The sequence below is a fragment of the Ornithodoros turicata genome, chromosome 1, assembly GCF_037126465.1.
Source record: "Ornithodoros turicata isolate Travis chromosome 1, ASM3712646v1, whole genome shotgun sequence".
NCBI lineage: Eukaryota > Metazoa > Arthropoda > Arachnida > Ixodida > Argasidae > Ornithodoros > Ornithodoros turicata.
In genome coordinates, this window is record NC_088201.1 from 164,557,391 (window position 1) to 164,620,898 (window position 63,508).

At 44.8% G+C, this 63,508-nt stretch overlaps 2 protein-coding genes across 4 annotated transcripts; both read left to right on the forward strand.

Annotated features, from left to right (window-relative positions):
- Nucleotides 1-19,976: 19,976 nt before the first annotated feature.
- Nucleotides 19,977-22,609, forward strand: LOC135388711 (uncharacterized). The gene has a single exon (XM_064618446.1). It carries the CDS (start codon nt 20,231-20,233, stop codon nt 22,607-22,609), a length of 2,379 nt encoding a protein of 792 aa, XP_064474516.1. The 5' UTR covers nt 19,977-20,230.
- Nucleotides 22,610-27,795: 5,186 nt separating this feature from the next.
- LOC135378733 (uncharacterized) lies at nt 27,796-60,619 on the forward strand. 3 transcript variants are annotated; one of them, XM_064611821.1, is made up of 9 exons: nt 27,796-27,819; nt 30,525-30,628; nt 35,253-35,377; nt 38,180-38,302; nt 50,964-51,400; nt 52,981-53,031; nt 53,083-53,304; nt 56,819-56,894; nt 60,453-60,619. In XM_064611821.1, the coding sequence occupies exons 3-8, from the start codon at nt 35,272-35,274 to the stop codon at nt 56,891-56,893; spliced, it is 1,014 nt and encodes a 337-aa protein (XP_064467891.1). In that variant the 5' UTR covers nt 27,796-27,819; nt 30,525-30,628; nt 35,253-35,271; the 3' UTR covers nt 56,894; nt 60,453-60,619. The 3 variants fall into 3 exon arrangements, with proteins under 3 accessions (XP_064467891.1, XP_064467889.1, XP_064467890.1); XM_064611819.1 differs by lacking the exon at nt 27,796-27,819 and adding an exon at nt 27,830-27,973; XM_064611820.1 differs by lacking the exon at nt 27,796-27,819 and adding an exon at nt 28,025-28,127.
- Nucleotides 60,620-63,508: the final 2,889 nt, after the last annotated feature.

The following is a 63,508-nucleotide window of genomic DNA, read 5'->3' on the forward strand; positions in this document are numbered from 1 at the left end:
GCCTCATCCGTGAGGCTCCTCACAAAGGGCCTCACTGCCTCAACCGTGAGGTTCCTCACAAAGGGCCTCACGGCCTCATCGGTGAGGTTCCTCTCAAAAGGCCTCATGGCCTCATCGGTGGGGCTCCTCACAAACGGCCTCACGGCCTCATCTGTGAGGCTCCTCACGGGATACGTTGTACCCTCACGTATTGATGGCCTCACGACGACTGCCCTCATGAGGGCCCTCACGGTGGGCCTCATGAGGGACAATGCCTCACGACTGTCCTCATGAGGAACTTTCAGCGTGGTCTGGCCTCACTCACCCTCACCTCATCGTCGTGAGGTGAGGGTGAGGCGTCCTCATGAGGGTCCTCATGAGTGAGGCCGCCCAGCTATGCCCGCAGACGTCTACAGGACGTCCTGAGGAGTTTTGTGGATGTCCTCAGGACATCTATATGTCCAGAGGATGTCCTAAAGACGTAGATGGTTGTCTGGGGACGTACTCAGCAGACGACACCTAAAAGGGATGTCGTCTGCTTACTGAAAGGCAGTGAAATAACATAACGCGGGGACGTCTCTGCCTGGATGGACGGATGGATAGATTGCCAAAGCGACACGTCGCCGTCTGGGGAACTGTGTCACAACTGCGATTCACAACACCGCCATTTTGGCTGTTTTGACTATGGGAACCTCACGTTTTGCGCTATAACTTTGCGTTGCGGTGCTCAATCACTTTGATATTTACCATGATGGAATGTCCTTATGAGTTTTATACGTAGGCAACACATCGTACCACCTGCATTGAGCAATTGGCGAGCACGGCATGCCGGCGCGGGTAGACTTTTATAGCGTAACACCCTGTATATTCCGCGCATTATTTGGTACAAGAATTGGAGTCTCTCCGTCCTAAATGTGTCCTGGATGCTGCCTAAGTTTCCTCTTTGCTGTAACGTTGTAATAGAAGTGCCCTAACTGTTAAAAATAAATCTCAGTGCTTGATTTTGAACCCTCGTTAACTTGTCATAATTCCTGTAAGTGAAGGGATCCTGAATAACAGACCCATAGTCGAGTACAGGCCGTACGAGGGATTTATATAAACTCAATTTCGTTTCACATGTTAAAAACTTTAAATTTCGTCTTAAATTCCACAGTTTCTTGCAGGCCTTGTTCACTTGCGCATTCCATGATAGATCTGACTGAAAGATTATCCCTAACGTGTTCAACTCTCCTAACTGGGATTTTTTCGAGACTGTAACTGTGAATAAGGGGTTTCCTTTGACATAACAACGGTTTCCTCGGGATTGGTTGACATCTGCCACATATGTGTCGCACCGTTCATTAATTTTCTCTAGAGCATGTGCAGGTATAATATGATTATTTTCACCACTGAATCGACAATAAACAACACAATCATCAGCGTATAGTCTGATACATACTGGTGAGTGCGACACCGATTCACAGATATCGTTCATATAGAGGAGAAAGAGTGCTGGTCCCGACACAGATCCCTTTGGGACTCCGGAGCTAACATGAGCTCCTGTGGAACTGGAACCAGCGAAGTGCACGAATTGTTCCCTGTCAGACAAGAAATCAGACATCCACCTAATAACTGCATCATTACGTTAAATAATGTTGGAGTTCTTGCTCAAGTTTCTTGTACACCACCTTATCAAACACGCGACGGAAATCCAAAAATACAGCATCTGTTTGTTTTTTCTCGTTAGCTGCAGAAGAGAAGTCGTGCACAATTTCAGTTAATTGTGTAATTGTCGAGTAACCTTGGCGAAAGCGAAACCCGTGCTGTTTCTTTGGTAAGATACCATACTTTTGTACATGATTAATTATGTGCGACATATTATATGTTCCATTACCTTACCAGCAACTGATAATAATGAAATCGGCCTGTAATTCGTGACAATACGCTGGTCCCCATCTTGTGCGCTGCACATCTGGTGAACTGCATAATTGTGTGCACAAAAAAGGTGTACGCCTCCCAGTTTCAAGAAATCATGCCATTAAAAATGATGGTTGGACTACAGGTGAAGTATAACGGCCGTTCCGCTAACGGACTTAAGTTTGCCATCTGGCTAGAGGGCACGATAGCATGTGACGGGCAATGTAATTAGGCACATTAAATTAATTAGTAAAAAATAAGTTTCATTAAATTTATTTTAATTAAAAAGTAATTTAGCAACGTAATTGGGCATAAACGCACTTTTGCTCTGTAGGAAATTGAAACAGACGGGGGCATAAAAGGTACAAAAACGAAACGGACGGTACGAAACAGACGGGGGGTACAAAAAAGTACAGCTGTGCTGTACGAGGGGCACGTCCCAGGGACGCGGCTTCTGGAACGTGGGACGTTGGGATCTTTTTTCGGACGCCCGAATAACGGTTCGTGTTGTCTGGGTGCTCGCACATCCCTACGACATCCCTTCGACGTGAGCACAGGATCTGTCACAATAAGAAAAATGACTCAACTCTAATGAAATAAGTTTAATAATTTTGATGCAATTGATTATTTGAATGACTCTGTCTATAGGTGCGTGGTGTATGTAACGGGAGTAATGTAAATAATAATACATTCTATGTAATACGGGTGCAACAGTACCTTTGGGTCGAGAATATAGGGGAGCTAAGTATGTGTGAAATAATAGCGAGCCAAAAATGTAAGTAGTAAGAGCACGAAATATAGTGGAATAAGTAAAAATATTAGATATTTGTATCATTCGCGTGCTGCTGTCTGTACAAAATATTTACGTAAACGCTTCAAGCAAACGAGGAAAGCTATCGGCATTACAGCTGCATCCAGCATAAAATCACATTATAGACGATAGCCTGAATTAAAAACACGGTATATGATTGACAGCGATGTCAGAAATATTAACGGATTAATTAGGCGTCGTTGCAGACTCGTGTTAACTGCAAAGACACATTCTCGTCACCGTTACGTCTCGTCACCTTCGAAATATCGGCAGTTCTCGTCCTGAGGCAATTGCCTTCATACTAAAAAAGATCGTATTTCAGTATATGGTTTAACCTGTCCAACCGGTATGACAAAGTAGCTGGTTGTCGGGGCAGCATCCTTTGCAGTGTTGTTTCCGGGAAGATTTTTGCCTAAAAGCTGGCCTGACGATGGGTGCCTCTTACGCCGGGGAGGGCGATCGTCATATGAGCACCTGCTCGTCGTTGTTAGGGCGACGGCAGTATTATTTTTGTCACGGGATGTGGACAAGCAAGTCACCCAGACAACACGAAACCTCACTGGGACGTCCGAAAAAGATCCCCACATCCCACGTCCCGCGTGGGCAATCCCTTAGACGTCCCAGAAACAGCCGCGGAGGGCAACCACCATGAAGTCCATCATGAGTACTTCGGCGGTCGTAATGTGGACTTTCCTCCCGCTCTCCCACTTTCCTTCTTCTACTCTCTCGCAAACACTCGCAAACTGCGAGGCCGAATTATGGCGTCCGTTAGCAACCAGATGGCGCTAATCATTTTAATTTCTCACTAGCTTTGTAATGTTGCTCACAGCATTGTTTGAGTAACGCAAAGCTGCTTACGTAGACGATAGAGAATAACGTGCCGCGGATAATTGCATGTCATGGTTTTGAAGTTGGTAACAAGGAAACGGTCATACGGTACTGCGGCTGAGTGAAACTGAACGCTAAAAGTGGCGGGAGCAGGACGGTTGTCCGTTCTTTGTATTTATGGCTTCCATGATGGCGGCGCGCGTCCGTGCGTATTGCCGCAGTTTGATGTACAAGTGAGAGACATGGACGGCAGTATAGGTATGTTTGCTCTTTTTTAGGTAACGATAGTTTGTCACGGATTCTGTTTTTCATAATGCAGTGAAGCTTTGCAGCGTACGGACATAATTTTCTGGCAGTTCAGAGAGAACACGTTTGACAACGTAGAGAGCGTTTATTGTGTTTTTCCCCAGTTTCAGGGTTCGTTATGAAGACGTTTGACAAGTTGAGAAGTTGTTTGAGAACTCGCTACCAAGTCCAGAACAACACTGTAAGTTAGAGTGACAGTGAGTTTTATTATCAAATACAAATAGTATGAAAACACTGGCCTGTGACAAACATGTATCTTGCACCGTAACACGTTGAATGTCATTACAGGGGATCAGTCAATGAAGGATTTGCCAAGTTACAGCAGCCTTCTATCCATCACAAGCTTTTGGCCTGAACGCAGACATGGTAAGCTGCAGTACTATTTCTCTAATTTCACGTAAACCAGGGTCAGTGCATTCATTGCGTGGGAATCAGCTTGTACACATGGATAGCGTAAGCTAGCTTCCAGTACGACAAAAAGGATGCTGTGCCAGGGGTAACTAACTGTCTCTATCCTATGCACTTTAAGATTGCTCTCAGCAGAAGATTACTCACTTCCATCTTCTCAGTTCAGAGGAACAAGTCAGCGTCATTTGCAAGGTGCCCCGCTATTTCATTTCTATCCCAAGCAGAGCACCCAGTGATGCAATTCTTAACATTTTCCTATCTATATAGGTAACCACAACAGTTCTTTCACAGCGGCCTGCCCTGCAGCATCCCAATGAACAACTACTGTACGACCCGTATGGGAATTTTTTTTGATGAGCAGATCAACAATGCCAAGGTTATTAAATTTGTGATAGGATTCCAAGTGTGTCCCTGCTTGCAGGGGCTATATTTGGCATGCCACTGACCTGTATTACCACGTGAGGCTTGCGAACTCGGTATGTTTACCTCCTGTACTGTTTCAGAGCAATCAGTATCAGCTAAATAATGCAATCTATTTATTTTCTGTGTGTATATGCATACTATGTGGACAGTATAAGTACTGCTTGGGACAAAAGTTTACGGAACACGGCACCTGCGTATTTCTTCATCGGAGCGCTTCCCTGCTAGCTATCACGAAGCGGCTCGATAGGGAACAGGTGGCAAGCTATTCTATCCATCCCTCAGTATGTATGTCCACTCCTTTTTGCTGCTAGGTTGTCGCTCCATTGGAGAAATACGACACCCTGTTGTTCCGTGAACTTTTGTCCCAAGCTGTACATACAGGTTTTCTCCCCAAGCGGTATCTAAGTATCTCTTTCTTTCTTTTTGTTAATTGTATTCTCAATAACAAAACATTTGTATACCGCCCTGAAACGAAAGAATGATCTAAATATTTAATGACGTCTCGGTTTTGTTTGTTGTCAGGTTACCTCACGAAGATCCGGGTGCCTCAAGCGTCGCTACCTTCTTGGGAGGGAAATGAAATAGACAACTATGTCGTGACTGTACCACGCATCGCGAACTCAGGAACGTCACAAATCAAGAGCAGCATTTGGAAGCAACAAAGAGGACATTTAAACAGTGTGTACTCAGATACATAGCTTTGTTTCGGTTACTTAGTTAGTAGTTACAAGCATATGCTGCCTTGCGCGTTAGAAAAATGTATTAAAATTGCCTTTGTAGTAAGCTGTGTATTTTTATAGGGACACGCTATATCAGACATCAGCTCTGGATTCATGGTGTAAAAATCTGATACTAATACGGCAAATTTTGAACTGTAATTTTGAAAATTTAATTTCTCATCATGAGAAAATTATTAAATTGCTTGTAATTTGTAACAAAAGTTATAGATAAAACTTAACATTTCAAGCGAAAATGTGCTGTGGATGTGCAAGCTATCGTTCCTATCTTTTTTTAGTGTGGAAGCTGACAGCACTTGTGCGTACAAAAATTCTCTATGGATCTTCGGGGCAATCTCAGAAACGGCATTATATTAATTTGCTTGTATCTGTATGTTGATATATGCATAGTTTGCTACAAGTGCTCTTATTTGGGCACACCAGTGCCACACCTTACCTTTTGGCTTCAACTTCTGAATTCAATTCGACTTGCCTTTTAATATAACCGGTGTCCCGTTTCTGTCTAGTGATTCACTGTGCGGTAATGAGGCTGACTGGGGAACGAATCACTCGCTGTGACAAGCCAAACTGTTCTCTTTACGCAGATATGGTGTCATGCTTACGGTGTTGCACATGTCATTTTCGTCTGTGCAATGTTCCAAGTAAATGTGATTTGTAGGATTTTGGATTGCTATAGGAACTGTGCAGTGTGATATTTTGTTCCTTTGAAGCTCAAATATATTTGAAAACAATAAACTGACAGTTTTTCCCTGTATAAAAGCGAATCTGGTTTCCTTATTGCGTATATACTAACTGTATGGAGGTCGCAAATACGCGCACTGGATACCGATGACCGCCGACCCTACAGAACAGTCAGCAGATGAGGCTAGCACCTCTGCAGAGCAAATATGCTATGCCGTGAAGCCTCCTACCAGCGTGGGCTTGAGGTACCGGAGAAGTCCCTCAGAAATCCTTTAGAGATCTCGAGGGACGTCTATGGGACCGTCACTGTTACGTACTTTGGAGTTTCATTCAGATCTCCCAGTGACGTCTATGGAACCAACTGCGGTCATCTCTGGGATGTCTGCAACATCCGCATGGAGGCATACCTGGGACGTCCCTGGTACGCATCTGTGTTGTCTGGGCATATATCCAAAAACTTATGTCGCGGGGACGTTCCTGTGACGTACATTTAGTGCCGAAATCCTGGTCTCTTGGATGTCCTGTGGATGTAAATGGGACCTATAGCTTGGTCCCCAGGATATCCTAACATCTAAATCAGGACATCCTCCGTACGTAACAGGGATGTATCTTATGCATTTACACGGAGCGGATTGAACGGATGTCGGGGGAAAGGAAACGAATCCCCAAGTGTGGAGTACTATGGTGGGCTAGTGTTATTAGAACATGCATTTGGGCTTCTTGGTACATTTCATTGACGATAAAGGCGATAAAAAGACGCGTATGTTGTGTCGTGTTGTTCGTCTTTTTTGCGCTTTTACCGTCAATGAACTGTTACTAGCCAAGTCTGTCCTGAGCGTAAACGTAGAAAACTTCTCGTCTACCGGAGCATGAAAATGGGCCCGGAGGACTTGAGGGGGGACCTGATCTCTTCTTGCCAGAAGGTTAGGAAGGTGTACAAAAGTGGGCGGTACCGGTAGAGACCAGGGGTCTTCCGTTTACGGCAGCATATACCGATGGCGCATCCCGAAACAAGTCCGCCTCAGCATTCGTCATACCATCCGAAGGCGTAGTGCACGGAAGACGCTTTTCACATCCAACCTCCTCCACAGCTGCGGAACTCTATGCCATCCTTACACCTCGGGAATGGGCAGTCTTCACAGACTCCAAATCTGCACTTCAAGCAATTGAAAACTCCGGCATACGAGGCCCATCCGCACCCCTAGTCACAGATGTGTTAATGGCTTACCACACTATCTACGCAGAAGGCCACAGGCTAGTTCTCCAGTGGGTTCCAGCCCATTGTGGTGTCGTGGGGAACGACCAGGCCGACAGCGCCGCAGAAGCAGCGCTGTCGTATCGGAAACGGACCCGTATTGTTCTGCTGAGAGGAGACCGCCGTTCAATTCTCCGACGCCTAGTGACACCCCTGGCTTCTCGCCAATGGACAACCGACATTCTTCCCCCCTCTATGTTGAGCAGAGTTGATCCAACGCTCGCTTTCCGCATGCCACGAAACACCTCTCGTCAAGATGCTGCATTAATCCACCGAATGCGCCTTGATTTGGCCTTTACAGCTCAGTGGCGTTACCGCTTGAGTCAAGTTGACTCTCCCACCTGCTGCCACTGTGGTGTGCTTGAGGATCTGGAGCATATTCTTCTTCATTGCTCCCACTACCAACCTTCCCGAACCACACTCTCCGAGTCTCTTCGTCAGCTGGACTCTCGCCCCTTCTCCCTATCGAAATTGCTTGGTCCCTGGCCTAATCCAGCCCAGCAACGCTCTGCGCTCAAAGCTCTTCTGACATTTCTGGACAGCATCGGACTTCGATCGTTATTGTGAAGGGGCTCGTTATTTTATTCCCCACATTCCCACCAGCAATGGGGTAGAGTATCGCCTGTGGCGATGAACCTCCCCACTCATCAAAGCCAAAATAAAGTTGTTGTTGTTGTCCTGAGCGTACGTCACCTCATTTTTATGAAAAAAATTAAAATGCTGTGCCAGCGTTGCTATCATTTCCTTTCCATGAATTGCAAAACCCAGGTGCGGTAATTCACCCGGACCTCTTTAGACATCTAGACCGCTCAACTTCTAACACTCCGACCCAGTGTTCAAATTGCTTTGTCATTATTAACTTAACCCTCCGCCCTTCTTCATAGTACACCCTCAACAGGGGTGCCTTTCTTCTGATATACTATTATTCTGTTTTTTTTTCTCTAGATGCGGTTAAGAATTCTGTCTACGGGGGGGGTCTTAGTTTGGCAACGCTGCTACGGATATGCGATCCATGTAACACACCTCTCTACCCTGGAACACAGTTTGATAGACTTTGGACTGGGATTCAGGGCGGACTACTGGGAGGGCGGTCTGAAAAAGACGACGACGATCCCGGGGCTTCTCTATGTGGACGACCTGGTGCTTTTGGCAGAATCGTGTGAAGATCTCCAAAGGCTTCCTGATATAAGTGGAAAGGTAGCAGCCAGCCTGGATTTTAATTTCAACATGGAGAAATCGGCACTACTCACAATGAACCTTTTTCACAACGGCTCATGCGCATGACCTTGAGGCGTTGGAGAGGGTTAACTCTGTCTCCATTAGATGGCGCAGTATGGGGACGACAGAAGTGGGGACCAGTGGGGAGACCGCACGAACGGCGCGAGCTCGTCTGTCCTTTGTGCTACCCACGTGGCCACGCTGTGACGCGCTCCGAGCGTGGTTCGCTGGAGAGCCGCTAGGATATGACCCGTATGTGAAAAAGGTCCATAGGCCCTAATGAGGATACCAACTCCAGACATACAATCCAGAAGCACCAACTCACTAGGTGCGACTGCTATATACATACATGAGAGTACAAGTAGAGCTGCAAGGACTCCAGAATTTTGAACAGTGTCTAAAATCTAAAGCTGTAGAAGCAAAAGGCTATCTCCACAGAATGGCTCAGTGGAGTTTCAGTTATATTGACGTCACCAGAGAGCTGTGGAAAACAGTAGTTGTACACGGCCTAACATACGCAATGTGCATATGAAGGGCCACCCACGAATTTCTTGAGAGGAAGCCGCATGAGGTGGGAAGAATGGCACTGGGAGCACATAGGAACAGCCCCAATGAGGCTGTCATGGGGGGCCTCGGGTGGCCGAGTTTTGACTCCCGCGAAGCTGCCAGCAAAGCGTGTTACGAACTGTGCCTGTGCACAATGGAGGAAGGGCTATGGCCTAGGGAGGTGCACAAGGTCCTCCACCTCAACGGGCTATCAACCAAGTGGACCCTTCTGGGAAACTGTCCTGGGAATACGCAGTACCGACACTGATGATGTACCCAACCAGGGTGCTCCAAGTCCATGCATGAAGGAAATAAGAGACTCTATCACCGAGGCCGAACTTGCAGTGTGGCAGAAAAATAACGGCACCGAAACCAGCACTTCATTGGTATGGACAGAAGAAGCGGGAGATTCGGGCAGAGTCGTCCTCGTACCTTTCCTTTTTGCGACTTATCCTCGGATAAGTCCGGAATGTAAACGAAGTGTTTGAGGCAAATGATGCAAACCAAACGAAGCTGCTGAATGACGTACCTAACGCTTCTGCTTACTTCCCTCGCCAAAAAGGTGGTTCTCCCGACAGCCAAACTGTGCCCCCAAAGAACACACGCGGTCCTCAGGACGTCCCCACAGTGTCATCGTGTGCTCGTCCTTCGAGGTTATCCTCAAGACGTCCTGAGGATAACACTCTCGGATTGTCCGTGAAGAGTCATTCAGGTACGTCCTGTGCCCGTACCTGTGGGTAGCTAGCGGGACGAGAAAGATTACTTTGAGAGATTTATACGAGATTAATACGAGACTACGAGAGATTAATTGAGACTTTGTGTTGTGTCGTCTGTTTTCGTCTTTTACCCAGTCTCGGGTTTTCGTCATGAAGATTACTTTGTTTAGATTACCTGTTCAGACTTTCTAAACAAATTTGTTTTCTTTTTGGGCCGATCCTGGGACCTGATTGACATTTTTCTGAAATAAAGGGTGGTCCAGGGTAAAATTCTCTGCATCTAAAAAGGATGACTGTCTATGATAAATGGAGCGCATTGCTCGTGGAATGGAGAGAAACGCGCGATTCTGTCCCACTGCTTTTGACTTTCAAAGCTCCTACCTGAACGACTCAAACCAAAAGGAGTAAGAAACATAGCCTTTGCATTGATGTGGACCTAATACTTCATTCAATTCCTCACTTTGAGTATACGTTTTTTGCGTAATCGAAAGAAACATGGATAGCTCACCCTTCGTTTTGTGTCACAGGCGAGCAGGACTCTCGAATGTACGGAGGATCGCGTTATAAGCAATAAACCGTGTCTGTTTTGGCTTCGGAAGATAATTCTAGTACCTTTCGGAGTGCTCTGGTCTCCCTTCAAATCCGCGTATTGATCTTTCGCCTTTGGGGCCAGGATCTTTCGCGGTGGAGGGAGACGAAAGGGAGCCGGTCCTTCATATTTGGAGAAGGGTCCCTTGATTACGCGGTCCGTCCCTGGGTGGGCCGTGTCTTTGAACGCGCGGCCCATAACAAGGTCGTTGGGGCAGTACCGCTTGCGGTGCTGTTCCGGGAAGATCTTTTCTTGATCTTTCGGAGTGGGTTTCGCGGACTTCGTGCCCCTGACAAGATTTTTTGCGTCTTTTATATTTCTCTCTGCTTTCTCTTTAAACCGTTGCGCTCGTTGTCCGTTATAAATTGTACTACAAAGAAACCGCGAGATTGTATTGCGGAAGTTAAACGAGATGTATGGAAAAAGAGAAGTTATCAGGACTGCGTCTGGTGTCGTATAAATTATACGCAGAAAAATGAGGTGCAGGTGGGTGCAGGTGAAGTCGTCCTCACAAGGTCCTGCGAGTGTTCCAGGTTGGCACCCTGAGGATGTGCAGGTGATATGACCGGGAGTCCCACTTTAACACGGAGGTAATACTGGGAGGACCAGTTGATAACTTCCTGAAGATGTCATCGTCATCCGAGGTTGATATCCTGGGGACGATCGCAGGACATTTCTGTGTTGTTGGGGCTACTTCGAGACTGGAAGGAAACTTGCACCCGACACCGTATGGGTTACCTATTTGAGAAACAGATGACGAAAATGAAATAACGTAGCATATGTCCTTACAAGATGAGTGCAACATCAGAGCACGCTGTATCAAGTTTGTTCTCGCGCTGGTAGAGCAAATCAGACGTCTTCCTGGTAACATCGAAGTGTTGCGCAAGGTATCAACGTTGTCTGTCGAGAAATCCCTGAATGCCCTGAAGGAACCGCGCTTGCACCACTCCTGGAGGCTCTGAATGTGGATGCAGCTGAAATTAAGAAGATCGAGACCCAGTTCAGAAACATCACACTGCGGAATTGGGAGCACACAGAGTCGACGCAGGAATTCTGGTGCGAAGTGATGTCTCACGCGCTTGCAATGAAAATCCATATCAGGAGTTCGCCAACTTCGCGTTGTCAATGCCGGTCTTGCCATATTCCAACGCGGAGGTGGAGCGGACATTCAGCCAGCTCAATGCAGTTAAGAACAAGCTGAAGCCTGACATGGTCGAAGCGCTTTTGACGATTCGTTCAGGTCTGAGGCGCCATGGAAAAAGCTGCTTTGACTACGATATTTCTCCTGCTGTGATGAAAAACATTGGAACGACAGCCAGTTACACGTCTTCTGAGGAGCCCATACCGTCGTTGTTATCCGAGATCGGCAGCGCCGCTGTTCCTGATTGGGAAGAGGAGGCTTTTTGGGGAGCTTTCTAATAGACCTCTCCCTGCTTACAAACAAATGACGTCAGATGGTACAGCAGCTCCGGCAACTTCGTAGACTGCAACTACTATATACCAAAAATTAATGAGTCACAAGAAAGCCACGTTTAAATCTGGCGTCTCGTATTGTGCGATCTTTTATTCTTTTATCCTTACATATATTACTAGCTGTGTGGCCTTGTTCTGCTCGAGTCTACCGGTACCTCTATCTTTTCGGTAGCCCTTTCTAAAGATGGCTACCGGGCTCTCCCATCTTCTGGAGCCTGAAGGCAGTGGCGTAGCCAGACCACCAAGATAGGGGGCTCGATACGAAAACTCGCTCCCCCCACACTGATCCTGGGTGCGACAACACACATATACCTGTCCACACCGCAAAATGCGGTTGCCCAAAATGCGCAAAAAACAAACAAAAGAACGAAAATAATTTATTTGGACGTTCACAATACGACATTATAGGCTTAATTACATTAAGCCTACATTATATACAATTACATATATAGGCTGTCATGTCCAATGAGGTGGTGTCACGAGATTGTAAGCACTTTAAAAAGCTCATACTTTGAAAACCATTCAGGAGTGCTGCTTAGATAGCCGCCATGAACTGCAAGAACTTTCGCGATCGTCACACTGGTCCCCCCCCCATATATTTTCTCCTCGGATTTGCACGATTTGCGTGGGTCGGGTCGTGGCAGGTAGGGGGGGGGGGGGCTCGTGCCCCCCCCCCCCGCTAGCCCCCCGTGGCTACTCCACTGCCTGAAGGGCACGAGTTTCTCTCGGGGTGGACATGGTGTCTCCATACAGAGCAAGCACGAATAACAAGCCACATTCGGCACAGGATTACGACATTGACTTTCAGACAATGCAGCTCTTGGTGGTGAAGCCTCCTTGTCTTTCCGTGCTGGACTGGGAACGCGAATGAGAACACGAAAGCGGGATCCGGACATTTCGGTGTACGGACGTTTCGTGCAACACGGACATATTGGTGCAAAACGTTGCTGAGGGGTCCTGGAAAAATATTCCCGGGAACGGTGTCACAATGTCGACATATAGTAATAAAACAAAGGGCACTATTATAGATTTAGTACATGATCTGCATGTGTTCGGGGTCTGTCGTGGCTTTTAAACTTTTGGGGCATTTTCTTTTTTAATAATCTGCGCCCCATGTTTGGTCGGTGCTATTCATTTTCTATTTCTTTTTTCAAGAGTAGATGAAGAATTGAACGCATGCAGATCATGTTTGAAAGCTATAATAGTGGACAAAAAATACATAAAGCACGTTCTTCTCTATGTAAACCAAATTTCCTGATAACACCACTTTTGATTCCAAGCCGCCCTCTTCCTTTTCTGTATGACGATATGTCGACATCGTGACAGCCATTCCCGGGACTATTTTTTTCCGGAACCGGCGTTGCAGTGATCCCCCGTATAGCGTTTACCACCGCTTGTTGCACGCGATGTAGCAATGCTTATTGTAGTAAACGGCTGTACGCATTGTTTAGTAACATAAATGATATTTTAGCGGTTCTTGAAAAAGTACGGTGCTAATAACATCTAGAAATCAGGTGTTTACAAGAAATTTTGAGATACGAAGAGAATGTTGGCTTATGAGTGTTCCTAGCACTGCTCACTAAAGAAATGTCAGACTGCATTTTTGTTACTGTTATCCCCTCACACGTTTCCGATTTGCCATGTGCCACAAATAATATTTTGATGTTTCATTTAGTCACCTTCGCCTTGCACACACCTTGCCACTTCCCGCAAAAGGATATATTTTAAGTTGATGTCCTTATACTGAACAAGTTTGACGTTCCAAAGGGGTGGCCTCCTTGAAACCTCCGATATTAATATATCCACGTCGAAGTCCGCGCGACGGGCTATCTGCGTGTTCTTCTAGGTATCATCTCATATGGCACGAGTGTGCATAAGGCCCAAGTGATCAAAACGCCCAAATGTTCATAAGATCCGAAAAAAAATTGGGCCTTTTGAACATTCGGGTCAAATGAGCAGGGCAGGGTAAGGTGTCCAGATGGCCCTAATGCCCAGAAGGCCCAAATGGTCATATGGCCCGAAAACCAGGAAGGCATCAGATTGACCTGTGAGGTCATGGAACCGCAAACAACAGAAGCGTATTTCCCCATTCAACTAGGCCAGCCCTAACCTTCCCTCACCTGAAAGAAAGGCTTCTGTTGCCTCAGGGTCCGAAAACTTGCACTGATAAAAGTAGCGTATTTTTCTGTGTATAAGCGCCGTTATACATTTAAAAAAAATTCTCTGAAGAAGTCCTGCGCGTCATCTAATGTCATTATATGCGCGTCATCATCCTGCGCAGGACTTCTTCAGATAACTTTTTTTAATATATAACGGCGCTTATACGCAGAAAAGTACGGTACTTCTATCAGTGCGAGTTATATGCAACAAATATTATTCTGTAAAATCGCCTTTCAAATGTGACAGCGCAGGAATTCCACACTTTTCCGAGAAGCCCTACGGCTTGGTATTTTGCTCGGGGCTGGGATTTATTATGTTAATCAAGTTGCGCCCATTTTGGACAATTGCACTCGGTGAATCCTGGGAATATGCTCCTTCTGACGTGAACACAAACAATGCGCTTCTTCCACCGTGTGAAATGTAGTCTCCAGAGAGTTCAGTTACAGAATCAATTCCAAGGTGTTCGCCCATTCAATGGAACCCATTTGGTCGAACGGCCCCGGAAAATTTGGTGACGGAACAAAAGATCTCGGAAAAAATGGCTCCCGAGGGGTTAGAGCGGAAAAAACGGTCCCATGCGTAGGCATGGTTTGCTACGTTCAAACCCCTCCCGAAATCGTACATTTGGTAGCTCGTTTGGGATAGGGAAACGAGGAGTAAACCCTTCTCTCCTATGCAAATTTCCTCCTGAGCCCCTCCAGAAATATTTTTTCTGGCTACGCTACTGCCGTGAGCGGCTTGGTTCCCTTCGCAGAAAAAGCGGTACTCATTGTGCGTCATAGCAGTATTCCAGAGAAGGTTGAAAAGCTTTTAATGTGGCAAACGGATAAGTTATACAATAAAAATATTAGGCACAGAGCCTACCAAATGTACCGAACGAAATATTGAACGCTGTAAGGATTCATATATTTATTTGTATTTAGTTTTGGCCACATCTATATCTTATTTGCTTGAAAAATTGTTAACTCATTTCAGCACATGTATTAATATTTTTAGTTCAGTTACCTTTTTCTCCTCTGTCGCATTCATTTAATATTTTGCATAGGAGCAAAGAAATATCTAGGACACTCCTAATCTTCCCGCCTGGTTTTCGGGCCATATGACTATTTTGGCCTTCTGGGCATTTCGGCCTTCTGGACACCTTACCCTGCCCTGCTCATTTGACCCGAATGTTCAAAAAGCCCTTTTTTTTTTTCGGATCTTATGAACATTTGGGCGTTTTGATCACTTGGGCCTTATGCACACTCGGGCCATATGAGATGATACCCTTCTGGTTGCCTTATCCTGTCCTGCTCATTTGACCCAAATGCGCAAAAGGCCCAATTCTTTTTTTTTTTTTTTCGGGTCTTATGAACATTTGGACGTTTTGGTCACTTGGGCCTTATGCACACTCGGGCCATATGAGATATAACCGGGCGAAGAGGGCAAAGCTCCAAAGAAAAAAGAAAAAAAGCAGTCACATGCATTGTCACAGATGACTTTGTCACGTGCTTGTGGCATTTCCTGTGAAGCGTGTTTTCATTGGCGCACACGGTGCGCGAGTAAAAGCGACTAAAAACGTGACCTCATTTGTGTGTACCACGAACCTCCACCGGCAATGAATTCAAAGGCAATGAGGGAATAGACCTCTACCTGTTTGTAAACAAATGACGTCATAATGTTCGACAGCGCCACGAGTTTGGTAGAGTTGAACTACGTTCAATGCTAGTGGCGAACAAGGTCGACCCCAAAATCCACCGTCTTCAGGGGATTACGATGGTCTCTGAAAAGGACGCGACCTTCGGTCTTACTTTTCTTTGAGTGGGAGGCAGCGAACAAATGCCCATTCGTGGAACCTAGCTCTCCGCTTCCGATCTGTTTTGGTTTCGGTGCGTCTACCAACGTCATGATGACGTTTCTCTGGTAGAGGTTTATGGATACCCGTGACCTTCATGAAGGAATACGGCCTTAGGAAACGGTGGTGTTCTCCACCCGCGCTGTTTTGGTTTTGATAGGTCTACCAATGTCATCATACGTCACGGTGACGTTTCTTCAGTAGAGGTCTATAAGCATCGTACAGTATCCTGTTATCCAGTCTATACCTGTTCAGTTCCGAGTTACCGTGTGCAAATTTTACCTCTGCGAAACAGCACGATGCTCCTTGTCTGGTACATTTTATTTATTAAAAATATACAGTTTGCAACATTTGAGTTCATTTGTATGCGTTAAGAGGGCATACCAGCTCTCCTTCCCAATGTATTTCCTATGGAACAGTTTTTATGCTTTCTCTCGGTAACCGCCGCGCAGATTTTGACGCGGGTGCTTTCATCATAAAGAGGAAGACGAGATGAAGAGCATTACGCTACCAGATTTCTTATATACGTCATATGTATTTTACGGCGACGTCACGAATGCGAAAAAAAAAAACACAATTTTTCTCCTCCCTCTTTGAAAAGGTTTTATTAAACTTCTATAGCCATTTCGAAAAAAAACTTTCCATTTACTTTCTCTGGAATTGTTTCAGGAATCGATAGACATCAAATTTATATGTCTACCACTTATAGTTTTTATAAAAAAGCATGAAACGTGAGTAAGCAAAATCGCCCACTCAAAGCCCCGTGAACGGCGTCATTCTGTGTTGCCATCTGGTGACGCTACAGCAAAACCGCGCGGATCATATCCTTCCGCCGAGCAAGCGTGCGCGTGCGCACCTGACCGTCCTGTTGGCTCCTCTGTCCTCTTTTGCTTTCCCGGACCGCTGACTTAGGGCATGACCTTGGAGACCAGAACAAAAGCTTACTTAGCTGCTCGTAAAGGGATTATCGTCTGAGCCAGCATTGTCGCCAACAACCAGAGGCCAACAACCGTCTTCTTTTTTCGGTGCGCGTATAGAGAATTGAGATGAGTTTATTAGCTTCACATGAAACATCAATTTGCCCGATTTTGACGTTTCGGGTTTGTGCTTACTCAGTCAACTGTCTCATAAGGCTAACGAGAATCTGTCATATTTACGATTAGTGGAAGGCCGACTTTACAAACATTCCAGTAACGTTCAACAGGACTGCCCTGTAATGTTCGTAATGTTGAAACAGCGATCAAGCAAATTACACACATATAAATGTTCCTCAGGATAACTGCATTTAGAACTGCAACTCTCTTTGTTCTTCTCTTTCTTTCTTTTATTGATCGATTTATTTTTATTTTTATCTTATTATTATTATTTTTATTATTATTTGTCGTCAACGCTTCACGTGAACCAATAAGAAAAATCGATCAAGCGACTGCTGCACAATTATTTCCGCCCACGCAATGGGCAACCGTCTTTTCCGGAACAATTCACGTTCGCGAAAAAAGGAAAACCAACGACAATGCTCGATTGCTTCGAACGATGATATGCCGTGTTTAAAAGTCCGACATCACTATTTACCACACAAAGTCAACAAATTCCCATGAAAAAATGGCTAGGAAGCAAGCGAGCTGCTGAAGATGATGCATGATGTCAAACCCCGAGACTAGGGAACACGAAGGGACAGACACAAACAGCTGTTTTTGAGACTTCGTGTTTGTGTCTGTCCCTTCGTGTTCCCTAGTCTCGGGGTTTTACATCATGCATCAAATTTCGCTATCTGTCCAAGTCATCTTAGGGAACGAGATCCACATTTTTGGCACTTAGGCTTAGCGGGGCGGACGCGACGGAACAGCACTTTAGGTAGCTAATTAATTATTAGGTTAGTAAAGTTCGGTGTTTGCATTTTCATGTTCCTGTTGTTTATTTTTCAACGGGGACTTCGATTACGTTATTTTGAGATACGGCCAATTTTTCGATACCGGTTCCCTGGATTTTCCATCTTTCGACACTTCTTGCCGGTTGCGCGTTGGATGACCCAAAACCTGTACCCGTCGTTCTTTGCACCGCAAACAAAGGGAAGCCTTCTGAGGAAGATAAGGAACTCCGGGTCACTGGGGATTCTCAACTGAACTAGTGACGCTACGCTGAACCGGTAGCACCCCGATTCGTCCAAATGTTTATTTCGTCCAAGTATTCACAACGTCCAAGTACTCAGCATGTCCGAAAAAAATTGGACATAGTGGTCATTGGACGAACTGAACCAAAGGGGGGGAAACTTGCCCAACCCGTCCAAATAACCGTACCGTCCAAACGCTTGTTTCGTCCGAAAAGGGAGGGGGATCTCCGAATGCGAGTGAACAATTGCTTCGTTTACGATTCAAGGTAGGATTTAAACATTCACACCGAAGGATGCCATGCCATACACCAAGTAAAACGAAAAACAAATGCTCAGCCTGCTCTGTTTATTTATTTTTCTTTCTTTTTTTTTTTTCATTCCAACAACTGACTTATTAGTTGAAGGTAAGATTTAAACATTCCCACTGAAAGATGTTATACACCGAGTAAAACGAGAAACAAATGCTCAGCCTGCTCTGTTTAGTTGTTCTTTTTTTCTTTTCTTCATTTGAACAACTGACTTATTAGTTAGCATGGCCCAGCAAGTGGGACATGCGCTGCAGGTATGCCTGGATAACATGAGCAAACTGCTCTGTTACGTCTGTGAAGGGTGCTTCGTTTCCCAGCATCATTTCCCCTGAGCTGTATTTTCCGTACGCCCATGAGAAGGAAGAGCGAGCCTCTTGTATCGTCTCCTGCTTGGCGAATCCCCGTTCAACAGCAGCCGAATGCGTACCTGCAAATGGCGATAAGAGGCATGAATACAAAGAGAGCAAGCGAGGAAGTATATATGCTATATTCTATTAATTATCATGATGGTGTTCCCTGATTATGCGAATTTGTTGCTTACCTGGTTGTGCTTACATTGTGTACGGTTGACTCAAATTCGACGGGGAACTTCGAAAACGTCATGTGGGGTTGGCTCTTGAATTTCATGCGCAGCGAATTATGCCACCCTTCGGCGTGATTGTTTGCGCGGAGATCGTCCTCATCCGCAAACCAATTCCAAAGATGAACGTTGGTAAGCCACTGCCGCTCGAAGTAGTCTACGTAAAGGCAGAGGGCCGCAAGTTTCCTTTCAGATCCCTAGATGTTTCCAAGAAAGATCACTGACATTGGGAAACGCGGTACGTAGCGATACAGTACAGTAAAAAACATATAAACAAAAATAAATCAAAAATATATAAACATGGTACAGGCACATATATACAGTTGAAGGGGGAGTTCTGGCATGAGAAGCATCTCTCATGCCAGAACTCCCCCTTCAACTGTATATATGTGCCTGTACCATGTTTATATATTTTTGTAACCTGAAGAAGTGCAGTCTCGTGCACGAAAGTCTTGTTTACCATGTGTAAATAAATAAGTTGTTCCTACCGTTTAATATCACTTTTTGATTTACTCACCACCGGCAACTTGACATCGCCTATTTTTTCTGCCTTCGTACCTTTTTTCAAGTTTAGATTGAATTAACTGAGACCTCAGCATCCAACACAACGAAATCTGGAGTAAAAATTTACGCTTCAGAAATTATTCTAAAAAAAGAAAAGAAGGCATATATTATCCTGTCCCACATAATAAGGAGGCCGAACTGTACTTTTTTGCCACACTCAAACAAGAACCTGTTATGTTGTCAGGTGACCATAGTTATTATTTTTCTACAATGTGTCCTTTTATTTTTTGTCGAATCGTTCCTCTTGGCGTTCAGGAAAAAAAAAGAAAGACTGTGTTGGGAATATCGCGACTCCCGCTGCAAGGCCTTGCCGCTCGACCTTCCCATATCTTTGTTGGTTAGTTTCCGTGTGTCGACCCCAAGCCTTTATCGCCCTTCACCTCCTTAGCCCCAAATAGCCAAACAGTGGGTTTTAGTGGCGTGCGCGGAATATTTAGCAGATTCTGGCGGAATTGCAGTGCGTTTCTGGCGGATTACTCTCCTGAGAGTTTAGCAACACTGATGGGATCACTATCCATCCAGATCACAATCGAGATCAGTGAGCGCAGATGTACTAAGTTGTACATTGCTGTTATAGCTGTTTTTACGTTGTATTTTCGTGTTGTGGATCGCGTGATTTCGCACATTAGGTTGTGCATCTGCGCTATCGCCCAAGGGGAGAGCATAGAAGTAGTTTCCCTATTAGTTACCCTACTAGTTTCCCTATCATCGACTCCGTGGCACATATTCCAAAAGCTTTTATTTGTACGGATTTCCACGATCTCCCACGACAGGAGGGACGGCTGGGCCCACCTAGAAAGGAGTCCACATGGCGAGGTCGCGGAAAGGACAGCCCGCGTCACAGCAATGTGACAAACCGAAAGTAGCGGATAGCGAAGATGATGGTGAAGGAAATGAGAATCCAGGTCCCGATATCCAGTGTGAAATATGCCGGCGTTGGGTCTTCCTGGACGAAACACCATTTGATGACATGGACGCAGCGGTCAAGTCTCCTTTTAAGTGCAGAATATGCACCATGATGGATGTAAGTAGGGAGATCCTACTAGCAAAAATAGAGGAGGAAAAACAAGCCAGACTAAGAGTGGAGGAACAGTTATCCGCCCTCAGAAGTGAGTACACTGTGCTGGAGACCCGCCTGCTACAGACAAATGAAAGATCACAGGTGAACCAGACCACTGATGATGAGCAACAAAGAAAAGACTTGGCTGAGGAGGTGAAAGCAATACAGATACAGCTCGCCAAGTACCAGGATGATAGAGTGACCCCAGAACAACTTCGACAAGCAGAACAAGTATGGACAAAGCGAGCAGAGGATGAAGAGCAAAAAAGAAACTCTCTGGAGAAAAAGGTCCAGACCTTAAGAAATGCATGTTGCAAATGCATGATCGCAATAGGGGAGACCCACACAAATGATGAACAGCAACCCCACACAAATGCATCCAAGGAGGGTAAGAATGAACCAATACAGGGGATGCAAGTGGGGGCTAATGAGGACCCCGAGAAAGACGAACAGGCTATGAACCCCCAGAAAGTGCAGCTGCACTCAAACTTTGGAGAGTTCCTAGAAGAGGCCTCAAAATACCAGTCGGCGGTGGTTCAACCCAGAAGTAAGAGGAGGCTTAGCACCCATCACAAGACCCTGGAGGAAACGACACTCCCTGTCGAGGACGGAGATGCACAGCCTGCACATACAAGTCAAGACCGAGCGGAAAGTCACAAACTAGACAGACAAGTCATAATTGCAGGTGACTCGAACATACAAAGGACAAAGAGCCCTACCCTGGCTGGAGTGGACCACGACAAAAGAGTAGAAGTAATAGGGATACCAGGCGCTAGCATATCAGAGATCCTAGAACAGATCGAACAAAGGCTAAAGAAAGACACAAAAAAGAACCTTGTAATCATCCATGCAGGGTTAGTGGATATCCTGAATGATGCCGAAAACCAAACAGTGATAACAGACCTGCGGAACAAGCTGAAACAATGGCTCCCAGAGTTCCCCAATACTCTTTGGGAAGTATGCCCAATACCAAAAGGAACAGGTGATCCTAGCCTCGACAACTTGATACCCACCATATGCGAACTGAATGAAGACTTGGAGAACATGTGCAACGAATTGGGACACAACATTAGCTATGTTGACCCCTCGTGGCACCTACGTGAGTGCCTGAATGGAGGTTTTCAGGGAATACACCTATCCAGGGATGGCAGCCACATACTTGGAAACTGGTTTGCACGTAAAGTAAATGTTTTTTTTGGGCCTGCGACGGCAATCTCAACCGAGGAAATGGAGAGAACGGACCAATCGGCAGGACAACAGATGGAGAGAGCAAGCCAGTTGGCGGGACAACAGATGGAGAGAGCAAGCCAGTTGGCAGGAAAACAGATGGGGAGAGCAAACCAGTTGGCAGGACAACAGACGGGACCCATACAGGGACCTTTACAGACTGATCAACCAGACACTGACGACACTCCAGAGAGAGAGGAGGTGGCCGCCGCCCAGAACATACTAGATGTGACGACCTGCCAAGAGAACGGAGTGAAAAGGAGGAGTGAAAAGAGACGTTTACAACAGCAGAGACGACGGCGAAAGAAGGGGAGAAGGGGGACGCAAAGACGAGAACACTTAAAGATAGCCTTTTTGAACATACAAGGTGGACGCCAGGAGAGGAAATGGCTGGAAATGACTGAAGTGTTACACAGTGAGAAATTAGCAGCCTTCATGGTGGCAGAGACTCATTTACGTGATGACGAAACTCCACCAACCATCAACGGTTTTGCATGGGAAGGGTTGAACAGAGTAGGAGGGGAACGAAGAGGGGGAGGAATTGGTTTTCTGGGATCAACAGCAAGACCGTGGCGAAGATTTAAACAAAATTGCAGTGAGCATATGTGGATTGAGACCACACTAAACAAAAGGAAACTAGCAATAGCTGGTGTGTACTGGTGGACTGGTGCACAAGAAGAGAAAAATATCACTATGGCCAAGTGCCTAGAGAAGGACATAGAGGACCTCAAGAAAACGCATGACATCATGATCCTTGGTGATTTTAATGCACACCTGGAAGAGCTTGATGGTCGCCTCGACAAGAACGGCCAGAGGTTACTGAACATCGCAGAGAATCATGACTTGATAATAGCCAACCTGACCGTCCCCATCAACGCCCCGTATACATGGACACAATAAATCTAACATCGACTATTGCATCATGTCCCAACAATGCATGGGTCAGTTCACCTGTCTGAAGATTGACAGTGAAGACGAGATAAGCCTGGGAAGTGACCATCGGACAATGATCATAGAACTAGGCCTCCCACAGAAGACTGGCCGAACAAATCACCTGCAGTCCAGACAGACCATCTCTGAAACTGAAATGCAGGAAATCATGCAAGCCTGGGAGGAAGAAACAGAGTCAATAACGGACTACGGAGCCTGGGCGGATCGAGCCCTTCATCTGATAGAGGATAAGAAACACAAATCAGAACCCCCGAAATCGCACCATAGAGCATGGTGGGATGACGAAGTAAAGAGAGCCATCAAGAAAAGGAAGGAAGCATGTCGAGAACACCGCCATGCCATCACCCATGGAAAGCCTGCCGAAGTAGTTACGGCAGCATGGAACCTCTACAGGAGTGCCAAGCGAGAGATGAATGAGCTGGTACAGAATAAACTGAAAACTTTCAATGCGAAATTACTACAATCAATACGAAATAGTGGAAGAGATGGACCCAGGAAATTCTGGAGACACGTAAATGAAATGAACAAGAAACCAAGCCCGAAACAAGAAATAACACACCCAAAGGAAGACCGCCCCCTCACTGTCGAAGAGCTACAGGAACACATCACAGACCACCTCACCTCCCTTTTCTCAGATAATGAACAAATAACCAGGATCCCGCAGCCAGAAAAACTCGCCAATGACCATAAGACAAACGCAAGCAATGATGTGATAGAACCAATTTCAGAGGAGGAACTTAAAAGGGCAATACGAAATACACCGGCTAACACAGCGACGGGCCCAGATGGCATTCCAGCAAGTGCACTCAAAAACATCACTGGCAAAAGGTTCGAGGAGCTGAGAAGTTTCTTCAACCACATGTTAAAAGAAAGAAACATCCCCAAAAGCTGGAAGAACAGCCGAGTGACTCTCATCTACAAAGGAAAAGGAGAGAGAAACTGCCTGACGTCTTACAGACCGATTACAGTAACCTCAGTAGTATACAGAGTCTTCATGCGGATTATCAAAAATAGACTAGAAGAACAGATTGAGGAAAAGGGAATCATTGGGAACCTACAATTTGGTTTCAGACCAGGCAAGCGGATTGAAGACAACCTTTTTATACTCACCCAGTGCATTGAAATGGCTACAATCGAAAAGAGAAACCTATGGGCCTGCTTCTTAGACATAGAGAAGGCGTATGACAACGTTGCACATGAAGCTCTCTGGCACCAGATGGAAGAATGTGGCATAGAAAGGAGCATCGTGGACCTTCTAAACCACATCTACACCGGAAATACAATAACAGGCTGCTGGGAGGGCATAAAGACGGATGATATCCAAGTGACAAAAGGATTACGGCAAGGCTGTCCAGCATCACCACTCCTCTTTATGCTCTACATAGTAAAACTTGAAAGTAACCTAGCCAAGTCAAATATGGGTTTTGACATCTCGTATTGGAAGGATGGCAAACTCACGGAACAACTGGTACCTGGAATCATATATGCCGATGACATACTATTACTAGCCAACAACAGTGAAGAACTGCAGGGCCTAATGAATATCTGCAGCCAGAGTGGAGAACGACTCGCCCTAAGGTTCAGTGCGGAGAAGACCAAAGCAATGGTTTGGACAAATGACACGCACCGGGATGACTCCACACAACTCACCCTACAAGAAAGACCCGTAGAAATCACACAGCAAACTAAATACCTAGGAGTAATAATTACATCAGAACGCCACTACCTAAAGGAACATGAAACAGCACTAAAGAACAAGGCAAGCAGATCGGCAGGTATGCTCCGCGCTCAGGCTCTGTGGTCGTTCAACAGATTCGAAGTGCTACGTGAACTCTGGAAAACAGTGGCGGTTCCAAGCCTCACATACGGCAACGCAGTTCTCTGTATAGCAGCAACCACGACCCGTTTCCTCGAGAACAAGCAGACTGAGACAGGCAGAACGGCTTTAGGAACACGTAGATCTGCACCAAACGCTGCCATCCAGGGTGACCTCGGATGGTCTAGCTTCCAAGCCAGAGAAGCGGTCGCGAAAATCTCCTATGAAGAAAGATTACGAACAGCACCTGAATCTGACCTTGTTAACCAGATATACCGACACCTTATCTACATGGACACCTCCACTGCCTGGAGGAAAAAGACAAGAACACTGATGAGCGAAGTAGGCATAGCGCAAATGACACTATCCGACGAGACGATACTCAGCGGACGGGAGATCCGTGAGCAGGTTCACTACTGGGAAACCTCTAATTGGCTAAAGGGCGCACAACTGAAATCGGCACTACAAACATACGTGAAAGGGAAAAACGAAATCAACACTGAGAAGATCTACGACAACTCCATTGGAAGCTCACTGTTATTTGAAGCACGCGCAGGAGTACTACGAACACGAGAATGGTGGATGAAGGTTCGGCGCGGTCACGGATGGGAACACGACCTACTCTATACTAGAGACCTGGACAGCTGGCGATCCCCTATGGGAGAGACGGGTCACGGGTTAGTTACGTTAGTGACCGCTGCAAGCGCCACATAGCATTATTGGGGAGAGGGAATCACCCTTGCCACCGCCTTTAGTCTGCTACGCATTGATACACAGGCTGTTGCTAAGCACGCGCTATTATCTCTCTCATACTGCGTCGTCGTTGTCAACACAGGCTACCATACATCGCCGCGGTTTCGACAAGTCACGTGGTAACGAATAGTGCGAGCTAGCGCCAAATCCCATAGCCAAGCGGCGATTGCCAGAACTACTACCCCGGTGCTGGGAGCATTGCGCATGTCCAGGTCTCTAGTATAGTAGTAGGTCATGGAGCCGGATCCTGAATCAAAGCCACAGCCGGACGGAACAGATATGGACCTCAACTGCGCCGCCTGTGGAGAAATCCGAGAATCGATATCACACATCGTAGTGGAATGTACGAAGCACGGAGGAGAAGTAAGGAGAACGAACTCTGCCGAGCCGCCGTTGAGAAAGCGTGGTCTCGATTCCTCGAGTCTAATTGTGGCCGCGGCGCGGCGCTCGCGTTCCGTCAGGTACTTGCTCCTCTGAAATAAGGTTGCTGTAATGCACTCTTTCAGATGTACTTGTGTGTCCAGTGGAAGCAGAAAAAAATATTTTGATAAGTAAACACGCTTATCGTGCATCAAGGAACAATCTCTCCGTGAATTTTTCGCCTACAGTTTTTGTTAGTGCAAAGCGAGAAGCTTTTATTTTAGAATGCGGGGAAGCCGCCGTAAAGGGGGCTCCGCGTTGGCTGGACGGCTTCAATGTCTCCGTAAGCGTGGTGCTCTCGCAGTCAAGAAGCTATTCTCTTTTTTCTTTTTTTATTTGCGATAAATCATGACACCCGAAGAAGCACAAAGGTTGTTATCCGACATCGTACAGGATGGTACGCGTATTTACATCACCGCCAACGCACGACCACCAGATGTACATTGATAATGGTTTGCATTGATCAGTATTAGTTCCCGGGAACACCTCGCAGTGTAGGGTAATGATGTCATTGGGCTGGTTAATCCGCATTTGCATTCTAGCTGTTGCACGAGAGCGTTGTCGCGTATGCACAACGCTTTGGGAAACAGGAGCCTTTTGTCGTAATTGTCATGTATCCGCTGGGATAGAGAGTTACATATATTTCGCATGCCACCTTACACGAATTTAATACCAAGGTACCAGAACGCACTTCTGTCGCAGGTTTTGCACACGCGCGGTACAGGATTCAGTGCATGCACTTCCTGTTTCTCGAAGACGATTTTCATCTTGGTGTACCGGGGGGGGGGGGGGTAAATCCCATATCTACTGGAATTAGGGCTTTTTAGCTTTTCTGGCAGGTATACATTGGTGGTGTTGCAGTATTGGACCTTTTTTTTGGTGGTGGTGGTGGTAAAATATCCGGTGCAACGCTTTGAGCAGCATATGCTTGTACAGAAGTAACTTGAAACTGAACACCAAAGCGATAGTGTATAATGTAGAAGTAATGTGTTGTTCAAGATTTCAGTGTTCGTCAACATAAATTAGAGACTAGATCCCGACTTTATTTTGCAGTTCCCAAAAGCGAGCGATTGGCATGCATGACAAGATATAAGAAACTAAGTGCCAGAACCTTCGGAACCGCACCGTGTCCCATCATCAGAGCGTCCCGCCCCTCCTTGCCCCCATTCACACACACAAAGGTCTCTTAACTGCTTGACACATACGGAGATAAAACTTCTCAGTCCCAGTTTATGCAACGACCCACATAACGCGCGATTCCGGAAAGATCGCATCCGGCGACTTTCGATTACACAGCTTCTAACTTTCTTTCTTCCCTCCTGACTTTCTTTCCTTCATACCAATCAAATGTGGCTTTTCGGAACAACGTTTGCTTCCTTTGGGCTGTTAGCGCAGCGGTCAAAGTACGCGCGCACCACAGAGAGAAGGGCTCGATACCCGAGACAGCCGGGAAGAAGCGACAGAGGATTCCGTCGGAGGCATTCGACACTACACCTTTGGCAAGTCAGACCTTTGTCTTACGTATTAAAGTTTCGTTTTTTTTCTCTTCTTATTTCCGATTCCATTTTTATCGGACAGGTAGCTTCCATCTATGAGACAAAAACGAGGTAGCAGAAATCGAAAAAAAAGAAAAGAAAAAAATAATTGTAGCTGACCAGAAAATATTAACTCGCTACTGGAGACACCGTTGTTTATGGTTATCAAACAAACACTCGTTTTGAACGCTTTTTGGTAGAGTACTCGAGCACAAACGGCGCATTGCCGTGCAGGCGATTTCGCGGAGCTAGTACCGGAGGGAACGCGAGCGCCGCGCCGCGGCCAACAATTGACTCGATAAATTGGGACGTCGTTTTTCAGCGGAGTTCGGTCTCCTTACTTCTCCTCCGTGGTACGAAGCTGACACCTACGATAGAAGCGCCATCTCTAGAGGAAGCGCTTGGATTCGGCACAGGAAAATACGTCGATGCAGTCAAACGACGTCTGAGTATGTGGTGGGAGAAAACCCACAGGAACAATAACAGGACCACAACTGGTGAAAAAGACTGAGGAACTGTGTTTTTAGGCTAGGACGCGCACTGCCCCCGCAGAACGCTGTCCGCCCGGTATAAAGGGAACGGCCAACACGATCATCATCATCATCATCCATCCATCCATCCATCCACGGATAGAGGTATCTTTAACGATTGGCTTGTTTTGTTGACGCGCGTTTTGTTGTTGACTTTTCGAAGCATTTTAAATTATTTTACGCACTACTATTGCGTCCATACTTGGTTGGTTTTGATGAGTTGATTGGTTGGTTAGCACACTACAGTACACGTCATGCGGTGAGCATCTTCAGCTACATTCTTACTTGTTTGTGCATTATTTTCGCACACGTTAGTGAAGTGCCCTCCGAGACATGTCAAATGAATTTGCACAGTATCTTTCCGTTTCTGAAGAAAACAAATCCATCAGTCCGACTGCGACTCATCAGCAATGGTATGAGCTATTATAGTTTTTCCTTGCGCGCTATGAGACGCACATTTGTTTTTCATGTATTGCGGTAGGGATTCTCTTGCGCCAGAAAAGTTGACGGAATCCGTTGTCCGTTGTTATCGAATGTTTTGAACACCAGCGGGAAATGGCTTTCTGAAAACCAAGCTCCCAAGAAGAGCCCCCATGAAGTTGACACATCCAGTGATTTAGTCAGACCCCCCTAAACCCCCCTAACACCACCCAAATATTCAGTGACACCCTCCTAACTTTTTCACCTGTGTACCCCCTGCAGGGGGTGCACTTACACTTCTGTATCTCAGAAGCGTGCCTTTTTCGAGCATGTCCACGTCTAAACTTTCCGAATTCACGAGTTCTTGTGTCACTGTGTCCCAATCTGTGGTTGCAGCTCAAGAAGAATCACAGGAAAAGCGATTAGTTCTTCTTCAGACTGATAAATCTCGGCTGTTTGCTGTTCTTCCGCAAGCGGATTTCTGTCCTTTCCTTTCTCTTTTTTTTTAAAGCCTCGTGATGGTGTCATGCTTCAGTTTGTTCTCAGGCTGACGCTTTTGCAGTGTGGAGCTTTTCCACAAGCTGTGCTGCGTCCGCACATGTCTGGTGTGAGGAGCATGAACATCAAGTTTTAAAGGGACTGTAACGTGAAATATAACCACATGTTTTAAGATACTGTCATGTAGAGCTTGGCTTTGTGATGAGTGATGACCCACACAAGTCATCACCTCTCAGTTCTTCATACTTTTCGTACTGATCAATTTTAAACGCCTCTACAAACTTGTCAGTGGGGACCTTCTATATTTCCAGAGGAAAACGGTGGGAGCCCGCCCCGGATTGGCAGACAGATATCACGTGATATCAAAGTAATACGTAATGCATTTTGAGACGGGTCACTAATTCCTGTCGAGTCTGTCTTGAAGAATAACAGCAACTTTTCAATTTAATTTAAACTTTTTCAATATAAACATTTAAAACTTAATTTAAACATTTCAATTTAAACCGTTGCAATCTCTAAAAATATCTCCGTGTCGTCTCGGTGTGTCACCAGGAATTGGCATGTAATTGTGATGCCACTCCAAAAGTGTGTGTGTGGGGGGGGGGGGGGATATCAGGGAAATTGCCTCCCTTAACACACACATTAACAAAAAAAACTATTTTTTCTTAATGTGACTTTTTTTTTTACAATGACCAGTATTTTCAGCACAACTAGGGACGAACACGTGTACTTTACCCTCTTTACTGTGACCGTTGACCTGACTTCTAACAGCCAAAATGTGGGCCCGCTTTCGTGGTGACTCATGATGCCGTTGTCTGACATGCTTAAAAGAGCAGCGTCCTTGGTCATATGGTAAGAAGGAGCTGCTGCAGTCGTACGACATTCATCGAACGTGTCTGAGAATAAGCGCAAACGAACAGAGCCGACTGATGGAATGAAGAAGCGGATATGTGTAAGGTTGAGAAGTACACTATGCAAACATATTTATCAGACTTTTTTTTTTTTAAATAAAGCATTACACATTCTTCTAAATTGCCTCATTATGCCAGTTTGCGTAATTTTCTACTTTTTGAAGCTTACATAAAGTGTGCATGACACAGTGCGTGTTAAGACTACACCATGGTACGACCCATAACATGTGGTGTTTGTTAAAGGAGCATTAAACACGTGTACAAGGTGCATTCTTTTAATGGTTTAATTTTCAGTCGTCTCGTATTGCCTGCGGCTTATCTGCGAGTGCGGCTTATCTGCCAGAAAATCTTAAAAACTACACGCGTCCCGCGGCTTATCTGTAACCTTTTGTTCCTTTTTTGTGTTTGGTTTCATTCAGTACCTTCGGTTGCTAGAAAGGGTTCACGTATATTTGATTTAAAAAAAAATACCATTTGGCCTTTCGAGATCTTCGAGGGTAGAGAACTAAAAGTATTATATACTACATAGCGTGGTTCTAGGCCGTCTCAGCGTTCCTGTATTAGAAGTGAAAGCTTCTATGGTACAGTAGCCTTTAAATCGGCAAGTTTTCCAGGATGGAGCGTCCTGAACGCCAACAAAACCAAGGAGCATACCAGATTAGCGTGCCTACTTTTCCTTTTTTGTTTTTCTTTTTGTTGCCTATTTCTAGTGTTTTCAAAGGCTTAAATGCCTGCCTGTATTTCCGGGCCCTAGTGATTACATCCATGACAGAGAGTTGCATAACCAATATCTTTGTCAGGTACATCTGAGTTTTTGATATAGAAAATTGTTTAAATGCAATGAATGCAAAGGAAAAAATATATTATATAGAATTTTTTCACATATGCCAAGAACCCACCTCTTAAGCTTAGTTTCAAAAGAGCAATAAATGTGCTGAACTCCCAAGTGCCTCGATATCAAAGTGGTATTTTCTTTTTTAGGCCCTGAAAGCAGCAAGATCCTTGGCTGACTTGCAAGGAAAGCGCCCTTTCCTGTTGTGTTAGATGACCATTGGAGAAATGTGGAGCTTATGACAAGCATCTAGGTGAGGAACCAGAGAGCTCCATGAAAGCAAATGAGAACGATAGCTTCATTAAGAATGGGGTCATCACCAGTATGGACATAACAAGAGTTCTCTCTGAGCTCAAATTTGCTCACATGATGTCAGGGTGATGGGACAGTGAAGGCATTAGCACAGGAACATCGAGGTGACTCGTATACGTGAAGTTACCTTAATTACAGGGTGTTTCACCTAAAGTGATAAAAAATTCTAACTGGTGAAGTAACTCTGCTTAGGATGGTGGGACTTTTAGCAATCACCTTCTGGAAGCTTTTCCCACAATTGAGGAAGGCTTTGGACAATTTTTAATTGTGGAAAAAAAAATTTTTTTTAAATTAACTTCGGAAATTGCCAAGTGAACCTCACTCTTTTTTTTTTTTTACAGAAATATGAAGTCCTCCACGGACAACTGCAGGCCCAGCAAAAAGCGTGCAGTCGCAACAGAAATAGTGGGAAAAAAATTAGTAAGAATTACACTTTAGCTCCGCCTGCTTGATTTTCGCAAAGAAGCGCGCACGAAATGTGCGTCTGGTCCAGGAAGTGTCCCGGCCTTCATTTGTTTTGCCTTCTTTGTGATAAAATGGTTGTTTTGTTTTCTTCGTGATAAGTCGGTTGTCACCAGCATCAAGGTCCGGGTGGGGAAAAGACAGGTAAAACAAGAGGCGGGAACACTTCCTCCTCTCCCCGCAACTTCCATGCACTGTTCTTTGAGGCAATCCAGCAGGCGGGGCTAAAGCCGAATTTTTCCTAATTTTTTTTTACTATTTCTGCTGCGATACCGTGCATAGTTTTTGTTGGGTCTGTGGTTATCCCTGGCCGACTTCATATTTCTGTAAAAAAAAAAAAAAAGTGAGGTTCGCTTGGCAGTTTGCAAAGTTCAATTGAAAAACTAAATTTCCCTCAACTAAAAATTGTCCAAAGACTTCCTAAACGGCGGCAAAAGTTCCGAGAAGGTAATTGCCGAAAGTCCCTTGATCCTCCGGCGAGTACCTCACCAGTTATAATTTTTTATCACGTTGGGTGAAACACTGTCATTTGGAATTGGTATGTGCGTGCACTTCCAGGGAGTACAAAGCATGCTGGGTAACGAGTTATTCTTTTGAGCAACTAAGTAAGGACTTAGACAGGTAGAAATCCAGCGAACAGGTAGGGAAGTATGAAGGGAATTCCCTTCATAAGTAACAGCTTAGTTACCTTTCTAAACTTTATAAATAGTAATGGATTTTGTTACAAAAATGGGCAACTTACTACTCCAAGTTACTCATTGCTGTTCTTTTTCTTTCACCCACTCCGTTTCCCCTTTTGGCTTTGTATGGACGACCTTCTGAAATGAGTTCACCGTCCCCATGCTTCGTACGTGGTGTTCTAACCTCGATGAGGAATGAGCGGGTTCCCGACGTTTATGTCACTGCCCACATAAAGCCTTCTGGAAATCCAGCTTGTGGCGTTCCTGACCTTGCTGAGGCATTATTTTGAGATTATGAGGACTATGCACTTGTAAATGCTGCGAGCTTGACCTGGAAACAGCGTAGTTTTAAGCCTCAACTGGAGTCGCTGACCCCCGGGGATACTTGGAAAATAACCAGTGTGCATTTCGAGCACTAACTGCTACCGAAAGTAAATTCATCGTAAAATATCAATTAGAATATCGATATGTGGATTTCATAATTGGGCTCAGTGAAACATCCTTGGCAACGGAAAAGTAAGTCGTTAGTAACAAGAACGCATTTCGTTTCACTTTTGAGTAACGAGTACCATATCTAGTTTTTTTTTTTTTTTTGTAAGTATACAAGGCTCCCATCTTCAAACTCAAGGATTTGCCACCATGGTCCATGTTACAGCAGCTCACTTGCCTCCTGCTTTCTTCATAAATTTCCTGCTTGTGACATTCAATGGACATGGTCGTCAACTCTATCACAGTGCTGAAAAACCTGAATCATCATCATCAGCAGCAGTGGCACCACTGTTTTGAAGAAAAAGATGCTTGTCCTTTTTTAGCACACCGTGCAGCGATTCTGCATTAAAGGTGTTTGTTATCATTTACGTTTTTGGCGCCGAAAAGCTAGAAGGCGTAGCCTCACCCATTGACTGAAGTGACTCCAGGAACGGGAGAATTGCAGTAGCTTTAGCGTAGTAATGGTTCCGACTGTTTTGAGCCGGAACGAGGGCCGTGGATGTGCTGCACCTGCTGAGGAAAATGGTCCATTGAACTATGCAACTGGGTGTTGTGAGGCTTGTGTTGTGTTTGTCTTTCTGTGTTTAATTGTGTCATCCACTGCAGCGTTCTGTTCTGCCATGTTTTTTTTTTTGTTTTTTTTAGTGGAATGTCCTGGGCAGGCAGAGTGTCGAACCGAAAAGTTTTTTGGTTGGTTTCGGGTTCGACCATAAAGGTCCAATTCCGGTTCAGCTGCGGAGTTCACATATATCGGTTCGATTAACCGGTTCTAATAAGAGGCTGTAAACCGGTTCAGAACCAGTTCGAGGTTCTAATATGCTACAAAATTATACGTAGCCACTAAAAATGATACAAGATGCCTGAGTTACGTTTTTTATGCATTTATTTCTGTTTTTCGACCAACAGGACCCCCATTCGTCCCTTCCCCGGGCAATGTGCTGCCAATCTAGGCAGGCAGGCCGCTCGAATCCCCACGTCCCCCCCCACCCCACCCCTCAGGATATGATTTAAGTTACAAAAAAATGAATAAAAATAAAATTATATGCCTAGAATATAGCAGTAACACATCATCTGGAAGTGGAACGTATTTTTTATGTAACATCTTCACATGGCAAATGAACTAGTCACTGCTGCTCAAATGAACTTCCAACGCCCCCATCGAAGTCTCAAGACTTGCCTTCTTGGCCATCACTAGGTTCATTCACTGACACGTATATACCATATTTTCCAGCGTATAACGAGCACCTTTAAAAACGGGCAGAATTGTTCTATATATAACGCACACCGCAATGGTGCTACAAGCTTCTGTACTTGCACCAATATACACAATGAATCAAAGCGATGTATCATATGTGCATGTGCTATATTTGAAACACGTTTAGTCAAATCCGTTAAACTCCCATGCAACATGCTCACAACTCACATGCTTTCCGTTTCGCGTCCCTTCTCAATCACACCATTCTTCTGAAATGAATTCAAGATTATTGACTGCTGAATAGCATCCTTAAGCAGCAACATTAACCTCCCATCAAGTTCGGTGCCCCTTTCGTCAGTTTTGTTAACTGACCCTAAGAGATATGGGAGAAAGCCACAGCACACCCTGGAAGAGGCTAGAATTTGCACGTCACTGACCCGAAAAGGAACTCTGCTGGAAAATATTTCCGTGTACAACGTGCACCGTTAGATAACGCGTTGGACCTCTTCGGAACACTTTTTTACTGTATAAAGCGTGCTTTATACACCGGAAAATACGGTAGTTGGAAGGACTTCACTGAAACTTGCATTCACCTCCGTGTTCTTTGTGTCAGCGTTCTGACAGACTGGCACGACTTCGGCTAGTGTCTGCACCTCTAAAATTGAAACTATAGTAGTACGCCACACCGCAGCAGCCGCTGTCGGCGCTGGGGCACTTTCAAGTTGCAGATGGAAGGACTGAACTGCTGTGACAGGTAGGGTTGCCACCTTTCGGAGTGAAAAATACCGGCTGAGGGAGAGGAGGTGGAATAGAGGGAAAGGACGAAAGGCTCGTGGGTGAGGAACGTTGTAGCTGGCTCGACACAACCACCAACTCCCCTTTGCACAACCACTGCTCTTGTCCCCTCCGAACACAAGACTTAATGAATAACAATGATAATAATAATAACAATGAATAATAATAATAATGAATAATTAAGAAAACGACTGGTGACTGCGGAGTTGGGTCTGTGCTCCAGATTTATTCAAGCTGTAGTCGAATGTTGAAGGCAAAACCCCACAAAAGCCCCTATGAATGGTCTTGAGCCACAAATACCGGCAAAAGGCTGGCGGTATCACCTTCCTACCGGCAACTGGCAGAGAGCGCAAATAACCGGCCGTGCCGGTATAATACCGGCCTGGTGGCAACCCTAGTGACAGTAGAATCGAGGGCACGCATTTCCTGCGGCAGTGCGGTGTGACCTTATTGAACGTAGTGGTTTTTTGGACTACGCTTTTAATATTCTACATGATGTTGTTACAGTGTACTGCTGCTGCAAACTTTTTGAAGGTAGGAATGACAAAACATGTTCCTTCTATAAGCGGCGGCGAGAGGTCAACTTCCTTCACCCTTGGCCTTGTACGTCCTGCGCTACCGAATGGACTGCCAGATCTAGAGGATTATGTCACATAAAACGGATGTCGCTACCAGTTGATGGGATAGATAACAGGTGGCGCTCACCAACCCGAACCGGTAACCAAAGTTTTTAGATCGTTTCGGTTCCGGCTCAGCTCGAAGATGGGGCTAATAATTACGGTTCAGCTCCGGTTCAGTTCCAGCTAAAAATAACGGTTAATTCCGGTTTCGGTTTGGATCGACCCTCTGCCTGCAGGACAGCGCAGAACTGAATATATTGATATTGAAAGGAACCTGACCTTAAAATTCGTTTCCTTTTCTTCTTTTTCTTTTCTCGATGGAAGATGGCTGTAAGGACCTGCAATGGCTTCAGATGATTCTATCTGCATTAAGGACGAACACCAAGCAATCAGCTCTTCCCCAGTGAATCAGGGGAACATGGAGGAACTCATTATTCCCAACTGTACAGGTGAAAACAAATCCATGAGCCTTCTACTGCATCTTTTTCTTTTTTTTTCCTTGGCAGGCATGGCAATTAATGCAGGTGGGGTATATATGTAATATATAATATATACCCAGCAGGGTATATTCGTATACTTCAGGAGAAGATTTCTGGTATTGCCGACATCATTTTTCCCGAACTAAGACAAACAGGTTGATCTCACATAAGAAACCTTGTTGTGTGCAGGAGTGGAATGCGCTTACCTGCACAACGTAAACAGTAGAAGGGTTTATTTCTAAGCAAAGAATCCATCCATATTAATTGCTGAATACAGGACCCAAGGGAAGTCAAAGCTAAACTAGGCTTTACAGGTCAGGGTAAAAAGCCTTCACGCACAGTGGTAATCCGATTGTCTGGTGTGAGGAACAGTACGGTTCATTATTAAAGGTGATAGCCCACAGGTATGATTCCGGGTTTTCGAAGTTTGTTTTTGGGTGTTACCGGAGGATGTTTTTTTTTTTTCTGAGTTTATTGTTCTTTTAAAAAAAATGGAGTTTTTCGGAGAGTGTGATTTAAAGCCCAGTTAATATCCGAAATTCTGAGAAAACTTGACGACACACGCACGGTTCCGCAACGAAAACGCAGTTGTCACATTTATTGCTTCAACACTGAAGAGACAGAAGCTTAACAATACATTTCGCACGCTGAGGTGTTCCACAATTCCACATGCACCCTTTCGGTGTGCAGTGTTCACTATTATGCGGCAGTACTTATACAGTCAATGCTCGATTTATGAACACCCTCGGTGTTCATAAATCGAGGGATATATGGGTTAAATCATAAAATCATTCATAAATGAAAAATTCTGTTAAGTGAGTACTATCGAGCAGATGAAACAGTATTTGCGAGTTGGGATTGTGTTTATAATGAGATATATCGTTTAATTTTGCTTTCGACCATGGCTTCTGCTGTACCAATCTTACAAAGAAGAGAAATTAGGGCATCCACACTCTGTTTATTATGCAATGCTAAATTGTGTAAGGCCTGCTGCAAGGCCTGCTCGCTCCTTTCGGGCTCGCGATGCTGCCATTTCGAAGTCTCGAGGAAAAGTGATAGCTGTGGTCTTCGTTGACACGGTGTATTCCTCCCGGACATTCCGTCGAGTGAACAGCTGAGCCACCCTTGCACACTTCGCACATTAGCTCACACAGATGGGGACTGGTATGCTCTGACGTCCTTCTGACCCCATAGTTTCGCTGCTGATCTGCGTTTATTAAACTCCGGGTAGTCATCCAGAGTTTATTCATAAATTGAGGTCAGGAACGCTTGGCCGCCCCTAATGCGTCCCCGGAAAACCCGTTTGTTGTTCGGATTTTCCGGGGGTTAAAAACCCAGGGTGCAATGCCATGAAAAAGCTTCGTCTGTTCCAGCGTCATTCACGATCCGATCATAAATTGAGGGCAAAAACGCTGGGCAACTCCTAGTTGGTTCCTAGAAATTCCATTCATTATTCGGATATCGAGGTTCATAAAACGAGGGAAAAATGCATTTAAAAAGTTTGGTTCCCCATGCTCCTGTTCATAAAACGAGGGAGTTCATAAATCGAAGGTTCATAAATCGACGGTTGACTCTATACGACAACCTCTGCATCGCGATCGCGGGACGATGTGAACTCCTCGAAATCAGGGTACTCCTTGACGTAGTCGCATGGCAGCTTTCGCTTGCGTCCCGTCTTGTCATCAGCACTGCAACTACAGGTTTTCCCGGCGATTTTAATCCAGGCGCCATCGAAATTAATCCACGTGCCATGCAAACTTTATGGGGCATGGATTAATTTAGCTGGTACTTGGATTAAAATCGCCAGGAAAACCTGTAGTTGCCCTCTCAAAAAGACCACTCTGTATGACCTCGGTTCGATGCTTATTTTAGTGCTTAGGTCACGTCTAGGACAAGGAAATCAGGGAAACAGACTGGGGAAAAGCCTGGGCTGTGAATCCTCAGGTGGTCGAGATGACCGCCCAAGAAAACGCTAGGTCACGGAAACCATTATTGCGTTGCGGCGGGGCTGGTATCCGAGGTCGGAAGAAACCCGGGACACAAAAGAAGGCCAAGGACAATAACCCGGTTATCAGGGAAAAAAATCTGCCAAGCGGAGCTTTTCGGATTAATCTGAATTGCTTAAAATTTTACCCGAGCACGTTTTTCGGATTTTTTCGGATAAATCCGAATAAATCCGGATAAATCCGAAAACCCGGAACCCTATCCATAGGCAATATCCATAAGCATGTCCATGAGCAATGTCACTATCCTTGAGCACACAAGACCACAACAGTGTGCCCCCACGACATAATATTGTCTCGTGGCATACATTTAGATGCATGCCTGGTAATTCAAACAAAAATAACAAAAATCTGTGGTCTCCTGGAGTTTGAATTAATGAGAGTCCACTGTAATAGATAAGTTAGATAAGCTAATAAGCTAGATAGATAGATAAGAACAGCTCGCGTGGCGTAGCGGGTTGGATGATCGGCACAGTTTCCCCCGAAGTCGGCCCAGGACGCATATTGCCCACTCCTTCCTGCTGTCCTCTCCATCTGTCAACATCTGTATGCCACTCATAGTCACAGTTGCATCACGTAATTTAGAAAAAAATAGGCAATCTAAGAAACAAATATAGATAAAAACACACACAATGTTAGTGGAGATGACGTCCCTGCTCAATCATTTCTGTTTCTGTATTCTTTCACCTAGCACTGGAGGTTTCAGTGATTTTACAGAATGTACCAGCCTTCCTGAATCCTTGCCCTGTTTGTTACGCTTCCATTGCAGTGGAATCAACGACCTCCGAGAACAGCGCCATCTGCGTCAAAGAAGAAACTCAAGATGCCAGCTTTTACGTTTTACCCGAAAACGGTGGAAATGCTAGAGAATTTATGGCAGGCACCTACCCAGGTGAGGAGTTCAAACGTTGACTTCATTCCATGGGGTGTTTCATGTAACGTGTCAGGAAATTCCGTGTAAAAAATTAAAAATTATGTAAGAATCTGCTTATCTGCAACAAACTTTTGCCACGGCTGAGGACTACCTTGGTCAATTTTCAGTCGCGAGAAATTGAATTTCCTGTATCAAACTCCAAAATGTTTTTTTTTCATCTTCTTTTTCTTTTTTTTTCATTAACATAAAACGTATGTCAGACTTACCCCATCACATCACAAATTATGTTCCCTACTAAAGTGGTAGTACATAATAGGCCGGAAAAAACTGCGAAAAAAGTCGTTTCGAGAGGCAAAAATTGAGGGCTCGCACTCAGTTCTCATCAAATTGAAGCTCGAAAGTGGTGACGGTGAAAACGGTGACCTGCCCCTTCTCACTGTTGCTTCAGATAATTTGTGTGCCTGTAAGCTTGCAGCTCTTGTCAGCAGGAAAGAGATGAGGGCACAAATCCACGTCCTCCTATTGCCACCTCTTGCATTAAAGGGACGGTCTCATACACCCTGGCCCATCCACAAAGCGTACCATTCGATTCCTCATTGCTGAAAACGTAATACTGTGAATTCGCTCGTCCAGAATCGTCACGGTTATTAAATAAACGAATTAAGTTGATAAGAACAGCGCCAGCACATTGCGATTTCTGTTGGCAACAGCGATATCCGCTACGATGGCAGACCCCTTATTGGATGAACAAATCGTCTGCTCTCGCGCCTTTTTGCAGCGGTGAGAGCAGACGACTTCCAAAAGGTGCTCGAGGATCACGGCGACAGCAATAAATTTGCTGCATGTGGTCTGGTCAAACGAAAGACGCGTATTGTAAAATGTGGCCGAACAACAATGTCAATACGTCTCGCATCTTCATTTCGAGCGGGAGTTTACGTGAATGACTCCACCTAATAAAGGCAGTTGATGCTTATTTACTAACTTGTCTCGTATCGTTCGGTATTTTGAGCACTTCTAGTTCGTCTTACCTGCGAAAAGAATATTAAGTATGGAAGTGGTGGAAACGTAACCCGGGTGTATAACAACTCTTTTGTCGACGACAATGTGACGAAAGTGGATATAGAAAAGCACCTGTTGGGAGTCACATACTCGAAGCATCTTCAACAAAAGGTCTGATTGTCACACGCGTGCGTGTACTCCGCACGTTTCGTTCACGATGCATATGAGGTAAGAGACGTTCTGCGAGCACGATATGTAAGGGACGGCGCCTGACGCAGCTCAAACTAAAAGTCGACTGTCACGCAGTCAACTGTTAGCGACAACGGTGTCCAAAGAACTGGATACGTGCAGTATTGAAATGTAGGTATTACTTTGTTGATAATAGCCAAAAGTGATGTGTACAGAAACTGTCGGCACCGCACGAAACGGCAGTCCCGCGTACCTCGGTAGTATTGCGAGAAGGAAGTGCTTGATCCAGCAGGCTACATCAGTTTGTTTTGCATATAGCCTCTCTAAGGTATTATCCCAACCGGAGCAGTATCGCAAAACTATGCTCAATAATGTTGTCTTGTACCCCTTCAGTAGCTGACACTAACTGATGAGAGTGGCACTCCTTCCTGTGCCAGAATCAACACCTATTAATGGGTCACAAATATAACAACTCCAATTCGCAGGCTTCACAGCTCTATTTAATTTTTCCCTGCACATTGCTGATGTGAGAAAAGTATTGCATAATATAAATATGTAAGTTATAATCCACAAATCAGTGTTGTGATTATATGATGTTCAAGCAGCAAAAGGCAAGACAACCTTGTTGACAGGACAGGACGACAGGTTGCTCAGAGCTTGCTGCTTGAACATCATTATGACTACCCGATACCAACAACCCAATTTTAACACAATTGGTCAGTGCTGTGGACGTACATTACAATAAGGGACAGTAAAAGATGACTGCATAAACACTCAACTTCCGCAACCTTTATATTCAACGTGCTGGACATGTTAGTCTGCAACCCCTGATATCGAATCAAAATGTGAGCCAGTATGGGCTTATGAACACACCAGTGCAGCATGAGCAACAATAAGCCAGACGACATGTAAACATGTTGCAAACCGCTGTTCCATCTTACAAATCTGTCATGGACGTCTAGGTATTTTTGATATTTTTGAAAGTTTTTAAACATTTCCAAATCTTTTATATTCAACGTGCTGGACATCTTAGTGTACAACCCCTGACACAATCAAAATCTGAGTCAGTATGGGCTCGTGAACACACCGGTGTAACATGAGCAAAAATAAGACTGACGACATGTAAACATGTTGCAAACCGCTGTTCCATCTTACAAATTTGTCATGGACGTCTAGGTATTTTTGATATTTTTGAAAGTTTTTAAACATTTCCACATCTTTTGTATTCAATGTGCTGGACATCTTAGTGTGCAACCCCTGACATAATCAAAATCTGAGCCAGTATGGGCTCATGAACACACCGGTGTAACATGAGCAACAATAAGCCAGACGACGTGTAAGCATGTTGCAAACCGCTGTTCCATCTTACAAATTTGTCATGGACGTCTAGGTATTTTTGATATTTTTGAAAGTTTTTAAACATTTCCAAATCTTTTATATTCAACGTGCTGGACATCTTAGTGTGCAACCCCTGACACAATCAAAATCTGGGTCAGTATGGGCTCGTGAACACACCGGTGTAACATGAGCAAAAATAAGCCAGACGACACGTAAACATGTTGCAAACCGCTGTTCCATCTTACAAATTTGTCATGGGCGTCTAGGTATTTTTGATATTTTTGAAAGTTTTTAAACATTTCCACATCTTTTATATTCAACGTGCTGAAAAATTTTAGTGTGCAACTCCTGACACAATTAAAATCTGAGCCAGTATGGGCTCATGAACACACCGGTGTAGCAGGAGCAAAATAAGACTGACGACATGTAAACATGTTGCAAACCGCTGTTCCATCTTACAAATTTGTCATGGACGTCTAGGTATTTTTGATATTTTTGACAGTTTTTAAACATTTCCAAATCTTTTATATTCAACGTGCTGGACATCTTAGTGTGCAACCCCTGACACAATCAAAATGTGAGCCAGTATGGGCTCATGAACACACCGGTGTAGCATGAGCAACAAAAAGCCAGACGACATGTAAACATGTTGCAAACCACTGTTCCATCTTACAAATTTGTCATGGACGTCTAGGTATTTTTGATATTTTTGAAAGTTTTTAAACATTTCCAAATCTTTTATATTCAACGTGCTGGACATCTTAGTGTGCAACCCCTGACACAATCAAAATCTGATTCAGCATGGGCTCGTGAACACACCGGTGTAGCATGAGCAACAAAAAGCCAGACGACATGTAAACATGTTGCAAACCGCTGTTCCATCTTACAAATCTGTCATGGACGTCTAGGTATTTTTGATATTTTTGAAAGTTTTTAAACATTTCCAAATCTTTTATATTCAACGTGCTGGACATCTTAGTGTACAACCCCTGACACAATCAAAATCTGAGTCAGTATGGGCTCGTGAACACACCGGTGTAACATGAGCAAAAATAAGACTGACGACATGTAAACATGTTGCAAACCGCTGTTCCATCTTACAAATTTGTCATGGACGTCTAGGTATTTTTGATATTTCTGAAAGTTTTTAAACATTTCCACATCTTTTGTATTCAATGTGCTGGACATCTTAGTGTGCAACCCCTGACATAATCAAAATCTGAGCCAGTATGGGCTCATGAACACACCGGTGTAACATGAGCAACAATAAGCCAGACGACGTGTAAGCATGTTGCAAACCGCTGTTCCATCTTACAAATTTGTCATGGACGTCTAGGTATTTTTGATATTTTTGAAAGTTTTTAAACATTTCCAAATCTTTTATATTCAACGTGCTGGACATCTTAGTGTGCAACCCCTGACACAATCAAAATCTGGGTCAGTATGGGCTCGTGAACACACCGGTGTAACATGAGCAAAAATAAGCAAGACGACACGTAAACATGTTGCAAACCGCTGTTCCATCTTACAAATTTGTCATGGGCGTCTAGGTATTTTTGATATTTTTGAAAGTTTTTAAACATTTCCACATCTTTTATATTCAACGTGCTGAAAAATCTTAGTGTGCAACTCCTGACACAATTAAAATCTGAGCCAGTATGGGCTCATGAACACACCGGTGTAGCAGGAGCAAAATAAGACTGACGACATGTAAACATGTTGCAAACCGCTGTTCCATCTTACAAATTTGTCATGGACGTCTAGGTATTTTTGATATTTTTGACAGTTTTTAAACATTTCCAAATCTTTTATATTCAACGTGCTGGACATCTTAGTGTGCAACCCCTGACACAATCAAAATGTGAGCCAGTATGGGCTCATGAACACACCGGTGTAGCATGAGCAACAAAAAGCCAGACGACATGTAAACATGTTGCAAACCACTGTTCCATCTTACAAATTTGTCATGGACGTCTAGGTATTTTTGATATTTTTGAAAGTTTTTAAACATTTCCAAATCTTTTATATTCAACGTGCTGGACATCTTAGTGTGCAACCCCTGACACAATCAAAATCTGATTCAGCATGGGCTCGTGAACACACCGGTGTAGCATGAGCAACAAAAAGCCAGACGACATGTAAACATGTTGCAAACCGCTGTTCCATCTTACAAATTTGTCATGGACGTCTAGGTATTTTTGATATTTTTGAAAGCTTTTAAACATTTCCACATCTTTTGTATTCAACGTGCTGGACATCTTAGTGTGCAACCCCTGACATAATCAAAATCTGATTCAGCATGGGCTCGTGAACACACCGGTGTAACATGAGCAACAAAAAGCCAGACGACATGTAAACATGTTGCAAACCGCTGTTCCATCTTACAAATTTGTCATGGACGTCTAGGTATTTTTGATATTTTTGAAAGCTTTTAAACATTTCCACATCTTTTGTATTCAATGTGCTGGACATCTTAGTGTGCAACCCCTGACACAATCAAAATCTGGGTCAGTATGGGCTCGTGAACACACCGGTGTAACATGAGCAAAAATAAGCCAGACGACACGTAAACATGTTGCAAACCGCTGTTCCATCTTACAAATTTGTCATGGGCGTCTAGGTATTTTTGATATTTTTGAAAGTTTTTAAACATTTCCACATCTTTTATATTCAACGTGCTGAAAAATCTTAGTGTGCAACTCCTGACACAATCAAAATGTGAGCCAGTATGGGCTCATGAACACACCGGTGTAGCATGAGCAACAATAAGCCAGACGACACGTAAACATGTTGCAAACCGCTGTTCCATCTTACAAATTTGTCATGGACGTCTAGGTATTTTTGATATTTTTGAAAGTTTTCAAACATTTCCAAATCTTTTATATTCAACGTGCTGGACATCTTAGTGTGCAACCCCTGACACAATCAAAATCTGAGCCAGTATGGGATCATGAACACACCGGTGTAGCATGAGCAAAAATACCGCTGTTCCATCTTGCACATTCGTAATGCACGTCTGAGTATTTTTTATATGAAATATTATAATCATCAATGATGATAAGGGCTTATTCGATGCAGAAGCATGGTCTTTGATGCAGATATGTTGGATGGTCCTGAAAAGGGCTTTTTTTTCATAGGCCAGGGGTAATTGAAGACGTTGACGTAGATCAGCTTATCCTTGATTTTGTCATTTGCTCCAGGTGTAATGACATGCATGGAAAGCCTTCACTTATCACGTTGACAACCTCCTGCCGCTTGCGGGAATGGATAGAGAGAGCAGCTTTCCTCAGCAGTCTATCGAAGTTCTGATACATATGACGAAATGCCCAAATCTGAAATTTTGCATAACGTACCATGAAACACACATTTTTATATGCAAATAAAAAGCTGCGCAACAAAAACAAACCTTACAACGTCTTTCAGGAGAATACAACACCATGTGTACGTGACGGATCGAAACAGGTTCCGGATTGTGCGCACAACACATGCTGGTATTGGCGAGCAATGGCTACACACACACCTGCAATGTTTGTACAATTTAGAATGGTGTCACGATCAGGCGGAACATATATACGCAGAACAGTGCGCTTTTAGGGATGAGTCTTACCTGTCAATCGATTCCGGATCATCCACTACTTTCACTGGCTAACCACGTTGTTGTGGCAAAGGGTCAGTAGCTAAAGGTTCATCGACGTCCCCAGTTCTTCAATCGATCGGCGCCGATGAGCTCATCTTCACCGCTTAGTGACAGGGACTCGTCACTATCGCTAAATTTGCTATCAGACATTACGACGTCGCTCGTGACAACTTCCAAGCGCAAAGCGCATACACCTCCGACTGTATTGTGCATTGCGCTTCGGTCGCCCAATGGGCGACCTGCCACCATAAATACCATAACCACATCACATGTGACGTTGCATGAGAGGGAGTTGAATCCAGCTGCGACTTCCGTCGTCTGCTGACACGGCATATTCCTTCAAATTTCTCGAAAACCGCTTCGTTGTTCTGATTGAAACTTCGCAACTGTGTTTCTGTAGCACTCTTGTATATAATTTCAGCTAAGTTTCGGAATCGCTCGATCTGTACGAGACCGTCCCTTTAACTTGAAAGAGAATTGACGAGAAATGTAAATTTGCACGTCTCGAAACGACGGTTTTTGCAACTTTTTCCAGCTGTTACTATTGTAGAAAGGAACAAAAAAGGGGCTAAATCTCTGTTTCGTGCAAAAAAAAATGTTACGTTCCCTTGCCAAATTTCAGAATTCAATTCAGGAAATGAATTTTTCTGAGACAGAACATTGATTAAAGTGCTCCTATGCCATGGCGAAAGCTTGTGGAAGATAAACGCTGTTGACCCCGTAATTCGTAGGCAAGCAGATTTCTTACTATATTTTTATGACACGTTATGGTGAAATGCCCTGTGTGTGTGCCATCGTTGTGACGTTGATGTGTTCACCGAATCACGGCGCTGTGGGAGTGTGTGCGCATGTGCGACACAGTTTCGGAGGTGGCCAGCGGTGCACTTAAAACCCGACGTCTGTTTCTTCCTCCTCTTCGCGACAACGCTGTTGATTCTGGGAGCATTGTAGGCACACGAAATTAGGTAAAGCGACTGCGTAGAATTGCACCATTTGTTACAAGTAGGGATGTACCGGTCGAATCCACGAATCCTTGAATTCTCGGTACGTCCTTGATATCCTTGGATCCTCGGAATCCTTTTTACGTATTCAGGAATCCGAATCCCAAAACGGCGAATCGAATGTTTTCAAATTCACCGACCACGTTTGTTTGTTTCATTTTCAAATTGGCGCCTCAGGAGTCCACCGAGAGCCTGATTGATAGACGGGTGTTTTCTTGTTTTTTTGTTGTTTTTACATTTCTCTAGACTGAAAGAGTTCAGGTAGGAACTGTTACATTACAAGTTTAAGAGCAACATAGGTTTGCTTTTGATCGTTTCTTGGTTTCACAGAGAGAATTTACGTATTTCTCGTGGTCATCGGACAACACGTCGAATACATTATGTTTAAGAAGAACTATACGGGTATGTTTTCTCCTGAAACTGCACTATCATTTGAATTGTTTTTCATTAAACAAAAGTATCATATTCTGCTTTAAAGCACTTTTCAGTAGAAGTTTTTTTTTCAGGATTTTTAAACTCTCTTTTAAAGAAAGGATTCGAAAAAGATTCGAGATTTGTGGATTCGCAAAAAACCTTCCTTGGATTCGGATCTGGATTCGGATTCGTAAATTTCTGCATTATCACCTCAGCACCCGTCCTAAAATAAGCTAAATGACACGCAAAAGCAAGGACAGCGTGTCCTCTGCAGGCAGGTGTAATCCTGCCGGCCACAGGCCGTCCTCTACGGCTAAGTTTCGAGTGGAATGCCAAGACGCGGGCCTTTGCATCTTTTCTGTCCTGTCCGTAAGAAAGTTTACCGCGTTTGCTTTACGTCGTGCAACTTAGGTAAGTGTGATGCTGAGGTTTTGCATTTTGTACATTTAGAGCCTTGTGTTTTGGGGTGAAAACATATAATTTTTTTTAATAGAAATCTTCACTTAGGATGAAATGCAAACAAACTTACCAAAGTGTAAATTCTGTAACCGGTGCCACACTGAATAGCATCAAGCACTGTGCATTGAGCACAACCTCTCAGCACCTCACATTGATGTGAAATACTAGGAGAAGCTCCTTTTTGTTTTCCTCTCCCAATATTGGCGAGTTCCACCCTATTTACAGCTGGTGCTTTAAAGAGGGTTGCGACGTGTCATCCCACGTTATCCCGGATGGACGTAAAAGACGGTTCTTTGCAGCGTTGTGAACCTGCGTTGAAAGTTTCACAGCAAAGAAGGTAACAGAAGCGGAGAACCGCCAGTGAGGTCAGCTTATGGCTGCCGGTGGGAATGGACGTGACACGTAGAAGAGCAATTGTTTTTTCTCAGTATTCTCGCGTGCAGTGAAATCCGTTCATGTCCCAATGTCGGAGTAATGAAGTATAGTAACTCCTTAACTAGGAAGTAAGTTCAGATGTCATCTCGAAGATGTCCCAACCCCTTTAAGAGGGGGATGTGGCTCTTGAAACCAAGACATTCATTTTTTCGGGTATCATAAGGGAGCATTGCAGTCGTGTGTATTTTGACATGCTGATCTCAAACCTGGCTCCAGATTTTAGATTCAGATTTACAAGGTAAATTTAGCGGAGGGTACACGTAGAAGGAGATGTCCCTGGCGATTCAAACTTTTGCACACTTATAGTCATTTGTCTCACGTTTCATCGAAATTTTTTTTCAAACGGTATCACTTCGTAGAAAAAAAGTTAAAAACCAAGCAAATTCTCACCCCATGCATTCCTATGGCCTCTACCGTCCGAAAGCTACCATGTTTTCCTCTCTCTGCTTTACATTCACATACATTGCCTCGAAGCCCTGCATCTGGTCCGTCCTGTCGTTGGTTGTTCCTTAGGTTCTGGTTTTGCTTCTTCTCCAGGCAGCACCACCTATACATGCTGAAGCAGACAGAAAACAACAAGGCAGTTTGTAGGCGGCTTAGGCCGTAGGAAATGCATGGGGTGAGAATTTGCTTTGCTTCTAATTTTTTTTCTACAAAGTGATACCGTTTGAAAAAAATAAGGGTAAAACTTGGGGCGGATGACTACCAGTCTGCAAAGCTTGAAGAGCCAGAGACGTTATCTAATATTTTTACGACTCGATCGAAACGTGTAACCTTTGCTAAATTCGCCCTGTAGAAAAAGGTGACAAGATATTGTATTATAAACAATAGGTCCCAGTGCTATACAATTTTAAGAGGTGAATTGTCACGAAAACATTCTGAAAATAGGATTTTCATGTAGCTATAAGGCTACTGCTCTTCCTCTTTTTTCAGCTTTTTTTTCTTTCACGTACAAAAGATTTTAGTGGCATGTACACAAAACTTGGACTGATCAAAATAAGTGACCTAGTTACATCCTTCTGCACAGCGAATCGCACACTGAGCCCTCGACAATAAAAAGAGCATCACCCCATGGAGGATTTATTCGCGAACGTAACAGTACCAGTCTCACTGGAATTAGACAAGGGCGGGTGCAGAGAGATGAAAAATAGTGCGACTGGTTGGCTAAAAACTGCAAAGTGAGCAATGGGCACACAAAGTGTGACGTAGCTGGACCTATGTGGGAGCCACAACTTCAAATGTAGTAGCAAACGACAGCTGTGGAATCACGCTTTGAGATGCGTCTAAAATGAACACAGTGTGTTACTTCGTTCGGGAGCCAGAGAAGCTCAAAGTCTGGGGGGACATTTAGAGCATGGTGCTGTCAAGCAGACACAAATATATCTCTTTCATTAAAGGTACCCGGACAATAAAAAACAGTTGAACTGAAGGTGCGATCGGAATAGTGGGTGCCTGAAATACACGTAACCGGAATATTTCGTTCCTAAATAGTCGGAAACATTAGAAAATGAATTTAATCGAATTGCGCAGCCGACTGCGCGCTCCCGGCTGAATTCAGGCAACAGTGTGTGGCCTGGCGTCATTGGAGTCAGTTATGAAGGCAGGCTATCTCACAAAATGCTGTCTATCGACTCGCAATCTGCTGCCGAACAGTAGCTAGATACGTCTGCGTGCAGGCTTTCGGTGGTATCGGTTTGCAACTAGCCTGGTGACGCCGTCAGCTGAGCGATTGGGAATATCGACGGCAATGCCAGTGACGTCACCGGAAGAGGCAAAGCAGTGAAGTGCCATTTCAACCGGAAGCCAGCAGTTGGTTCCGAATTCGATGTTTTTGATGTTTTATGAAAGACACGAACGAATTTGGCGACACTTTTTTTGTGTTTTCTTCTTGGAAGGCATCTCCAAGTGGATATCACATTCACTTAGGGTTGCCACCTTTCGTAGTGAAAAATACCGGCCGAGGGAGAGGGGGTGGAATAGAGGGAAAGGAGGAAAGGCACGCGGGAAAGGGAAAGTGGGCGAGGGGTGGATGAGCACAGAGAGAGAGAGAGAGCGTGCTCGCTCAAGATAATCCTGTATGTGGCAGGATCATTTATGTTAGAAATTGCTATAAACATGCATGAACGCTGCACTGGATCGTATTGAAGCAACCGGACTGGTCTGCCACTGACTTTGAAAAATGCATCGACGCAGACAAACCCTTGCAGGCGGAGATCTCACGATGGTTGTATACGGCCTTAGTTCTAGCTGGCTCGACACAACCACCAACAGCTTTGCACAGCCACTGATCTTATCCCCTCCTGAAATGTGATGCGTGGAATGAAATAATGAGCCCCTTCATAATAATGGTCAAAGTCCTATGGTATCCAGAAAGGTGAATGATTTAATGATTAGTGACAAATGATGGAATCTTATGGACCCTGAAATCTCATGTGTTTTTTTAACTGTTTCTGAACTGTTTTATTTGTGGTGGTGCATGACAGTGAGTGAGTGAATGAAAGTAGCAGACACAGTTCCCACTGGTCCTTGAAATCCTTGAATAGCCCTGGAATTTGCAAATGATGTTTTCAAGGCCTGGGAAACCCTGGAATTTTTCACAGTCCTTGAAGACCCCTGATTTTGAATCTTTTTTTTTTTTTTCTTATTCTGGTGGATCTGTTAGTGCAGTTCCGCTTATCCGGAGCCAGAACCCTATTAGAGTCGAAACCACAGGTGTCAGCACTCACTGCAGTAGGAATCGGCAGCGGCAACCAGAAGTGCGAGAAATGATCATTGAACATGAACACGAATGGAATGAACATTTAAAGAAAAAAGGCTACAATTCGGTGGAGTCAATAAAAAGGCAGGCAGCTCCTGGAAATGTCACATTTAGGTGTTTACAGGCATTTATAGACAAATGCCTAAAATTCCGGGCCCTAATTATCGGATGTGATAACCGTAGCTGATAAATATTTTTGTGAAATGCTCGAGGCCTGGTCATTAACGGTGTTTTTCATCCCAGACGAAATGGCGACTGAGCCTTAAAAGGTCCTTGAAGGCCCTTGAATTTTTGTTCCAAAATTCAGTGGGAACCATGAGCAGAGCTCACACTGAAAAGCCGAAAGGGTACAGACTGCGATGGCTTGCTGCCCTTTACAGGCAGTAAACACGGTTATTCGAGCATATCTCGATGACGACGGAATTCCTATCGGCCCGTGATACCTGGTCGTAAGAGCGTCTCTCCCCAATGGGAGTCAGAGGAGTGGAGCAGGAGTGAGGGAAGCAGAGGGTACGACAGCACCCTTTTCACTTCCACTCAGTATGAGCCGCCCTAAGACATCGCCCTAAGTGAGGGACAAGGCTGGGAGCCACACGCTATGTGTTCCGACTATTCTTCCATTTGCTGACCGAGAGCGAGGGAGGCTCTGCCTCCTGGATGCAGGCCAATAGGAGGACGCGCCCACTTCCCAAGCCTCTGCTCTCACCTAAGAGATAGTGCAGCGTTACTGTTGTTTCGCGTCTTGCAAGGCTTCTGCCATGGCACACCAATATAACCAACTGCTTTGCCATCCATTAACCAGCAGCTGCCGTTGTTTTGCCGGCTGTCAGGCTTCTGCTATGGCACACCAATCTAACCCACGACTTTGCTGTCCCTTAACCAGCAGGTGCCATTGTTTTGCCTGTCGCAAGTCTTCTGCCATGGTGCACCAATCTAACCAACTGCTTTGCCATCCATTAACCAGCAGCTGCCGTTATTTTGCCTGCCACCAGGCTTCTGCCGTGGCGCACCAATCTAACCAACTGCTTCACCGTCCGTTAACCAGCAGATGCCCGTTTTGCATGCCGCCAGGCTTCTGCCATGGCGCACCAATCTAACCAACTGCTTCGCTGTCCGTCGTCACGGGAACAAGGCCAAGCGGGAGTCGCCTATCCATTGGTTAGATTGGTGCCCCATGGCAGAAGCCTTGCAACACGCGAAACAACAGTAACGCTGCGCCATCTCTGAGGCAAGAGCAGAGGCTTTGGAAGTGCCTGCCCTCTGCGTCCTCCTATTGGCCCAGATCCAGGAGGCGCAGCCTCCCTCGCTCTTGGTCAGCAGACGCAAGGATAGTCTGTGTTCCCTCTCCTAAAGCTCACGATAGTACATAATTGGAACCTGACACAGCATTTTGTACACGTGTTACGACAGAAATTGTCCAGATTCCGCAGTACTACCTTCACTTCGCAGCCGCGTCGATGTCCGAAGCGCAGAAGTTGTTGCTGCTCTCGCTCATGGAGGAGTCCCCGGAGCTGTGCAACAACAGAAGTTTCATGCCCGGGGAGTCGAAGCAGCAGCGAAGAGCAAAGTGGGACAGGATTGCCACGTCCCTCAATTCCGTTGTCGGAATTAGAAAGGATGCCATCGGCTGGCAGCTCCTGTGGAAAAACTGGAGGTATCGTGTCCGCAAGAACCTACGCTCCAACATGAACGGAGGCTCGGGTGGGGCTGGCAACGAGACTTCAACACCAGGAGAGGATGGCCGCGTACGGGTAGTCGATCAGGCTGCCCATAGCCTCGATGCGCGTGTCATGGCCCTTGTAGGGTGGGACACGTTGTCAGCTATCCCAGGCTGCTCTACTGTGTCTGCGTCGGGAACCATGACGCAGCAAGAGGCCACGGTTGCGGTGAGTATTCCAATTTCTCTGTACGCACCACAACCTACTAGACTATAACGACCATGTCATGGGCACCCCTTCGCAGTGCCGCATTTGGAGGCTAGATTTGGCGCTACTCATCGGCCCGGTTATTGCTTCCTCAATTTCTACAGTACTCTGTACTTTAGCTTACCTTAGTATTTTTGTGCAAGCGGTGGATGTCCCACGAGAGATGCTTCCTTTTAAGGTTCATTATCATCATCATTCTACGCGTTTTCATAGGAACGGTTGCTGTTGTATGCTATGGTAATCGTGCGTCCGCTTCTGTGCGTTCAAAATTCAAATTTCGATCGTCCAATCATGATGTAGATCTCGCGGACCGACGAGTAGCACCCCTAGCGGATCATGCGGACGGACTCCTCATTGGGTTTGCTGATTATGACATGTTCGCTATAATCTAGTAGATCGTGGTACACACTTGGGTGACTCTCCACAGAGTATTCTAGTGGAAGAAAAAATAATCTGTGGCGATTTAGCAGTAAATGCGAGGGAAATGCGTTAACATTAAGCGCCTTTTCCAGTCCATAGCTGGCTTCCGGTATCTACTTCCTGTCTAAACAGAACTTGCGGTTCTCCACTTCCGGTCTAACCTGACTTCCTGTTTTCCGCCTACGGTTTATACTTGACTTCTGGTTCGACACTTTCAATTACTATATGTAAGTCCATTTAATGAACCTTTAATTAGCCTCAATTACTTTGAATTACTGTTTAATTGCCGAAGGTAACTGCCTGAGGTAATCTTGAATTTCATATAGTAATTTTCTTTAATTATGCTAACTTCATTTAATTACTCTTAATTCCCCTTTAATTGATGTTCATTACCTTTAATTACATTTAATTACCTCCGGTAACCTGCAGTTACTTTCGGTAACCCTTAATTTCACTTTTTTTTTCTCTCGGTTACATTCATGTACATCTCACATTCATTACCTTTAAACTCAACTTCCTTGCTTTAATTGCCTTTAATTACCTCTAATTACCTTCAATTACTCCTGACTCTTGCTGTTAATTAATTAGACTACTTCAATTCCAAATCATTTACCTACGTTTACACTTACCCTCTAATGTCCCCTTTACATGTCCACTTATACCTCTGCTTGGGTGAGGCTTCACCATCTCACACACGGACACACACACACACACACTTACATACAGCTTTTTCCAGTTTGACACTGCTAATGCTAACGCACTAAAAAGCAAAAAAAGCACTCACTGGACGGCTGTTCTGCTGCATCTTATGTTGAACACTCGCACAGTGCCTGAATATCAAGTGTGGCGTACTGCGCGCATAGCAGACGACACTACCGGCGCTGTCGTCCGCTATGGAACATCTTGTGGCTGAGCTGCCCAGTGGTTAGAACAGCACGAAGAGACATGATATTGAGCAGTTGCACCCACATGTCCGCAGAAAGCTATTACGTTTCGTGTATCTTCCACTACTACTCTGTACTCTGAGTACTCTGAGGAATGTCACTCATGTGGATAGACAGTATGATAACCTTGGTGACTGCGGGGTGAACACAATTCTAGCAGCACATGGTGCTTTGCAGGAACTATCACCCGCCGCACAGGAACCCACTCCAGAAGATCTCATGGAAGTGGTGCGTATGCTGTCAGGTGTCAGGAGACGGGAACTAATGTAGTTTTTGCAGAACCAGGACGCACCTGCACCTGTACCTACACCTGCACCTGCAGCAAGCACCGTCACTGCAGACAGAATGTCGGGTGACCAGCGTGTTCGAAAAGAAAACGCCGGCACGAACCAGAGGCCAGCGCCAGCCCGCAAAAGGCGCAGGAGAGTTCCGGCACCCATCGCGCAGCAGATACTGGGTCTGCAGAGAGAGCTAGTGAATGAAGTGTCTCAGCTTCGAGAGGTGCAGACATGTTCCTTTCTAACACAAAGAACGATAGTGAGAACAATATCGCTCTATCCTCACTCTCACACAGACAACTCCTCTCCTAGTGTCGTGCCTTCAGGCATAACGAAAGAGAAAAGATGGCCAGCTGTACAGTCAAACCTTGTCATAGCGAATTGTCGCTGGAACTACGAAAATGTTCGTAATATCCGATTTTCGTTGTAGCAGTATCACACAAAAAAATTTTAAACCCAGCTTACGAATTATGGAATATGATGCCAGCCGTACCGGCAACTGATATGATGAAGCCTAGACACAGTAAGGTCACTCCATACGCATTTATTTAGAAAGAAAGTCTGTGATTGTTTGCTGTTTCCATAGCGACCGCATAATAATGCCTTTGATCTTATCGAAGCAACGAACGGCCTCAGAGTTCTTCCTCAGACACTGTTGAGTGCAGCAACGTATCTTCAAAGGCCCGATCCTATAATACGTTACAACCGACAAATTCGGCGGCGGCACTTGGGCTCTACCGACAAAAAAAGCTACGTCACGGCTACAAAACCTTGCATCTACTCCCCGTAGATATTTGTCGCCAGTCACAGTTGCCCGGCGAGTGCCCTAATCTGTTAGATTTAGCCTTATGTAACATAGTGTGAATGATAAAGCATAGAGAGGCAACAGCGTAGTGTGGGTGGTAAGTTAACTTTATTACAATTAAATTTCGAGCTTGTAGGTGGAAAGTTTGAAACGAAGGTTATCGCGTGTGACCAAAATCTATTGCACATTGTGTGGAAACGGATAGAACTGCAGCGCCACCACAGACACATACAGTCAACCCTCGATTTATGAACACCCTTGGTTCTCCGAAAAATAGTTCATAAATCGAGGGATTCATAAATAAAAAATTCAGTTAACTGAGTACGATCAAGCAAATGGGATTTGGGAGGAAATGGGTTGGGATTGTGTTTATAATGCCATATATTGTGTAATTTTGCTTTGGACCATGCCTTCCGCTGTGTCAATCTTGGAAAGAAGAGATGTCACCACATTCGCACTGGACTGGTCTCGGATTTCCTCCGGGATTTTTAACCTCCGTTTATTAATCTCCGGATGACAGCGACCACCTTATCCATCAACTGAGGTCAGGAACACTTGGTCGCACCTTGTGCGAACCCGGAAAACACGTTTGTTGTTCGGATTTCGAGGGGTTAAGAACCGAGGGTGCAATACCTGGAAAACGTTTTGTCTGTTCAGGCGTCATTCATAAGACCACGGAATTATTCCTTTGAAGGTTTCTGTTGACCTCGGAACGATCCGTTCATGAATTGAGGGCAAAAACGCTGGGCAACTCCTAGTTGGTTCACAGAAATTCCGTTCATTATTCGAATATCGAGGTTCATAAAACGAGGGGAAAATGAATGGAAAAAGTTTGGTTCCCCGTGCGCGTGTTCATAAAACGAGGGAATCCATAAATCGAAGGTTCATAAATCGAGGGTTGACTGTATATCATAATAAACTTACGTCACTGTAAATTTCTCTTGTTCTTTATTTTCCTGCGCCGTTTGAATCGAGATTTCATTATATTTGAGATAGGTATGGGGCATAATCAATTGGAAGGTACGAATTTTTCTCTCGCAAATGTAGTTTTGTCGCTAGCGGCTTTCGCCTCGCATATCAGGATCAGGTTAGCAGCACCCTCTCCCAAAGACAATCTCTTCTCACAGCTTGCGCGGAAGGGACATTGCTTGCCAAGTGCCGCGAGCATCGAAAGGGCAGTGGAATATGGAGGTCAAGCTGAGGCACTGAAGCTTAGTTCGCTATCAAAATAAAATTGCCATAGGAGTGAGGCACGACAAACCAAAACTGAAATACAGTGGACTCCTCCTAAACCTCTCTTCTACAACTCTTCTTACCATTTTGTTCCGTCCTCAGAAGTTCTGTCATAGTCAGATTTAGGAGTTGTCGTAATAACGAGGGAGAAATATTCTATGGGGAAGAAAAGGTTCCCTAAAAAAACAGTCACAAAGTGAAGGAAGGGAGTTGCCTCAGGACAGAAGCCGCCGATATTTCGAACAGAGACTGTTCTTCTTCTGGGCTCCTGGGCTCTGGGCTCCTCACAAAGTGAGGATGTCATAATAACGAGTGTACACTGTAGATTGAATTAAATCCTTCGACGAGATCTTTTATAAGTATAGGGATTTGTGCATGTCTATACAAATGGCTCCATGAATTGCAAAATTTGAAATTAGACTGGGGATTGATTGTGTCCCATAATTAGTGAAGGCAAATTGAGGCATTACTGGAGTCACCTTACAAAAGCTTCAGTGCTTAGGTAGGAGTGGTGTCCAAGGGGTATGAACCTGAGTACGCCTTTCTACATCCTTACAGTCCTAGTCTTTGGGTAAACAGACGTTGAATGGAGAGGATGTTCAATTCACGGAAAGTTTCATGGTTAATTGTCCTGTTATACGTAGAGCCTGAAGTTTTCGGGAAATACTTCTTTCTAAATTTGGAGGGCAAAAATTGGGTAAATAAACATGTGATCTAAATTCATGTGAATTTGGGTGGAAAAATTTTCAGTTCAGTAACTGATGTTTCAGATGTAACTGCATTTGCTGCCAAACAAGTTAGTGTGCATTCCTACAGACATCTCAGTGAGGGCAATTTGCCAGGTAAAAATCGGGCTTCACCCTAAACAGGCAACCTTCAATTTGGGGTGTAAATTCGGGGAAGAATCGGGTTAGACCCTTAGACTTAAGGCTCTAGTTATGTGTCACGAAGTCGTTTTACAGCAATAGCTGTATATGCAGAGTTAACCACCAAATACTGTAAATGTATTTTTTTTTTTGCGATGTATTAATGGAATCCTTGGAATCGCGAAATTTAATACTTGCAAATAACTTCGCAAGTGAGTGAATGTGCGCTTCACAAAAATTAATACATTGTGAATAAAAATATGTTTACAGTAGTGTGCGTGCACCGTGTTTCCAATATACAGGATGTCCCAGAAAACGTGTCAGTGAATTTTAATAAAAAAAACTATGCCACATAGAATCATACGCTCGACGGCACTTGTTCTTACTAGGTTTTTGCCACCTCCTACTGTGCACATCATGTCACCTAAGATTAATTATGTAAATTTTTGCGAACCGAACTTGGAAGTTTGCCAAGTAAAGGTCACTTTTTTACCTCACCAGTGTGAAGAGCGTGCCGAATTTACTCAAACTAATGATAATTGACAGGAATATTGAGGAGCTATCGTATCGCAAAAAATAGCCGACAATCATTCCCTGTGGAGCTCCCAGAGGATAGCGCATGACGAATTTTTCAGTGCAAAAATTGTCAGTCCGACGAAAGGAGGTTGGAAGTATGTAGTCAGTTAATGAGGGCAGAGGAGTGTGTCATGACGCACTAGTGAGATTTCAGGGCTGCAAAGCTCCCCTACTTTCTGCAGCTGTTTTGCGATGGCTCTTTCCAGGGATCCTCGCCCGCTCATTTAATCAGGCTTTCCTCTGATTTTCATGTGCAGGTGATCACCTCTGCAATATCCCCTATCAGTGAGTACTTCAAGTACAAGCTGGAGAAAGAGAAAGGAAACAGTTAAGGTTTGTATATTTTAGGCATTGTTGCATATGCCATAAAACTTATAGGTTGCGACCACTAAAGATAGTGCTCTTGTACAGTGAGGTACTTTCTATACAACATAAAGGAATGGGGCACATTATGAAACTGGAAAAATCCTGCTGGGTGTCTGCAATAGAAAACGCCCTGGTTTTTCTGCTGATGCAAGTCTCAAATTCTGTGGCAGGGAATCAGAAGTTCTCAAATTTTTTGCAGCAAGTGCTTGCCATTCTAGGCTGATAGAAATATACAAATACAAAATCTATAAAACTTGCACGACATAAAAGTAAAGTGTTTACAAATCCGCAATACAGTTATAGCTAAGCATTACATGGTGCTGTCTTAACACTAGCACAACATAGCTAACGCTGTAACGGCAGAAACACAATCTGGCGCTTTCGTAGAATTCTTCTGTACCATACTAATCTTTGCGCCCTTGTTCCCCCAAGTGGAACGTTTAGCCATAACACGTTTCACCGTAAGGAACGGCGCCAGATGAGATATTGCCGGTGAGAGCCAAACAGAAGACAGGATGGATGTGAGCTTAACCAGTGCCACCAACATGAGACGTGTGGTAAACACTTATTTTCCTCTCAGTTAGGCGGTGCAGGAAAGGGCATCATGAGTAATGTCCTTCGTTTTCGGGTTTTATGATTTTTCAAATTCAGGATGGAGAAATCTGGCGCTGTGATCTCTGTTTGATATGTCATCGAGGAATTTTCAGGTGAAACGAAAGGCATATGAAACAAGCCACTGCTGTGATTCTGGGACGAGAAACAAGAATCTTTATATTTCTGCTCGGAACTGGGGCAGTGAATGACCGCGGTATTCAAACACTTGCCTGAGCTCCACAAAAGCTCGTCTTTCACTCCTGCAGGAGGGGATTATAAAAGGAGGACAGATAGGTTGTCACAAATAGCTCTCTTTGCTGATATTATGATTCACTTTTCCGACGGTTTACCTAGAATGACAAGTTGAAGGACCGCAAGGATTTTGGGTAGATATCAGGTTTTACCCGAATTCTTTAGAACTTGTTTAAGGGAACGAACTATTGTGAAAATTGGGTTTAACCCGAAGACGAAGAACCCTAATTATGAGCCGAGTACAGTGCTGGATAAAAGCTTACAGAACACACACCAGCACATTCCTTCCAAGTGAATGGTACCATACGGACTTGCAAACAGGTGACTGGGTTACTGTCGACTGCGCCAAAATGTCGTGTCTTGCTCGGACCACAGCCAGTTCCAGAACACTTTATTGATCACGATGGCACTCGTGCCTCTACACATGCGCCATAGTGGCGACACCACAGTAGGCACATGTCTAAATCCGTACAGTCCCATTCGCTGCTAGAGGGTCACTCTGAGGAAGGAATGCGCCAGCATATTCCGTAAACTTTTGTCCAATGCTGTGCATCTCACTCCGATGCCAAAGCTTTGTACCTCAATCAGAATTCGTAGTTCCGTGAAATTCCTTACAAAATCCCGAATTCCACGATACATCCTAAACTCCGCACATTTTCACGAAATTGCGGAAAAGTCAGGGCCTTGAAGGGGCGGTTGAGACACTTTGATAGATGTGGTTCATTACATCATGGCTCCATTGCATTGCATTGCACGCCAGAATACGGAGGAAAAAAAGAAGCATTCTTCTAAGTGCGAGACCTTGCGAGATACCAGCTGTCGAACGCACTCCCGAGCAAAGTGCAGACGTCAAAGACCTCAGAGTTGCAGCTGTTCCCATTGGCAGCCATAAGCACGTGACTTCCCGCGTAACTGCCACGCTACAGATGTAGGACATGTGCTGTTCAGTCACATTTTCATATGTGACGCGATACCTGCTTGACGAACAGACTTCTACTGCCACATACATAGTGAAGAATTTATGACAAACACTTATGAAAAAAAATTCTTCACTGCATGGCAGCGGAAGTCTGTCTGTCGAGTAGGTATCGCATCATGCACGAAATGTGAGTGACCTTTTAGAGCACACTACTTTTCTTACTCAAACGCCAGCAAGAAGCTGCACGCTTAGAAATTTTGCGCCTCAGATAGGAACCAGTTGGTCAACAGTGTATTGCTTCTACAGCGCACCACACAAGTACTACGTAAAACTAGATTTTGTACTGCAGCGATATGATGCGCATCCTCTTTAACAAAATTAACCTTTACAACACATTTCTTTGTGGTCTCCTGAGTTTTCGTTATAGAGGAGTTTGACTGTACTGCCTCACCTGGCGGTGGGTGAGGTCTCTTATGTCAGCGCCACTTTAGTTTCGTTATTCGCGGTGACCGTTTTCTCAGCTTCTATATTACCCTCTTCACAGTTAAACTTTCAATGCAAGCTCACAGCGATGCAAGGCTCTGCTTTTTTACGTTTATCTGGGATAACCTGACATGACCTGTCACTCACAACCCCTATAACAACAAAAGACAATCAACAATTCCCCGTCAATCTCTTCCATTCTAAATTGATGTATTTTCCTGCGGGAGCGGGGGAAGGAGCACATGTGTGGCGCGCGGCGTTTCATGATGTCACCTCAGGGCTGGCGATAGGAGGCCCCACCTCGATGTCAGGGAAATGGGAACGCCTTCTTGGCGTCACACTGCTCTGACTGGTCTCGTGCGTACGTCGTTCTATGTGGGAAGGCCCACTTGCGTGGATCTCATTGCTTTTCGGATGCCTACGACAAATTATATACCGCTCGAGCCACCAGCAACAAACGCACGGATCTGATCACGTTTGAAACACATTACTGTGTGCGACTGAAATCAAAGCATCAATGCTTGGACAGCGAACTATCCCGTTACAACTATCCCACAATGCGTTGCTGCACAAACAGAGCAGAAGTATTTTTGCGGGAGTAAGGTATCACTTGCAAAGTATCTATTGCTAATCTTTCCCCATGACGTCGAAAATGTGGGACATTTTCCCGTCGTAATTCCACCCCCCACCCCCCCCAAAAAAAAAAAAAATGACAAGAAGAAAAGGTGAATGTGGTATGAGTTGCCTTGGTGTGAGCTGGCTGGTCACAGATTTAACCAGATTTTGCAGATTTGTCACAAAAAACCGTTCTTCCGACTCGGAATCTGCTGCCGAACAGTCGCTAGAAACATCTCCGTTCAAGATTCAAAGCAGAGATGGGTCGTTTCAACTGGAAGCTGGCCGTTGGTTTCGAATTGGATGTTTCTTTCTTTTTTTGTGTGTGAAAAAACTCAAACAAATTTTGCAAAATATTTTTTGTTTGTTTTCTTTTTAGGCATCTCCCAGTGGATATATAACATTAACTTTATAATCCTGGATTCCTCGCGGAGACCACCTTTACAGCCTTCATGTTTTCTGTTATCAGCTGATAGGTCATGCATGCTGTACTTGAGATACACGCTGAGCAAGAGCACATGATGAGCTGAGTAGGAGAGAACATGCTGCTTTGTGCGATGCTCTGGTGAGATGCGCAGAGCCGCATCTGTACCTCATCCGCAGGAGAACAAAGCACTGCTGATAACGAACACTGGTGTTGATGATGGTGGTTTTCATTGCAGGCCCCTTGTCGAGGTATTGACGTACAGCAGGCTTGCATCATCACCAAGACATCTGCATCATTAGGAAAGGCTCCTTCATTTTTTAAAATTTGTTTTCAATATACCTTGTGGGTTTCAAGTGTTTTTGTAACTCTGTAGCGATTAAACGTCTGTTTTATTGTTGTGTACTTGTATTTTGTGCGTGTCATATTTCTCAATTGCACTTGAATCTGAATAGAATTCCGAGAAACTGCCACGTTCATCTGCCTTCTCTTGGTACTGTTCATTTCCGTATTACGGGCATTGATGCTGGTCAGTTTCCGTGCGCAGTGTGAGCTGACTGCTCGGTTCCATATGGTAATTTTATAAATAATTTCAAGCTGAAATAATAGAAATAAAGGTGAAAACACATAAACAAGCAACTTCACAGCAAAAAGCTGTTGACTACAATGTCTTTTTTATTATGATTGTTTCGTCATCTTGCATTTCAGAGGAATTCATGTTTTGCACACTGTACGTCACATGGCATGGACGGCAGCACCATACAGCTCATAGCCCGAGAGCACGGAAATCAGATCAACTCGTCGTCTTGCACGACAGTTTCAAAAAGCTTTTACGAGGCCCCAGTCATCCCCTCCCAACACCCACACGCTGGGTACAATGGAACGGTGGGGAGACTCAAGGTCAGAGGACTGCTTAGATAAGCCGGCCGCGCTGAACATAAGCGTGTTCCCCCTAACGAGGTCATACAGGGAAAACGGATCGGTGGAGCCCCGTCGTAGAAAGTTCGGGAAATATCCAAGATGGCACCCGGCAAGACCGTGGCCTTAAATAAAAACCACTAGTTGTGCGATATGGACTACGTAAATGCTCTCAGTGAATGGTTCCCCTGGAACAATCCAATAGGTCAATGTACCTGGGTCATCCAAGCAGGGCGCTTTGAGGGATGTCGTTCCGATACGGGGTAAAAGGGGAAAGCGCTTTTCAGCAAGGTCATTTTGAGAAGGATAAAGGAAGGATGGGTAGTTTCGAGGACAAGTCGAGTGCGCAGCTCCTCAGTCTCCCTCTCGTCCCTATTACACATGGAGCGATCTCATCGGGCACTCTCCCAAAATGGGATGCAAAAGCTCAAGGTCAGGTGCACGTGGTTCCTTCTTCTGAAGACCTGTGTGGGGTACCATGCCGGTCTTAGAACACTCCCTTATTTTTGCCTTGTGAGTGGACAGATCTGGTCCAATGCGCAGAGACGAACTGTCTTAGCTTATTTTTGACCTGAGTTTGAGAACACAATGGTCAGGTGCAGGCATCCTTCCCAGGGTAGGGGGGAGTGTGTCAAAGCAGTGACCTTTTGACCTTTCCCACCATAATGTGAGACAGAGACCAGTGGACTTTTCCCTGGCAGAGGTCACTTTTGTAGCCAAAGACATGCCAGGTCAGTTGTCTTTTCAGTTTGTCCTGATAAACCAGTTTCTCGTTGAATGCGTTTCTTCATTTTTTTTTTTTTATTTATTTATTTAGACCTCAAGGACCCGAGAAGGCATCCCATACGTTCTTCCAAAAAGGGCATTACATGGAGGGAGGGCAAGAAAGCATACAAGCGTTATACAAACTCCACAACAGTTGGTTAGAAAATATACAGAAGTATCAAATATGAAAAATGTGCAGCAACGAAATGATAAGCACGGGTGTTACAAGGACGAGAACATTGTAAGCACAAGCTTACAATACTGACTAACCATCTAAACTGAGTAGTGTGATGATGCAGCTCTGTGAAGGTGTTCTGGGTTAGCTAGAGCAACTGTAGATGTGAGTTGGGCACTCCACTGAATAATGGTTCTGACAAAAAAAGAGGATGGAATTGATTCTGTTCTTGCAGAGACGCGTGCAGCTTTACATGGATAATGAAATCTGGCAGATATGCGAGGTGCTATGATGACGTAAGATGAATGATAAGGCTGAATGACTGGTATGAACTGATATATGACTGAATGCTGATAAGGCTGAATGATAGATTTTGTGAAACAGACGGACCCTGGCGGCAGAGTTAGCGTGGCAGCGGTCGAGCAGACGGGGGCACTGTCTCAGAGGTGTGACACAGATGGTCTCTTGTTTGACCATGGATAGTATTGTAACCCGACGCGAGCTCAGCTGGCCCCAAGGCGAACGAAGGAGGGCAGCTTAGTCCCGGGGAAGTCCCGGGGATGTAGCAAAGTGTGGGGAGTTCTGCCTTCTGCAGTGGGTTTGTCTGGGCGGAATTGCTAGACATGTTAAAGTGCCATTCGGACTCGGGAAAACTGCGTTTATTTTATTGTCACGCGAGTCTGATCGAAAGAGGGGAAAATGGGTGAGATGTCTTCTCCCTCCTCTGTGCAAAAATACTCAAAGCCGGGAGACGACATAACTGGACAAAAAAGTAGAGAACTCCAAAATAACAAGGTTTACTGAGTACTACCATCGGTACTACAAACCCTACAAACAACTAACCGCGCGGAAAATTTTCGGCGGTATCCGCGGTATCCATCCGCCAAGCAAGCGGTGTGTGGTGTGTGTGTGCGTCAGTGTGCATGCACGTGTACGCCACGGTTTTGACTTGTGCGTTTTGGTCTCGCAATGGCTCGATTTGTGTACGGAAAACGCAAGCGCAAAAGGAGGCATATGGTGGAAATGGCGCGCAGAAGCCATCTTGCTAAAAGATTTCTAAGTTCATGTGCAGGTATTTTCTACATGTAGATTATAGTTATACGCTACTTGTGTTGTTTGCCTTGAACAGGGGGAAAGCAGGTGTGTATATGTGTAGAGTGGTTGCTGGAGACCAATGAGTCGTCTGCTTTGTTGACAGAACACTTCGACTTTTCTATCTGCTTCCGACGCACAATAAACTTCGCTACCATTTCTACTTTGAGCCTGCGTGTGCTATCGATACCAATTCCGTAGTTTTTAGAGTGCGTTTTCAACATGGATATCATGTTGAATGGATATCAGTCATTATATATGGGTATATATTGACTGTTTGCATGTTATGTGTGCATTCCAGTGGACTTCCAATGCCGCTGTCCTTGCTCCATGATCTTATGCGA

Excerpts from the sequence above, each read along its gene's own strand:
- LOC135388711 (XM_064618446.1), top strand. The coding sequence starts at position 20,231 with ATGGCGAGGTCGCGGAAAGGACAGCCCGCGTCACAGCAATGTGACAAA.
- LOC135378733 (XM_064611821.1), top strand. The coding sequence starts at position 35,272 with ATGGCTTCAGATGATTCTATCTGCATTAAGGACGAACACCAAGCAATC. Across the intron at positions 35,378-38,179 it reads CATTATTCCCAACTGTACAG|TGGAATCAACGACCTCCGAG; the intron begins GTGAAAACAAAT and ends CTTCCATTGCAG. Across the intron at positions 53,305-56,818 it reads AAGTGTCTCAGCTTCGAGAG|GTGATCACCTCTGCAATATC; the intron begins GTGCAGACATGT and ends TTTCATGTGCAG.